This window comes from Amia ocellicauda, chromosome 4 (genome assembly GCF_036373705.1).
Source record: "Amia ocellicauda isolate fAmiCal2 chromosome 4, fAmiCal2.hap1, whole genome shotgun sequence".
NCBI lineage: Eukaryota > Metazoa > Chordata > Actinopteri > Amiiformes > Amiidae > Amia > Amia ocellicauda.
The window spans coordinates 25,362,581-25,431,807 of record NC_089853.1 but is presented as its reverse complement, the minus strand read 5'-3'; the positions used below and the strand labels follow the sequence as shown (position 1 = coordinate 25,431,807).

At 43.1% G+C, this 69,227-nt stretch overlaps 7 protein-coding genes across 11 annotated transcripts in view; 3 read left to right on the top strand and 4 right to left on the bottom strand.

Annotated features, from left to right (window-relative positions):
* LOC136748130 (coiled-coil domain-containing protein 88B) overlaps positions 1-7,183 on the top strand; it is a 10,819-nt gene extending 3,636 nt beyond the window's left edge. The window contains exons 1-6 of one of the 2 annotated variants that reach the window (XM_066701624.1): positions 2,828-3,703; positions 4,561-4,620; positions 5,182-5,309; positions 5,699-5,825; positions 6,387-6,528; positions 6,758-7,183. In XM_066701624.1, coding sequence (XP_066557721.1) covers positions 3,697-3,703; positions 4,561-4,620; positions 5,182-5,309; positions 5,699-5,825; positions 6,387-6,528; positions 6,758-7,013 — 720 coding nt within the window. In that variant the 5' untranslated portion in view covers positions 2,828-3,696 and the 3' untranslated portion in view covers positions 7,014-7,183. Of the gene's footprint in view, positions 1-2,827; positions 3,704-4,560; positions 4,621-5,181; positions 5,310-5,698; positions 5,826-6,386; positions 6,529-6,757 lie in introns of those variants that run through there. The other variant, XM_066701625.1, reaches the window with a different exon arrangement.
* A 787-nt stretch (positions 7,184-7,970) lies between these two features.
* gdpgp1 (GDP-D-glucose phosphorylase 1) lies at positions 7,971-9,186 on the bottom strand. Its single transcript, XM_066701622.1, has one exon. The coding sequence runs from the start codon at positions 9,172-9,174 to the stop codon at positions 7,987-7,989; it is 1,188 nt and encodes a 395-aa protein (XP_066557719.1). The 5' UTR covers positions 9,175-9,186; the 3' UTR covers positions 7,971-7,986.
* Positions 9,187-9,672: 486 nt separating this feature from the next.
* On the top strand, positions 9,673-13,953 carry cib1 (calcium and integrin binding 1 (calmyrin)). The gene is made up of 7 exons (XM_066701626.1): positions 9,673-9,851; positions 10,652-10,686; positions 11,037-11,133; positions 11,556-11,709; positions 12,069-12,187; positions 12,821-12,909; positions 13,617-13,953. Exons 1-7 carry the CDS (start codon positions 9,801-9,803, stop codon positions 13,636-13,638), a joined length of 567 nt encoding a protein of 188 aa, XP_066557723.1. The 5' UTR covers positions 9,673-9,800; the 3' UTR covers positions 13,639-13,953.
* rccd1 (RCC1 domain containing 1) lies at positions 13,491-18,218 on the bottom strand. Of its 2 annotated transcripts, none has more exons than XM_066701620.1 (9): positions 17,819-18,218; positions 16,947-17,159; positions 16,384-16,549; positions 15,960-16,081; positions 15,549-15,647; positions 15,178-15,321; positions 14,884-14,913; positions 14,431-14,629; positions 13,491-13,902 (listed from the first exon to the last, which is right to left on the bottom strand). In XM_066701620.1, the coding sequence occupies exons 1-8, from the start codon at positions 18,099-18,101 to the stop codon at positions 14,472-14,474; spliced, it is 1,215 nt and encodes a 404-aa protein (XP_066557717.1). In that variant the 5' UTR covers positions 18,102-18,218; the 3' UTR covers positions 13,491-13,902; positions 14,431-14,471. The 2 variants fall into 2 exon arrangements, with proteins under 2 accessions (XP_066557717.1, XP_066557718.1); XM_066701621.1 differs by having other exon boundaries at positions 15,549-15,644; positions 17,819-18,217.
* Positions 18,219-18,838: 620 nt separating this feature from the next.
* On the bottom strand, positions 18,839-27,980 carry unc45a (unc-45 myosin chaperone A). The gene is made up of 19 exons (XM_066701619.1): positions 27,769-27,980; positions 27,015-27,207; positions 26,628-26,803; positions 26,382-26,471; positions 25,881-26,048; positions 25,462-25,630; positions 25,034-25,204; positions 24,608-24,779; positions 23,862-24,162; positions 23,548-23,642; positions 23,084-23,225; positions 22,272-22,412; positions 22,057-22,184; positions 21,806-21,872; positions 21,370-21,483; positions 21,081-21,196; positions 20,634-20,751; positions 20,162-20,317; positions 18,839-20,053 (listed from the first exon to the last, which is right to left on the bottom strand). The coding sequence occupies exons 1-19, from the start codon at positions 27,790-27,792 to the stop codon at positions 19,757-19,759; spliced, it is 2,838 nt and encodes a 945-aa protein (XP_066557716.1). The 5' UTR covers positions 27,793-27,980; the 3' UTR covers positions 18,839-19,756.
* Positions 27,981-32,868: 4,888 nt separating this feature from the next.
* On the top strand, positions 32,869-50,637 carry man2a2 (mannosidase, alpha, class 2A, member 2). 3 transcript variants are annotated; one of them, XM_066701616.1, is made up of 24 exons: positions 32,869-33,005; positions 34,371-36,360; positions 36,969-37,208; positions 37,414-37,558; positions 38,781-38,952; positions 40,517-40,644; positions 40,834-41,007; positions 41,329-41,515; positions 41,730-41,907; positions 42,151-42,353; positions 42,621-42,803; positions 43,152-43,266; positions 43,465-43,532; positions 43,787-43,952; positions 45,494-45,730; positions 46,049-46,171; positions 46,387-46,501; positions 46,596-46,729; positions 46,970-47,111; positions 47,221-47,354; positions 47,514-47,591; positions 48,104-48,298; positions 48,437-48,550; positions 48,669-50,637. In XM_066701616.1, the coding sequence occupies exons 2-24, from the start codon at positions 36,229-36,231 to the stop codon at positions 48,819-48,821; spliced, it is 3,516 nt and encodes a 1,171-aa protein (XP_066557713.1). In that variant the 5' UTR covers positions 32,869-33,005; positions 34,371-36,228; the 3' UTR covers positions 48,822-50,637. The 3 variants fall into 3 exon arrangements, with proteins under 3 accessions (XP_066557713.1, XP_066557712.1, XP_066557714.1); XM_066701615.1 differs by having other exon boundaries at positions 36,948-37,208; XM_066701617.1 differs by lacking the exon at positions 47,514-47,591 and having other exon boundaries at positions 36,948-37,208.
* A 590-nt stretch (positions 50,638-51,227) lies between these two features.
* Positions 51,228-68,600, bottom strand: fes (FES proto-oncogene, tyrosine kinase). Its single transcript, XM_066701618.1, has 19 exons — positions 68,226-68,600; positions 66,118-66,343; positions 63,683-63,856; positions 62,840-62,936; positions 62,208-62,391; positions 61,929-62,066; positions 61,091-61,210; positions 60,692-60,814; positions 59,836-60,019; positions 56,238-56,321; positions 55,770-55,979; positions 55,318-55,440; positions 54,408-54,461; positions 53,767-53,885; positions 53,424-53,518; positions 53,158-53,281; positions 52,690-52,847; positions 52,292-52,414; positions 51,228-52,200 (listed from the first exon to the last, which is right to left on the bottom strand). Exons 2-19 carry the CDS (start codon positions 66,340-66,342, stop codon positions 52,058-52,060), a joined length of 2,478 nt encoding a protein of 825 aa, XP_066557715.1. The 5' UTR covers position 66,343; positions 68,226-68,600; the 3' UTR covers positions 51,228-52,057.
* Positions 68,601-69,227: the final 627 nt, after the last annotated feature.

The following is a 69,227-nucleotide window of genomic DNA, read 5'->3' as shown; positions in this document are numbered from 1 at the left end:
ATATTTACCATCATGGCTTTAATGACTTACAGATGTGTTTTTCTAACTCCCCCTGCCCCTACAGTGGAAATAAAGGGGATAAAAAACAAACTTCCACTTTTAGTTTGATTGCAATAAGAGATAATCCTGTACAGGTTTATTTAAATATGGCACCCTTCATATGAACAGAGAACAGAGGGTCACTTGTCATTCTGCCTGGCGGAAACCCCATTAGTGTTGCAGATGTGATTGGGATGCCTGTTGTGTGTTTGTGTGCGCTCGGCTACAGGGAATATCTTTCACACTTGGTTGCATTGCATGTTTCAGACAATGGCTCCTATTTGGGACATTTTACCTCACTAGCAACGGATTTCACAGTTGTGCATCCTCCCAATTCACTATTACTTTCTTTTCTCCCTAAGCCTGAGGTCTCAGGGCACAAATGAGAGGTCTGTATGTAGTGTTTCTGCATACAACACCAACCACACGAACAGCATGGGAAATCGCAAGACCAACACCACTTTTACATCTTCTGTCAATCATTAGAATCATTCAGGGTTTTCCGAAGCATGGGTCAAGGTGATAATATTAGCCCACACGTTACATTCTGCACCTGGTGGTCACTAGCATCAAAGGTCGTATAAAAAACACCAAAACTTGTTTTTAAATCTTAATGTGGTTTAAAATAAAGATCATCTCAGCAATCTGAGTTAGTTCGGATTTCCATATGCGTATATATATATATATATATATATATATATATATATATATAGCCTGTTCTAACATCTCAACATTAAAAAATGTTACCTATTAACAAAATACAGGTAGTTAGTCTGCAGTTAAAACCTGCTATTTTATCATCTGCATTAAAAGCACCAGGATCAAGGTTAATACACCAAATGGAGATGTGGCACCTGCTGGTCTGCACTTTACAATAGGGGACAGTCATCACATCAGAAAAATATTTGTAGTCATCGACAAAAAATATCTTCAACATAAGAATATCAAAGATATTTGCTTTTATTGATAAAAGAACCTCAACAAGCCCTTGGCCAAAGTGTTTATAGGCAAGGACAGCAGCACTGTTTGGAAAGAGAGTCTTTCCAAAGCCACTTGCTGGGACTAAAAACGGAGAAAAGCTTTATTCTGAGTACCCTTGTTTTTGTATTACAAACGTGTCCTAATAATGCACGGAGAATAACAAATTTAATATTTTAGCTCAAGACTGTGTATAGTATATAGATATTATTACTGAAAAATATATTACTCCTAATAAATATTATTACAAATACTACTAATTCAATTAATCTTCTTCTTCTTCTTCTTCTTCTTCTTCTTCTTCTTCTTCTTCTTCTTCTTCTTCTTCTTCTTCTTCTTCTTCTTCTTCTTCTTCTTCTTCTTCTTCTTATTATTATTGTTGTTGTTGTTGTTGTTATTACTGCTGCTGGTGGTACAACTACTACCACTTGTAGTAGTAATAACAATAATAATAATAATAATAATAATTAAACTTACCTTTTGATTAATATAGCATCTGTCCTAAATCTAAACATACGGCTTATTTTACGAAAAACTTAAATGTTCCGTTTATTTAAAATGAATAAAGCCTTCCTTCCCTTTTGTGCTTGCTTGTTTGTTTTCTGTAGTTCATCTATTCATATATGAGTTTTATTCGTTAGCAATCCTTACACTATTATGCATATTTAGTTTTTTCTTCTAAAATTTCAACACAGCGAGAAAGGCATGGTATGATGTCATCAGTCTGGTCAGGGCTGGGATTTTCCCAGGTTTCTAAATGTTTGGAGTGAGTTTATAAACGAGCTGCATCAAAATATTATTGGTTACTTGAAATCTACGCAAACTAGTGGTTGTGTTAAAAGCATGCTCTGTGCACACATAGTCAAAGTAAGTTTAATTCAAATAATAAGTATATCCCACTGTATCACGAATTTGTTATAGAGTACACTATTCAAAACCAGGTGAAGCCATCAGTGTTTGGTATTATTTTAAACGATTTCTTGGGTTTGGTATTTTTAAGAATGACAGAAAAAAACGAATGTTAAGATTCAATTGACCAATTAAATTAACAGATTGTGAAACAAACATCGTGACTGTCAATTGTTTTATTTGTATTCAAAACCAGCAGCATTATTTTGGCTAATCCTGTTATATCTATCATCTATATCGTAATGGTAAATACACACACACACATATATATGTCATTATTATTAGGCTTTGATTGTTTATGCTCGACCCGATCACACAATAAACCGATCATGACTATAGCTTGGATGCAGGTTTTATTCTTTAAGTGTGATCTGGAAATACCCTTTCGGTGTCAAATGCAGAACAGAAAATGTATACAGTTGACAGTCCGTTGTATTTAATTAAATCTAATTTAGCACATCAATGGAATTTATTTACACCTATTAAACAGTTACACAAATTAAATCTTAAACTGAATCATATTTAATATTCATTTGTTTCGGTGCTATATTTGGAAATGAATATGCAAAACACATTTTAAAAATAAGTAAATACATTTTAGCATTGAGACTTTCTGTTGTTTGAATACACTCGGATCGTGGGAAAAAATAGATTTTAGATTTAAATATTAAAATAATAATTAAGTATATATAAACGCAATGTCAAAATGAAAAACAAAAAACGATTTAGCCTTTGCAGATGCAGAAATAATATGTCAGTTTCAAATGGAAGAATATGTATATGATAATTGCATTATTTTGCTGTAATAGTTTATTGATGTTATGTTATTGTTCAAATGAAACAAAGCAGTCTAACATTACTTATATATTATTCCTTTATTTTGTGATTATATTATTAATTATTGTTACTATTTTATATATATATATTTTCAAAAATTATATGAATACTGAAATTAAATTACATTTAAATATAGCACCGTAGCCCTGAGCCGCTGCTTGCGGTGCGAGGGCGACACCTGGCGTATCATCACGTTCCTACATGTTGGGATTATTTGTTTTTATCATTTTGAATTACAAAGTACACATGCTATGCGCTTCATATGATGTCCGTGCTGTGGTTTCTTTACTTTGTTTATAGATTTTCACAAAATAAATATTATGAGACATAATCTAATCAACAGAGATTCGAACCGAAACGCAGTAATAATAATTGTAGATGTTGTAATAGTTATAACAAAGAGAAAGAGGACAGAACGAGAGAGAGAGAGGGATGTCGTTTGTTGCTTATTAATTGTTATTATTTATTTTATTAAAAAGAATATGGAAGGGAGGGCAATCTGAGCTGTTCGATATATAGGAGAGAAAGAGTAGCCATGTTTTACAAAATGTTGTAGTGGATCTTAGTGTATTTGTTTACTGTATATTTCTCAATCAAAATAGGAAAAATAAGACCCGGCATGACAGCATTTCAGCAAAACACAACAAATAGTAAGTACTGCTTTTAGTAACAGTAGTAGTAATTATAATATAGACAGATATAATTTAAGGTCCCATGTAAGGCATCCAGTCGGTGTTCTCTTGATTTTGGACAGTCAAACCTCCCAGGCGCTGGGAAGGGCTGCTTGAACACATGCCAGTGAAGGCACTTTTGAGATGGGTGTGAAAACCTGACGGTCCTCCCCCTCATGGCGAGGCTTGTGTATCCAGGTGGCGGAGCTGCCTGGCGACCCAACAACAGTAACACTGGTGTAGAGGAGGACGCGCTCCGGGCATGGGGAGTAAGTGTCCTTCTTCAGCTACTACCAAGAGTGGGCAGAACAATAGCACAGTGCACGGATGTGTCCTTTTTTAGATATGCTTTTGAAACAACTTCAATTCAGATTGAAAACTGTATTTGGCTTTTTTTAGTTTTCCTCTGATTTTGCTCTCATTCCATAAGCCACTTTTGTCTTATTACGTGCATAGGTGTTCCAGATACAACAGTGCCGATTTGGATTATAGCGGGTCATATATTACTGTCAGATTTACTCATTATTCCCTTCCATTTCTTTATGTGTTTGTTTATTGTGCATTGCTTTACATTTCCCACAGGAACCGTGAGAATGTAGTCTCCCGTGTATATTTATATTTTTAATTAAAGCGATTTTAGGGTAAAATTAAATCTGAGATGTTGACCTTCACAGTTTCTCGAATGACTTCACACACTTTATATTTGATTCTGAGCCAGGGAGATTAAGGGTATACTTTGAATACTGGTGCATTTGAAATACCGGTAAGCTTGTTGTATGTACTAAAGCCCCCACATGTCCCCTGCAGTTCACAGTCCTTCACCCCAGGCTATTCATTCTGCTCTTCCCCCCGACAGAGGGTTTTGCAGATCGCACCCTCTCCCCTTAACCTGACAATGTAAACTCTGCCGATCCTCAAACTCTGCATGCAAGGACTCATTGCTTTGTTGTCCAGAGCTGTCAATAGAGCTGGTGTCCCTGGAGATCCTGCTGCATTAAGCTTTTTGCACCTTAAAGTGCGCTCTCTATAATGGGTTCAGTGTTTTCTGAAATTGTACAAGAATGCTTTCTGGCACTTTGTACTTATTAAACTGTCATTTTCTTGTGTTTTTTTTCCTTCTTACTAGGAATGCTTAAATCATCCATCAGACATAAGAAGCCACCTCTTAGCAGCCATTCCAGCACAGGTAAAAACTAACTGTCCCTGCTGAGACAGTGTGCTTAGTGCAATAAGTCTTTACTCCATGTATATATGTATTCCTGAATGAGGAAATACAGAATTCAAATCCACTGCTGTTTCAAGTATTTAAACCAATAATATTGAAAACAAAAATAGAGTAAGCTGACATTAACAATAACAATAACATTACATTGTAGTTAATATTAAATATTTACATTACAGTTTTGTTCAAACACTTAAAAGTTGCATATTTAAAAAGTGCCTCATGGTGCAATATGCATGTGTGTAGTTTTGTCTGATTGAATGGAAGGGACAGAGACCATTTCTATTAATCACTTGTATTTAATCTGTCATTTATTTAATGAAAGGCAATAAGGAACATTATAACATACAAAATACCCTTATTAAAAAAGTTTTATGTTATTTTAATTGTACTTAGAAATGTGCAGTTCTCTGCTCTAGTTTACTAGTTGTTAGTGTAAGTTAAGGCAAGTATTACAATACTCATTTAAGGTGTATGCAGTGCCTGTGACCTTTCATGGCTTGCGATCTCTTTCTCTCTGTGCAGCCAGAGATGTAGGGAGCAGTCAGCCTGTGGTTTATCTCTCTCACTCCACTTCCAAAGGGAAGCCCTTCCACACAAAGTCTGGACATATAGATAGCCAGAGATACAGGGGACACCTGCTGCAGGGACAGGTAGGATCAGAGCTCATCCTGCCCTTTCCCCTTGAGCATTTCTCAGCAGGTACATTGGATCAATGGGGGGAAATACAAAACAAACAACTACACTGATCTTGCCATCCATCCCGAGACTCAGTGTAATGGTGACCTGGGATCTGATAGGGTTGAGGCAAAACATGTGTCCCAATAAATGAACTGTATGTATACTTATTTAATATTAACACAATATCACAATATAAATAGCTCAGGCATTTTACATAAATAAGTCCTTCATACCTCAGTATTGCTAACATTTGTATTGCACGTGAAGTGCCAATGCAGCTTCTTGAGTTCATTGGTGTCTGATCTGGATATCTGCTGATTTTGTATGCTGTGCTGAGTGCTGCCTCGTGGTGTATTCACAGAAGCAATGGGCTTCAGAGCAACGGGACAAAAAGCGGCAGTCACTACTGGAGCTGGAGGAGGCTGGGGGCCACAGGAACCCCTGGCAGCCCCTGGCACTGCAGGCCTCAAGTGGGAGTACAGGCCTGGGTAAGGACCATATTGTCCATTTTTTTTAATGTCTGTAACTTGTTTGTCAATCTGAAATAGAATGTTATTAATTAATACATGGAGTTCCATGGAAAGATAACTTGTTTATATATTATTATGATTTTATTGTATTACTCTGTGTTGTAGTGTCCCCATAATATACATTTTGAAAGCTTTGGCAACATCAGAGCACTCTGATCATGCCAATAAAGCTCATCTGAATTTAAATTTGGTGGTAGAATGTGCTACAATGTGTGCAGAACAAAGAATCAAGCTAACGTAGGAAAACTAATGCTTGACTATTCTGCAGAGAAAATGTTACCTGTCCTGTGGAGTGTAACATTGAGGTGTATACCAAACACTACGGGGAAGTCTTTAGCTCCTGTCTAATGGACATGCATTTTCTGTCATCACCTGCATTCTGTTGCTTTCATGACTGAATAGTTTAATCCAGAAGGTTTTTATGCGTTGATTAAATGTGAGTCAGTCTAAGGTTTAAGGAAGATCTGGTTCAGTAGGTGAATGTGTGTGCTGTTTTATCTGTCTGTCTTGGTGCATCAGTCCTGCAGAAGGATGCTACCCAGGGGAGTGTCTTCCAGGAAGCAGCAGAGATTCTTGAGGAGCAATTACAACAGGGCTACCAGGAGGAGGCACTGTTACTCAGAAGGTCTCTGGAGAGCATCAGACAGCAGTATGTCATCAGGTACAATAGTGTGCCTATAGTGTAGTACAGTCTAACCTGAACTGGCATGTAGTTTAAGAGACAAGAGCTTGGCTTGTCCTAATTCCCAACTTTACAGGACTTAGATGTTTATCATGTCAGTGTCAGTGTAAAAATGTGGGAGGTTGACATTGTGTCAGTGTGTGCCGTGGATGAGAGGAGGTGAGAGGACTGAGCCGATTGATGGCTGTTTCCCCATGGCCCGTGTCAGACTGCAGGGGCTGGAGTCCGAGGTGCGCACAGCGGAGCGGGAGAGGGAGCGTGCCCGTCGGGAGAGCAGGGCGGCCAGAGCGGAGCAGCAGGCTCTGCTGCAGGAGCATGGGCAGCTGCTCCACACGCTGCGCAGGGTCAGGGAGAAGCTGGAGCAGCAGGAGGTGCACAGGAGACAATACACCAGGAACCAGGAGGCTCCCCCAGCACTGCACAAAACCAGAGGGAAACAGGGGAAACATCACCCACCTCACTGACCAGGACACTGACCTGTACTTTATTCTGCTCAGTTAACTTGTCAAGTTCTGTATATTATGCATATACACTAATTGTTTGTTTTTACAACTAGCAGCTCAGATGGATAGTGCACATTACATACTGAAATATATTATGTTGTACAATTTCATCCACTATTTTACACCCTGTCCCTTTTAAGAATTATGTTTGTTAAACAAAATATGAAAATAGACCCGACATTTAAAACAATACAATTCATAATAAATAATTCACCAAGAAGTTTAAATGGCACTTTAATTTTCATATTTTCCCCACTGTCCTGCTTTTTGTTCCAGTTCAGCTCTCAATTACTTAATTGAAACCTTAATTTAACTAATAAGTTTGTTTAATTTGATGGTTAAGCTTAAACCGTTTCAGGATTAAACTTTTAAAATCTCCAATTTATCAAAATTATTCATTAACTCTGAGTTAGGTTGAAACACAAATTAGAAGGACTCTGGTTCCCCAGGACAAGGATTGAGAACCACCGCTTTAGAAAGACAAAATCAAAAGGCTTTGTTGCCTCCACTGGGCAATATTGTCTCTCATTTTCATTCTGGTTCAGTTACAAACAGAAGGCCAACAAGCAAAATCTTATGAATGCTATAGATCTATGTTATTACTGCAGCACACTACGACTACTACTACTACTACTACTACTACTACTACTAATAATAATAATAATAATAATAATAATAATAGGAGGGTGAGCTTTTGCTAAATAATTTTATAACTCTGGAAAATCTAAATTAGGAGGAGCATAAAAAATGTATTCCAGCTCGGAAAGGTAAGTATATAAGATTAACTGAAGAGTCTAGAATAAGACTAAAATAGGATAATGTTCACATGTTCTCAATAAGATAAATATTTCAGGTAAGAGATGTAACTGATTGTCCTATTTGACTTTTTGAATGTGTCCAGGATAATAGTACAACGTGTAGTCTTTAATCTTTATTAAAACTCTTTTAACATCTTTATAAATTCTAACTGCAGTTTAAGAAATTCTTTCTCGGGAAGGAGGTACTTCTGGATTATGCGTTTCACGTCGTCCTCTGTGATGGTTTCGAAATCCTCCGTGTTCTTAAATGGCAAATGTCCTGCAAGTTCACATAAAGCCACGTTAAATGCTGCTTCTTCTTTAGCACCGAAGCAGGAGATCCGGGGCCACACAACCACACGGACCCCCGGCCAGGTGGGCCCCGGAGCAGGGCAGTCCCCCGGCGGGCAGCCTCGGGTCAGAAAGAGATTATGAGCTATATTCCTCTCGACCAGACTGTCCGTGAGACGACAGATGCTGTGGACAATCGTTTGCAAATCCCTGCCCTCTGTATAAAACAGAAACCCAGTCGGAAAATCTGGGAGGAGATGAAAACCCTTTTGAGGAACCAGGGGCTCGGTGCGGGCGGATTCAATGCGGAGTTTATGATTCAAGTAATAGCCATGCAGATGTAGATGGTTTACAGAAGCGAAGGCACCCAGACTATTGAACCCGACTCGAAAGGCAGGGAGGGCGCTCAAGAAAACCGACTCGATGCCAGTTCGGAGGGCGGCCGCGCTGAGGACCTGCGGGAGGCCGCTGCTGGGCTCGGGCACTATCAGACAGTGGCCCATTTCCAGGGGGCTCACGTTAATCACAACCAGGGCTCTGCCATGGGCCTCTGCAGCGACGGGACACTGCTGCGGTTGTGCAGACGGCTTGCCTACAATGGCATCAACTGCGTTTTCTTTACGCATTTCAAAAATGATCTCAGAAGGATGTATTTTGTTAAAGTTAAATTGTTTCGCGTCGAAGCCCTGGCGGATGCTCAGTATTTCCTGTGGTTTTCTTCTCTCTTTTCCCCGAAGAATATTCAGCTGGGCCACGTATTGATGTGGGCCCGGTAAGATCCATGTCGGCAAGTCACCGAGGTAGTATCGGAACAGCCCTTGGTCCATCTTCTCCTTCCAGCCGAACCTTAATGTTGTATCGAATTTGGAAAGGGCTTGTATGTGGCATTTGTCGCCACTGTCCAACCAACGTACACAGCGGACAAAATCTCTGTCATTGTAAAGGAATCGATTAATGTGAGGCTTTTCCACGGAGTTAAAAGATTCCGGTCCCTGAGTCTGGATTCCAATCAATGAGCCACAGGACGCCGCCATCTTGTGATGACATCACCAGGAAATGAATGTAAATATACTAGGACCCTATGAGGACTCCAAGAAGCTGCCTGCTGGAATATTTGTTTTTAAATAAAATACAAATACAATGATGTAAGCACGATTATCAATTCAAGTATTTTAATAGTCCCTTATCAGTGTAATATATATTGAATAGAATAGACAAATGAAACACTCAAACTTAATAAAAAGTACATTACATTTAAAGTTCAAATTATTCCTTGTAACAATTTAGAATATTGGAGACTAAAATAAATATAGCATAACTGAAGATATTCAAATTAGTGTTACTTTAAGTGGATGCTTTACAAACTTATTACAAACACTTTTTTGTAATAAGACTTTAAAACTACTTCAGTAAAATTAATAAATAATAAGTTACGTTGAAATAGGATTTGTCTTATCAATATACGTGTGTGTTGGGGTGGGGGGGCAGACCTTTGACTTCTATGTAAATATGGTTTCTATAGAGATTGTGACGTAGTTTCAGGAAGTGGAAGAGGAAAAGTTGAGGGAAAACAAACTTTTGCTCAGGACATGTCGAAGTAGTAGTTTGGTTTTCAGTTTTAAATTAGTTCGATCGCTGTTTTCACTTTGGCTAATTAACCATGGGGTCGACTGCAAGCCAGTTACCTAAAGATTTGCTCTCTGAATATCAGGTAAGTGATCGAATTGCATAGACACAAGTTGTTTGGATAGGAGTAAGGTAAGAACGGGTATAGTAATAAGTACATTATATATGAATATTACACCTTTATTCACAGACTATCAATAATTAATACCAGAATCGCACAGATTAAAATAATAAATAAAAATACATTGACACAGATCCTGGAGAATTAATAATAGCACGTCTTTATTGCACTCTGCCGGTATTCGATTACACATCTGCCATTTTGAAGAGTTGGCTAGTCATGACAACAATATACATACATGTATAAGAGTTTGAAGTAATATTTTACACACTACGGTCGATTTACAGTAAATGACAATCAGATGAGACACAGGGTTCCCACAAGTCTGAATACATAGGTTTTTAGTTTACGTTAGCTTAAAACGTGATACAATATAAATTAATTAATTAATGAAACGAGGTTCACACACTGTGAATACAGCATCGATAGAAGAATTGATGCTGTTTTGAAGGCAAAGGGTGGTCACACCAAATATGGATTTGATGTAGATTTTTCTTCTGTTCACTCACTTTGCATTTAGTTAATTGATAAATATAATCTATTAACATGTCTATTTTTGAAAGTATTCTTTCTTTACAGCATTTTCACACCTGCCTAAAACTTTTGCACAGAACTGTATGTGTGTGTGTGTATATATATATATATGTATACATATAGATAAATAGATAGATAGATAGATAGAGATATGTCTATGTTGATATGTGTATTAATTAGACATGATGATTTACATCGATAAACATAACGGTCGATACTTTCTATTACAGGAGTTGACCTTTTTAACCAAGCAAGAAATTCTGCTGTAAGTATATCCATCGATTCCTTATTGATTTATTATTATTATTTTTATTTTTTATTTTTAAACCTGATCAAGCTTCCTGTATTGTTACCGGCCAATATTACAATATTCTCTGCAGTCCCACTAGACTTCCTGGTGAGAATGGACTTTAAGCTAAAGTACTTATCATTACCATATTAGAAGTCTCTTTTATTGCTGTTGACTGATTACTTTTTAGCTACAGGATTTGTGGTTTAAATGTAGAACCTTTCCTTCATATAAATGTTTGTTTGTCGTGCCCAATTATTCAAGCACACGACTACCTCCCTGGCCGGGTGAGATGGTGACAACAGTGTGATGTTATGTGGTTGTAGTGCCTACAGGAGGTTTTTTGAGCTACTTCCTAAAGATCAGAGGGACCTAAACTGCAGAATTGCAATGGAAAAGATCCTCACACTACCAGAGCTGAAGGTATTTTTATTGACGCAAATACTAAAACAATACAACTTTATTTATTTTAGTTTAGTTTATGGTTCAATAATCTTAAATCCCATGGCACACAGTGTCAGTACAAGAATCAGCAATTAAACTTCTACCTCTTGCTACTGTAAAGAGCAAAAATCAAATCAGCGTGCAGTTATGGCACCAGTTCATGTTGAGTATGTTCGGAATGCAACCTATTGAAGTCGTAATTTCAATAGTTTTAGTAAATTAGTGACAATTGACAACATAATTTATGGATGATTTTGTTCTAGTCACTCTGACAAGACTGATTTAGTGTAAAAGACAAAAATCTCAATCAATTCTGACGTCTGATGAAGGTTTAACATTGATTTTCTAAATTCTGCCTCTGGTGACCATGTCTAAGTTACTTTCACTCTTTTACCCTCCAGTCTAATCCGTTCCGAAAAAGGATTTGTTCTGTGTTCTCTACCTCTGAAGACAAAGATGGCAGCTTGACTTTTGAGGACTTTCTGGACCTTCTGAGTGCCTTCAGCGACTCGGCCACCCCTGAGATCAAATCTCACTATGCCTTCCGCATTTTCGGTAAGAAACCTTTTTAGAAGAACAGTCCAAATGCAGTCAGATAGTTTGCTTTCCTGCTTATTGTTAAAGACAGAAATTTATTGTTTATGGTTTGTGTAGCTCTTAGAGAAGAATAGTTATCATAAATTGTAAGACTTATTTTAAGACTAATAGAATCTGTGCTGTTACTCTACAAGAAGACTGTCTAAGGGGTCATCCTACAAGTACAACTGACGTTTAGCATGCCTTTAATTTTTCATAATGAGAATATTAAATGAATGATTTTAATAAAACAGCTGTTAAACAATAAAGACAATACAGCCCACAGAAAATTGAATTTGCAGAACTGCCAGTAATTAGCTGTGCTGTTTGTTGATCAGACTTTGATGATGACGGGACCCTGGACCGTGGAGACTTGGAGAAGCTGGTCAACAGCCTGACTGGAGACACCGCAGACACGCGGCTCACCCCCGAGGAAATGAAACAGCTCATCAGCAACGTAAGAGCCCCCGGGGAGAACAGCTTCCCCTCCACACACAGCAGTGAGCCGACTGAGGATTGTTTCTGTTTTTTCATATAGTCTCTCACCAAATTGCAGGTCTCAGTCTACGTGGCCTGAAAATGCTTGGTCTTTTATCCCATTCTGCCCAAACACTGACATGTTTTCTTTGTTGGTGTTTGTAGTAAAAGCTATGAAGTCTATATTCTTAATAATCAATAATTTCCTGTGAGAATTGCTTTTTGTAAAGAACACAAAAACGAATTGAGAAAATAAACATTAGCTTCACAGACACACTGCCTGCCATATGATGGGCAATTTAATTTGCTTCCTGTAAGTGACTGAACTTATGGCAGCAGATTTTCTTTAAAATGTCTTCAACAACAACTAAAAATAGGCTCTGAGCTACGCACTTGTTTACAAAAATGTTATGTCTTATTTACAGCTTAGTGGCACAGGATCATATCCTTTCTTTGTCCTGATAAGTGAAAGGAAAAACATTTCCCTTTTTGTAGAACAAATATGGTCAGCATGGGCTATGGAAGAAAACCATGTTGTACATTAAACTTCTCACAGTTTAACGTTAAATGTTTAATCCGTACTGTGTAATATCCCATTTTAAATAACTCTTAGATCCTCGAGGAGTCCGATATCGATAAAGACGGGACGGTGAACCTTTCAGAGTTCCAGCATGTCATCTCAAGGTCCCCTGATTTTGTGAGGTAAGGAGAGATTTAAAATACATCATAAAGACATACTGTATACCAGAGAGCCCCAATCCACTTGATGTCACAGGTCACCCTACATCACCAGTTTCTAAATACTGGGAACACTTCAACACACAAGTTATTGATCAATGAAGCGAGGCAGGCATGGGAGCTCTTGTCTGGAGGCTGCAGGTAGCCAGATGATTGCTCCAATGGTTTCTAAATGATGGAATTTACCAAACCACCTGCTTAATTGATCACAATGAAATACTTCCAGATTTTTGAAATTGTGATAGAAGGGTAACCTCTCAAACCTGTCAGATAGGGGCTCTCTAGGACCAGGGCTGGAGACACCTGCTCTACACAATACACGTGTGAATTGATGACTCGGGTCGGTCTGGAACCAAACACTGATGAAGAGTTATCAAAACGCATGTAAAAACATTAACTTAAAAAGCAGTTAATGAACTTCAGTGTTTTGATTGTGCAGCTACCATTTCATTGTTGAGAAATCTGCAATTAACATATTTCATTGTGTGTATACCCTTATTAAGCTGCTTCAATAATACGGTTACAAAAACAGTACAGAACTAACATATGGTGTATAAATCTTTATTTGAATCTCAGTAAAAAAAAATGTCAAAAGGTACACACTGATGTCAGCCAAAAATAACAGACCTGCTGACACAAAGTGGTTGTAACGGTGCTCTGTCCGTGTCCAGCTCTTTTAAGATCGTGCTGTGAGCGCCTGAGCCAGCCCAGTATGCTGTTCCAGGAACCACCCTCCTGACGCAGGACACCAGCATTTTATACTGCACCTTTAAACTCTTTATTTTTATGAATAATGTAGCTTACCCTTGTGCCTTAAATTATAACTCCCAATGTCATTTTTTAGCAAGTTGTTTTTGTAGTTTACTGTAGATTTATGGTATGCAAATTAATTTTTATACACCATGACTTATTCTTCTGTGAAATAAAGTTTTCTTCTTAAATATGTTGATTGTTGAACTGTTGAATTAAAAAAAAAATATTCCACATTAAAAAGTTGTTCTCAAAGTACAGGTTTGCCTACGTCAATGTATTTAATGTTTTCTGAGAGCAAACAAAGTTAATTTAGAACACATCTTTGTTTGATGTTTAAGATTATACAAATGTCAGATATTTCAGTCACAAATTTTAATTTAAAAGCAAAACTTTTTCTACACCATCAAGTTAGCATTGATGAAAGTAAACGGTCTTTGTTTACCTCATATTTATGTATGTATATATGCCTCATGCAATGTATCCCTTTCAACAGCAACTCCCAATTGTTATTTGTTCTTGAGCTGGGGAACCACTGTGTGTGTGTGGGTGTGTGTGTGTGTGTGTGAGTGTAAAAACCATAACTCAAAACAATCAACGCTGTCTGTGATACCGAGTGAAATTAATTACAGCAAACAAACATTAGAGGGGGAGCTTCAATGTGTTCGACTACTGTGTCAACATTTGCAAACCACACTGGTTCCTTCAAGGCTGATTGATTAAATAGAAACTCACGTTTGACAGGGCAATTGTGAGCGGGTGGGGGATGGGGTTCATCAGGAGAGAGCAGCGTCTCCGTGTATCGCCCACACAAAGGTGTTCCAAGACCCACACACCACATCCACGACACACAGCTGGCCATCGGGGAAATACTGCACACGCACAGGCCGGTCTGAACTGCTGGCAGCCCCCTGGCCCAGCTGCCCATAGTTGCCTGCAATACACAGACCAGAGTATAGTATAGGACAGCGTGATGGGGACAGTCAGGGGTAACTGACAGCACGACTGAGAGGCAGTGCATCTATTTCTAACACTTGCACCCCATTCTACATATGCAGAGGATATATGTGAAAAAAGCAAACACTAGTTACTATGAATTGTCCAGGCATGCACTTTGACCTCAGTCTTCATAATATTAAACACTGTTACTTGTTAATGAGGTGTTGAAAAGGAAACTGTTAAACTTACCCCAACCCCACGTATAGAGATCTCCTTCACCTGAACAAGTGAAAAATCACTGTTAATGTTGAATAGCTCCTTTTGGAAAATTCTATTAAAAAGTAGCAGCTGTCATGCGTTGGGCAGGCCATGTTTATTTTATTTTATTAACTACAAGCCTAATTCCTTATTTGTTTTTTTTCAGCAAAATAGGACATATTCTTCAATGACACCACCTTATTTAATCTCTTTCGGTAGTCGTTGACATTCAGCATCACAAGCAATGAAAACTCTCACTGATAGTCTGGCATGTGCAATACTCACATGTGACTGCTGCTGTGTGGCGTGACCCACAGCCAACCCTGGTGACCTCTGACCCCTGAGGCAGGTCCACTAGGGCAGGGAAGGCCTGGATTGAGATGAACACCTCTGAAGTGTCTCCCTGTTCTTGTGTTCCACTGGTGCTGTCTGTGCATGCAAAACATACGTTTTTGTGGGCACAGTAGCAAATAAATAAAAGAATACTGTAAGTGCTGACTGTGAAACAGGAAATCTTCCTCTGAAACTAACACCAAAAATGTGTATTCGTCACCTCCTGACACATGACAATATGGAGTGTATATATACAGGAAATCCAATAAAGTGGCACTGAAACAGGGTATCAGTTTCAGTCGCAGATGAAGTTGCGGTTTTACCGGGGACTCTGAGCTGCAGTTCTGCTCTCAGGGCCCTAGAGGGCAGTCCCAGCTGACCGCTCTCATTCCAGCCCCACACGTACAGGTCTCCTCCCGCTGCTCTCAGGAAACACAGACAGACAGTACAGCACATTATATCTCTGATCCTGTTATGAAATCCAAACAGCATATAGCACACAAAACAGGCATTTCTTTAAATAAAATGTAATGAATGTTTATTACTCATTCAGTATTTCTTGGCTGAAGCGCCAGCCTATCCTCACTACCTTGTTCAATTCATACCCATGCAAAACATTAGTCAACTGGGATTTTTAAATGGTGGGGGCTAGTATTTAGTGCAGGGAGGGCTAGTTTGTTTTTGTCTTGGTCGTCTTGTAAGCAGTTGCTGAGCCGTGAGCTGGCAGTACTTACCACTGACGCAGACAGAGTGCCATCCCCCCGCTGCCACCCCTCCCATGGGCAGACCCCACAGCGCCTCCACAGCCTGGGGCTCAGCCTGACTGTCCAGCCCACCGTGACCCAGCTGGCCATGACTGCAACCACAACAGTGCAGCAGGGTGAGGGAGCTGGCAGCTTCAGAACTCTTTTTTTTTTAATAAGCATTTTACAATGAAAGGATGAGGATGAAATATACTCCACGTTTATTATCATCTGTATTTCCTCAATTGGACTGCATTCCTTTCAGCAACTTTATGTTTAATCACATTACTGCGAGTCTTGGTATCAGAAACATACTGGTAAGGACTATTCTCTTCCCATCACTGCTGCTGATATTGAAATCTACTCTGGCAGTCTGGCATTGTCCTACATCTGTGCCTGCCTTCCCCGCTCTCACCTCCCAGAGCCCCAGGTGTACACGGTCCCAGTGGCGCTCAGCAGGACAGCGTGGTCTGTGCCCAGGGCCAGGCTGCAGGCACGGAGCTCTGGAGACAGGGGCCGATAGAAAGGGGGACTCTGAGTGACATACCCGCCAGGAACCAGTGGCAGGGCGGAGGAAAACCCTGTAAGGACACAAGACAGCAGATTCACATTTGAGATCTAGACCGAGAGCTGAACCCTAACACTTTGTGCTGAATGAACTGTCCACAAGTGCTTATTGTTTTTAACAGAGTGAATGTCATATTTTTGCTAGTATTCAAGAGGCATTTCGCCAGTTTCATCTAGGGGCAGAAAAAGAAAAAACACACACACACTTTCATCACTTCACCTTTAACTGTGCCAGTAGGCAAGAGCTCCAGGTCAACACATGCTCATCCAGACTGCACTATCACATCCCAGGGGGTGAATTATGAAACCCTGTGACAGCTGTGACAGCCATAAACACTCAGCAAAGGCAGAGTTGCAGATACCTTCAATAGGCCAATATTATACTCTTAGTCACAATCCTCTACACAGTACCTGCTTTATCCACACTAGAGTGCTCCATCTTCCAGACAGGTTTGACTTCCATTCCTTCAACATCCCAGCATTCCACTCTGTCCGTGAAGGCCAGAGTCATGCATTTCTCACTAATAAGGGCGTCCTGGCAGCCTTCTGATCCAGAAACATGGCTACAGCCTTTCTGATTGGCTGGGTTAGCCCCAAAACCTGACAGACAGATGTGCCCATCACCTGAAATCAGCCAGAGTTAAATATAAACCAAAAACTGACAATTTTACAACTCAATCATTCGATCTTACGTGCATAAAACAGATTAAACATATACACAATAATTGTATTCATTGTGAAGAAATTCGAAGTATTTTTATATGCATTTGTCATTCAGAAAGAGAATTGCATTTATGAATTTAAAAAAAAGGTGAACAACCATGGTAACATTTCAAAATGCCTAAGTGCTTTGGCCATTGGGCTCCTTTAGTGCTCGAACAGATCAGTTTCAGGATCTACAATGATTCCCATTTAACAATGTAATGAACATCTTATTTTGAGGGGGCGTCACAAATGTATATGATTTAATTTTGTGGGGGCATTGCGTGGGAGAAAAGCATTAAACCTTTGCTTAAAATTGGAAGGAGCCATCTGAAATAGAAGTCGTTCAATACATTTAAATATATGATCCATACACCATATGCATTTCTGAAAGTTGTTATTCAGAAATGTAGTCGTCGAACTTCAAAACAAGTTTTTGATTGGAAGTAATGATTTAAAAAGTCCTGGTGGCTGGTAGGACACACAACAGTTAAAGTCATTTAACACATTAAGTTCCCGCCACTTCCCTGATCATATATAAAGTGCAATCATGCGGTCACTGATGCACGGGAGCGTCTCACCTCCCTGCGCCAGTGCAGCCCGGCGGCTCCAGCTCGCCTTGATCAGGGGGCAGGGCTTCCCTCCCTCCTTCCCTCCCTCCTTCCCCGGATTTTGATCCTCATTTCCACCCAATCTCTGCTCCGGGGTTTCATGGTCGCCAGCACAGCCAGTGAGTCTCACTGGAAGCAGGACTCTCACTGTGTCAGCATCACTGCTGGTCAAGCCTGGTTCCGTGTCGTGGAGCTTTAGAGAAACGGGTTGTATCTGTCCAAACGCATTAAAACCGAACCCAAACCAAGGCATTTAAAAAGACTCATCCACAGGCAACGAAAAGCGCACAAAACAGGAGCTGCGTTCTTATAGTGCAGATTTCTGCAGTTCTGCGCAGCTCCACCAATGGGATCAGTGGAATTCATTGAAATCTGCGCAGAATTCCGGAAATGCGCTACAAGAAAGAGACCAATTTAGCTTCAATTACATTAGTCGCCGTTTGATGATGCAACGAATTAAGGAACGCTTCACGCATGCGCTCTGTTCTGCAAGAAAAAAATTGTTAAACGTACCTATGCACTAAAACGGGCATTCGAACAGGGTATAATTATCTTGAATTGTGACTGAGCAGCACCTATTATACAATCTGTCGTATGTACATTCTGCATCAGTATTTTTACACACATATAATGTTCTCAGATGGCATATTTTATCAATATGAATGTGAACATTTTAAATATTTATCAATGATACATTTTTTTTAGTTTACCGTTACATGTTTGCGAGGTACAATAACATATGTAATATCCACAAAGCCTAAACCTAATTTACTGAAGTTTCTAGGACTTGGAACATTTTATTTTTTCGGTTCAGGAAGATAAATACTGATTTCAAAACTATCGTTAATCGAACACAGAGAGATGCCTCAGTCCAAATCAAAATAACTAACAGATTGAACAGGATTTCCATCTACAGATCCCCCCAACCCACATCAGCCAACAAAAGGCTTATCTAATGGAAGATCAACAAACTTGAATGAGAAAGGGACATCTGGAGATGTGGCTTTTAATTCTTTGTGTTGAAAGTGTGATTTCAAAAAATACTTTTAAAACTTGGGTAATGTAGTCTGAGCTACAACAGAACAAGTGTATTCACAAAAAAGGCACACAGTCACACACATGAGAGAATATGAGATATAGGGCTGGTTTCACAGACCCAAATTAGCACTAGTCATGGACTTAATTTTATTTTCAATAGTGTAGTCCTAGAATAATGCTAATTGAGTCTTACAAAAAATGTATTAAAACAAAACGGAGAATACAAATAAGTCATCAAACAACAACACAACGGATGCTGTTATGGAATCTGGATATACATTCTCAGCTTAATAACCGGTCGTCTTTGTTCAAAGACTTCTGTTCCTTGTGAATAAAGCCATGCTGGAATGTGAGGTGTCTTTATTTGATAGTTATTTATACATAAGTGAAATAAGTTCAAAGACTCTGGAATGGGTAGAGTGAGGCAATGGAAATTATATATATATATATATATATTTTTTTTTTTTTCCAGCACAAAACAGAGTTAAGACAATAAAAGGCAATCTTTGGTCCACAACTGGACGATGCACCATGCAGGATATCTGCAGCCTGTGCTCTGGACCCCCTGGTGAATGTCTGACTGATAGGTTCTGAGTTCAATTTCTATGAAGTCAAGCGGCAGGTTTTGGACACATCTGTAGCATTCTGGTCAGCCCTGCTACTAACTACTGAAGACCTAAGTTGGTCTATGGCATTTGTGAAAACAACTGTAAGCTGATGTGATAAAGAGCATCACAGCCTCAAGACCTGGGTTGGAGATCCTACTTTAATACTGTCAAAAAGTAGTTCTCCAGCATATTAGTTGTTTTTAACTGTGATTTCTGACTAATGTGAAAAACAGTGGGATTTAAAGTAATGATTGTAAGTCGATTAAGGCTGCAGCTGCGCGTCTCCACCTCCTTTGTCTCCTTCGGTGCTGTTGGGTTTGATGATGCCGTACTCTGTGGCCATGTCCAGACACTGCTTGGCTGCCCTGGCAGTGGGGTTGCTCTGGGAGGCCCCCTTAGCCAGGACAGACAGGATCTCCAGCGCCTCACTCTCCATCAGGCGCTCGGCCAGGCTGCGCTCGGCCTGGATCAGATTAAGGGCGACGACGGCGCCGCGGTGCTGCAGCTCGACGCTCTCACTCAGCAGCAGCGCCTGCAGGATCTCCAGCCAGTGGGTGGTCTGCAGAGAGAAAGGCAGCCAGGCGTCAGGGGTAGGAGCAGCCCGTGCGACATCTTCACGCTCCGAGGCAACACTCGTCAGAATTCACATTGTTCAGGCCATGCTTACCGATTCAGGGATACGTTGGCAGAGCTGAGGCTGCACTGACGTCAGCATGGCCAAGGTGCCCGCTGCAGCCTTCCTCAGCCTCTCGTCATCTTCGCCACTGTACAGCACCAGCAGCTTCAGACGGTCGTTTCCCGTGGCAACAAAGAGCTCCTGAACCTGTGGAAGATGAGCAGCCAATCAGAACCGCTACCCCACACCCCCCCCGACAGCTCTTGGGTAAGCACGGGAACGTTCGATACACAAACTCTAACCTGAAGAGCGATCTGAACCCTAGTCTGAAAACAAACCCTACACCAATGCTAAGACCAACAGTAGCCTAACTCCTCACACCTAACACAACCCTAAACCATTAGCCTACTACCATACCTACTCCATCCCCAAACTACAGCTACACGCAAGTCTTAACCTTAGATAAACAATTTCTCTGAGCCCCTGAGCTGCTGTGTCAGTGTACGACAGGGGTGCAGCTCACCTCCGTGCTCAGGACCAGGTTACACATGCACTCAGTGGCGGCAGCACGGACCAGTTCATGCTCCTCAAACATGTAGCCTTCCACCTTGGGCACTGCTTTCTCCTTGATGATCTTCTGCCTGTCAGAGGTGCAAGCGATCAGTCAAACACACAGGCACCATCCTCCCAAAATCCCCCCTGAAAATATCTAACCTAGACTCCAGTGACAATCGTCAGAGAGAAAACTAATAACAAGCATCGTTTCATCGCTGAGAAAGATGGATGAAAATCCTGGTGGTCACTCTAGTTATATAGCGTTAGAGATTTTAAACAACAATGATAGGAAGTCAACATGAGTCTAACACTGCATGAAGTCCTTGATCAAATCCCAGAGGGTATCAATGGAAATAGATTTACTACCCACCCCCCCATCCCCATCTTTTATTGTGGTAACCCCCCAATGCCTGACCTGAGCCTCTCGCTGATGCCCGCTAGGTTGGTGAGTGCCATGAGAGCCTCGAAGTTCTGCAGCAAGGTGCGGTCCAGGGCCAGCAGGCTGACCAGCGGCCGTATCACCTCATAGATCTACAGCCCGGGAGCACAATCACAGGTCAACACACACAGATATCAGATATCACCACACCACAGACACTCATCAGCAAGCAACACGTACACACACATAGATCCTAATTCACTAGTTTACCATGCACACACATAAACAAACAATCACTACTAATCGGACACATCTGCTGCCTAACCCTCTCTCCAGGGAAGGCGATCTCAGGGTTGGAGGTGATGGCAATCTTCGCCAGGGCTTGTGCCGCTTTGGTCTTGCCCATCTCAGTGCCCTCTGAGGCCAAGGGGATCAGAGCCTGTGAAATGGGAAAAATCACCACTTAAAGCAATCACAGAACTATACCAGGGACGCAATCAACAAATCTGACAACCCCGAAAGAGCATGGGTTACATATTCTATAGTTTTAGCTTTGTAGTCAAGGAATCACTGGCAATTCAAAACTCATGGGATTTCAAAACAGGGATTACATTGTAAAGTTTGGATTTGTAGACTATATTCAATACCAACAGGCCAAAGTGCGAATTCACATTCTGTTCACCGTTTGCTAATTACTTTGTTAAACACTTCCCTCTAAGGAGAGTGAATGAAACCGAGTTGAAACTGAGCTGAAACCTCACCTTCCCACCTCCTTGTGCCACCACCATTCCTCTGTCCTCTTGCTTTTGCACCAGAGCCAGGAACACCCTGCAGAGAGAAGGAGAAACAGAATGAAAGAATGTCACAAAATAATTGAAATCTGGTAAAACAGTGATACAGAGACTCAGTGAAGACAGAGGAAGGGGAAAAAGACAGAGAGATCTGTCCAGAGGAGCAGCACGCCGGTACAGTCCAAAGACAGCAGGCCGGGCGAGTGTGTGAGGCCACTGACCTGGCGATACACTCCTTGCAGGACTCGGTCAAGGCAGGGCTCTCCTGCTTCACCATGCACACCAGCGCGGACACCACCCCTGCTTCCAGGAGCTTTGACAGACGCTGCTCCACAAATGGCTGTGCGTCCTGAAACACACACACACACACACACAGTCTGAGAGGACCCTACTGACTACAAACACACAGAACCTGAGAGAGACTGTCCATGACTACCTTGGGGTGCTCTTCAGGAACGTGCTGCTTGGCATACTTTGCCAGCTCCACCATCTGGGGGTCGGGCTTGTCCACTTCATAGCTGTTGGTGCAGTTGACCAGCGTGGAGCCCACGGCAAACAGCACCGTCTTATCCTCCGACTGGGACACAACATTTGGGAAGAAGAGGTAAACAAAATAGGCTGAAAAATCAGCAACTATATCTGTAAATAGCACCAGCTGTTGTGACATTACAAGTCTTTATTTGATTTCTTGGCACGTCTTTACATAATGAAATCGTGTGGGCCATTTTCTCTATGTTCTGCACAAATCACCACCAGTTTGTCTTGGGGGTGAAATAGTTTATGAAGATTGTTCTTTAAAAAAGGCAAGGTGACAACCCTTTATTTCCCTGCTGGCAGTATTACCGTGATTAGAAGTTGGAGTCTGTCCGTGGGATGACTGGGGGGCATTCTGTTTTATTGCAATCATGTGCGTGTATACACCTGTATGAATGCGTATTGAATTATTTATTAAATCATTTTAAATGCATTTATCTCTTTTTAATCACTTAAACTATGTTTGGGCTATATGGGGAAGGAAAATGTACTAGGGGTCAAAAGGAGGTTCTGACGGGGAGAGAGATGGATGATGGGGATAAATAAGGCATAAAACACAGAAAAACAAAAGATGTACCTGCTGTGTAATAACTATGATTTGACTATTTTTCCAATAAATAACTAAATAAGTTCACAGCAGATTGTGTGTGCAGTGTGCCCGTCCCTCTGCCACCCCATTCTACTCCCCACTGTGCCCAGGTGCTTCTGCTGTACCTTTGCCAGCTGGAACATGGCCTGCAGAGCTTGCCGGTCCTCTGCCAGCTCCTCCTTCACATCGGCGTCAAAGGTGAGGTACGCCAGGCCCTCGATGGCCCACCGTCGTGAGCTAGGGGGGAGACTCTCATTGCACAGCCACCTGCAGCGGGCACATAAATGCATTGGTGGTGAATTGTTCTGCTGGCAGATCTAAATGCTTTTCCACTTTGCAGGAGCCTTGCCCCTCACTCTGACTTAATTGTCATGCGGTAGTGTGCTCCTCTTTACATAAATATCATTCTCATCAGCCCCACACTGCATTCAGGCCTGCCGGAGAGGCAATGAGGCCCAGTGCTGCATTCCTGATTTCCCTTGGCTTTGCCGATAATGAGATTGGGGACTCTGAGTGGGAACTTATTTTGTTAACCTAAATCTATAAATAGAATCCATTAATGAATATGTATAGATGTATAAGCGCTCACTTCCTGCACTGCTTGGCCAGCTTCAGAGTGGATCCTTCGGCGAACTGCTTCATGCTGAAATCGGTGCCCCCGGCTGAGCCCAGCTTACAGAGACCCTGCAACATAAACATACACAGACTCTCAACCTGCATACGGTCTCTTCAACAGGAGGAAAAATGACATGGCTCTTCTATGGAGAGAGAAACACAATTAAGGACAAAGTATCCAGGCAAGATCTAGCCAGGTCCCTTTCTCAACAGAGACTAGCTGCCATTTAAAAAGAGCCTCAATTTAGCTTTTGGTGAAAGGAAGAATGTCAACGGCCAAATCCTCACCACCAGCGCCCGCACTCGGATCTTGTCATTCTCGCTTTTCTTGTAGAGGTCCTTGAGCAGTGCCACCCCGTTGGCAGTGATAAAGGTGGCCCTCTTGGCCTTGCCCGCTGCATGTATCAGAGCCTCCACTGCCACCTGCTGGTGAACCAGGTCTGGGGAGGCGCACAGGGAGATGACGCTTTCCATGATGCCTGACAGCTCCAGGGTGCGGTTGCCCACATCGCTGGGCCCCTGCAGCAGCACAGAAACAGTCTGGATGGCACGCAGCTTCCCCTCCAGCCCTGCACACGTGAAGTGATACCTGAGAACAGCAACCACGACAGAAACAACAACAGCCTGAGCATCAGCTATCACAAACCCCGTCATAATCAACACCAAAACAGACAACTCCCACAACACCGTCTGGACTGTCAGATACACTGAACAGCTTTGCACTGTAAGAATACATATTGCAGGATTGTGGGTCCTTTGGGGAGCTCTAAACCATCAACAGATGATGATCACATGCAACAACCAGGACACTGTCATCCTATACTTTTTTTAATAGCTTTCACATTCATGTTTTAAATATTTCGAATGAATACATATGATCAACTGCATCTATCCTCTAACTTACCATCCTGCCCAGTATCACTCACTCAAACACTCACCTATATCTAGGAACACACAATCAAACATGGATGCAAACAACAAATCACTGACCACTATTCTTTCCATTCTGGTCACCCCAACCCAACGTGACTCACTGGATGTGTTCCTCACAGAGGTTGCTGAAGTTCTCCCTCTCTTTGTCACTCTTCAGATCCTCATACAGTTTGCTCAGCAGCACTGAGCAGCTCATATGCGTGTTGTCAGTGATGGGGGGACCATCCAAAACCCCGGGCACTGTGCCCCCCACCTCCAGAATCTTCTTCAGTCCTGGGCAAGAGATGAGAGAGAGGAGTTTGAGGGGACCATCAGACACAGGGAGAGAGATCACCCCTAACATTATTTTTCTTCTGTGGGAATTCATCCAATCTATCACCAAAACATTACGGTTAAATTAAAGAAACAGGAATTTCTTCAAAAGCAAAAACAATAAAAATAAGTCACAAGCTCAAACGTGGTTTCTCGGGTGACTCCGTTCCCCTTCATCCCTGGGCAGAATTACCCTGTGCCCTGCCCACTCTCACCCTGGTCGATCACCCACAAAGTGAGGGAGTTGTTGGGGTCGCGCAGCGACTTGCGTGGGACCTGTTTCACCAGCAGGTTAATGGCGCTGTCACGGCCTGCCCCAGACACTTCTGCTGCTGTCAGGACCTCCACCAGGTGTCGCAGCATGGAGCGCAGTTCACGAGAAGGCTCTGTAACAACACAAACACAAGCTCACACCCAGAAAACTGCCTCTCTTTAGAATGAAGACTGAATATCCCTGCCCTAACTATAAGACTCGCCCTGTTTTCCCTAGCCCTCTTACATTAACATGAAAACACAAACCCCTAATTAAAATTCTTAAACCTAGTCCTTACCCTATTGCTAACACAACCTTAAGCTCCACGCTATCCATACGAACTACAGTCTTCAACCTAGTGTGAAAGGTGCTCCCATGTCACAGACCCACCTGGTAGTATTGCCTCCTCCTTCCCTCGCACATCCTTCTTCATGCCCTCCGTCAGTGCCTCAAACATCACCTGCAGGAGGTGACAGGCTGCCAGGGAGAGGGCCTCCCCACCCAGGCCCATCACGGCACACAGCCGCTCCATCCCCAGCTCATTCACGATCGCCATGGTCTGACCAAAGCAGAGGGAGAGGGTGGCATCAGAAAGAGCTTCCCCTAAACACAAAGCTATCCTGCAGGTCTGTGTGAGTGTGCCTGAGGGCTGTGCAGTCTGAGCAATTGGAGACGTTGGCATTAGTTTTGAGACACCTTCTAGTGGGTTACAAGTGTGTGTGTTTATGACATTGTGTATGAACTCATGTGTATATAAAGTGTTTGTGCTGGTGTGTTAAACGTGCAGGGATTGGCAGAGCAGCACTTACTCTGGACTGGTGCCCAGTGCACAGGCCTACAAGTGTCCTCAGAGCTGACAGTATGATCTCCTCCTGCTTACAGTCCAGCAGTCTCTGGAGGAGCCGCACTCCGTCGTTCCGGAAGATCTGCTCCGCCCCTGCGTCCTCCCGAGACAGCACAACTAGGTTCTGAGCTGCCTGTGAAAAAACCGGGAAAGCACTAACTGTAACCTAAAGACTGCTCAAAGGCAACTCCACATAATTTTCTCACTCCAATTACTTCAATCCCTTACTTAACTGTACTTTTTCTGGAACATCCCAAATAAAAAGAGGGCAAAAAAACCTCAACATGGATCAAGTGCTTGCCTTGAGTTAAAGTACTGAATCTACAGGAATTCTGAAGTTAACAAGTAAAATGCACATCTTATGCCGGTGTGTTTGTTGGTAGAGAAGACTATTATTTAACCACTAATTGGTGCAATCCCCCTGCCTTGTTTCTCCATCCATGACCCATGATCCCCAACACTGTACCTTCTGCCTGTCAGATAGTGGCGAAGAGGAGTCTAGGAGCACCGTGAACATCTGCTGCACACGAGCGTCGGTGGAGGAGAGCTGCAGAGACTGTGAGAGAGGGAGAGACAGACAAAGATATGCTTTTCAACATCTGGGAGACCATGTGAATTAGTGATGATAAAGAGGACTTGCATGTTTGGTTTACTGCTGATTTGAAGTTGAACGTTCAGCATTGTGGTTAATGAATGCCCATTTCAGCTATACCTTTTGCTGGATCTGAGCCCCCAGCTGTCTAAGCGAATCCTGGAAAGCCTTGTTCTTGGGCTCCAGCTGTGCACACCTCTGAACGTCCATGAAGGCCTGGTCCAGACGTCCTAGCTTCTGCAGAGCTTGAGAACGACGGAACCGGGCCTTAACATCCCCAGGATCTGTGTCCAGAGCTGGGCAGGGAACAGGATTTATTATTATTATTATTTTTTTATACAGGGTATAGGCAAGTAAAACAGGACCTATGGAAATATGAACCAATATGGACACTGGCACCTGGGTGTTCTGTAACGGAGATCGTTGAACTTGGCACTTGATACCATACGGCACACCCAAAGGAAGTGTGTTTCTGCTAAACTTATGTTAAGGCAAGTGATGTCTTACCTTTGGTAGCATCTGCCTCTGCTTTGGAATAATCCTCCAGTTTGAGGTAGCAGGCAGCCCGATTCCGGTGCAGGATGGCATTCTCTGGTTGGCTGTCGCTCAGTTTGAGGGCCCTGGTGTAACAGGACAGGGCGCCCTGGAAATCGCAACTCTTAAACAGGCTGTTCCCCTCCTCCCTCAGGGCAGCAGGCTCCTGGGACACACCAGGGGGTGACATTCAATCTCAAATGTCAATTACTGTACTAGATATGGCTGATGACTTGATTAATAGAACATCTTCCAACATATCAAAAAGATAAATCAACGTTATATCAAAGGTGGGAGGAAACCCCAGAAACATGCACTACACCTGGCTGTAGACATAAACAGCCGGAGCAGAATCACTGAGGCAGTACTTTGTTACATTGTTACATTTTGTGTGAATTTCCAAACCTTTGCGAGATGAAATCCACTGGGAAGTAGATATAACGTGGTGACATAATATTATAGAATAAATCATTATTATAACGGAAGATAATGAATAAAACGAGGGCAAATTAATAGCACGTTACCTCCTTGTTAGGTATCATACAGGCTAATGAACAGTTGCAGCAAACTGGATTTTACTAGATTTTTACCAGACTTCAGAAACGCAGTCTTGTGATCATCTCATTTTACAGCATTATATACATTTCTTCTGTGTTCCTATAAAACCCGAGTATAAAACATCATACTGCTGCGCATTTTGTCATCGGTTAAGATAGCTAGGCTGTACCTTATCTTTGCCGTTTACACTCATTCCCTAATAAATATTTTCCAGTGTGTGCGATCTGGTTCCGGGGTTCTTCAAACAGCTCCACGCTGCGTCTCCACGATTTCAGGAAATTTTCCCAATTATCTCACATTGATTGTTGTAGTTTTATACGCTTGTGGGAGATTTAGCTGTAGTGCTTTTTTGCTTCCTGTACTTGGGGAACGGCGTGGTGACGTGATGACGTTTTAATAAAACCCCACCCACTCAGAGCGTTCTATCGCCCTAAAAGGCAGCGAGAGCAACTGATTCTGTACATGGCTTTATTGCCCGGGTTCCCAGCAGATTCCTAAGGTTGAATGCAACGATTATTCCTTAACCGTTTATGGAAAATATATAGTTATGCATAAAATAATAACAATACAAATTAACGGTACACGTGCAATTAATGTAATATAAATGTTGTGTGTTTTTATGTAGTAGTCCTGATAAATGTAATGGGTCAAGAATGATGTTATATGGAATTTCATTTTGTCTGTGTGGTGTGGTTGCCTGAACATAAAACAGGCTTTATTGCTGAACATGCCTGAACATAAAGCAACACACTAATGCATACATTGACTAAAGGGCAATTATTTCAAAATATTTCACTGCCTGTTGATCATGATTGAGTCTTAGAACCCCCTTGGGAGGAACTGGAATGGTTATTCAGAAGAGACCACAGACATCAACCTGTCTTGCTGAACTAGAAAATGAGGTGGATCTTATTCCTTAAGGCTTAAGCTCTCAATTAAATGGACTGCAATAGTCACCAGGACTAGGTGTGGGTCTTTATATGTACACAATTTTTTTATTTGAATGTATATCTAGTGTATATACACTGTAGCTGAATAAGCAAACAATGGAGGGCATCCAGCAAAGGTATACTACACACACATAATTTTACAGGATTAATGACATTCCCATATTGTATAGGTGCTTGATCCATTTAATGAGTTATATGTTTAAAATTATTTTAAGTAACAGTCTGCAAATCCCCTGAAGCTGAGGTTACAAGGATGAACCAGTACTTGTTGGTCACTTATATAATTGCCTGCAGATTATAAAACCTGAAATGTATCCAACTGTTATGCAATCAGAGACATACCTGCTTCAATGTGTGTTGGAGTGTGTGTATAAACACATATGTATGTTCATATTCATTAAATTAATCCATTTAAGTATGTCATTTGCAAAGAAACAACACAGAAACACAAATAAATATCTGAATGTCTATCATGGGCTGTGAATCCTTTTCAATTCAGGTGACCAATATTAATGCTAATATTAATATTCATTATTAATATTAATTAATATTAATATTAATATAAATGGTAAGATTGGTAGATTGTAAGTGGACCAAGAATTATTGCCCAAAAAAACCCGTCTCCACTTACAATCTACCAATGTTACCATTTATACATGAAATATATAGATTTGTATTGTTTTCACAAATGATGGCACTCAGACTTATGAAAAGAACATTGTGTTATTATGTATGTTGAATTTACAATACACACAGCAGCACAGGGGCTTCCTAAAAGTCTTACAAATTAAAAATATGCTAACACAAGGACTAGGCCAAATTCTAATGAAAGCAGTAGGGGGCAGCAGTCAGTCCTCTGGCCACCTCACATCATCCTCCGTCCTTCTGCTGCTCACTTCAGGGTCCAGGTGAGAGAGCTCTGTATTCTGGTTGCTACTGAAGTCTGTGTTGGGCGCTCTGCGGCTCCAGTTGCCGTGGAGACGAGGCGGGCTCTGCGGGGTCCTGTGCCTGCGTAGATCTGGATTCCTGTTGCCATGGTAGCGCTGGGGCTGATTGCCACGGGGAGCGATGAGGCTGGAGGCCCAGTGGGGGCAGGTGAAGTACTTTCTCAGAGCTGCTGTGACAGTGAGCCCTCGCACCCGGCAAAACCAAAGGAAATCCACCGATATCAGGAACAGGACCAGAGCCCCATACAGTAGGACGGCCACAAGAGAGAGAGGACGTCTGCTGGGACAAGGATAGTAGAGGGCAGAGCAGGGCGCCATCACCAACTGGACCAATATTATGTGCTTTTCAGTAAACACAATTACAACTGTGGCATGTTAATTAATCACATCTGTAAAGCACCTGATACTATGTTTAGCTCCTAAGAGCTGCCATACTGTCTAATGATCACTGTCTAAATCTCTAACCAAAACAGCATAACGTAGCTGATTATGATAAGATCTGTAAACAGTATTGAACTGAATTTGTAAGAAAGAACATGTATTCATTCTATTTTAGACTTATTGCACAAAATTACTATGTATTAAAGCCCTACAGGTTTTTTCCAAGCTGCACTGGAAGTGAAAATAATTTAGCCTGAGGAATGGCATCTGTTATTAAAATAACACACAGCTTGATTATGAATTATTGAGGGATTTTCTTAGCTCACATTTCCTCTCCAGGCTGAGGCAAGACAGACATTGTAATTTAATCAGCAGTGATGGTCAGTCTTATTGACCAATCTTTCAATTCTGAAGAAACATGACAGGGAGTGGTGTCTATAGAAAGAGTGCAGTGCAGTATTCCAGGCTCAAATGTGACATTTTCACAGAAAATTATTTTGGTACTATTATGTTTTAAAATACATGCAGTTGTGTGGGATTATAAAGGAAGTTTCCAGGCCTTGGATCCTGTACCATAATCACTGACCTGTGAACAAGTTCTGCACTGTCATGCTTTGATAGGTTGATATTCATGATGCTTTGGAAGTCGGACCGGTTGCAGCAGTCTTTAAGGGAGTGTTCTCCCTGCTGGCAGCAGTAGGATTGGTCAGGAGGATCTGAGAGGCGGGGACAGTAAAACCCTGAGTGGTGGAGCCCCGCAGGGTCCCAATATCCCTCACAGAGCATCCCAGCCCCACAGAGAACACCTGAGGTGAAAGCACAGCAACATGGAAGAAAAGGAAATTAATAGAATAATTATTCATGGCTACATTCAATGAAGTGTAGATAGATTTAACCAAACAAAGTCTTTCAAAATGGTGACTTAACAGTTCATGCACTCGTAATGTTTAGAATAAATGTCATGTCCATATGTTAGCAAAAACTTTATTTTAATGTCTCAACCAAAATAATGCAACTTAGACCACACAATGTGGAACATTGAGATAACAGCACCAATCCCTGTACCACCAGCAGTTCCATCTGAGACTGAACAGAACAAAGTGAGCTTTGCTTTTAACATCTAACAGGAGCAGACTAGTACAACTAGGGGGCTTGGGCAGATAGCACAAAGGAGACATTTGCCCCTGCCCCTTTGTGTGCCAAACACAGAGCTCACACCTGTACCTACCTCTCTGCAGAAGTAAGAGCCTGAGCAGAGCCTGGCATTGAAGAAGACTGGCAGAGGGCATTCTGCTGCTCGCTGTCAGAGGTGAGATGTTGAGCCGTTTGTAGCTTGATGGTAGAGTCCTGCAAAACTATCATAGTAAAAGAGCATAACCCAGGCTCTAAAATATTAGAACAGAACCAAGAAAACATGCAAACATCATGACAACTTTTACTGTACTGTATACTGGAAGTCACAGCAAGTACATTTCTGCATTGCATATATTGTTATTCATGATTTCCCTAAATTCTTACAGCAGGTGCTGGATATTTTTTCATTTGACTCCATATCCATATCTCATTCTGTTTAATGTCACAGAAATATCTGTGTTTGTTTAACTGGAATGAATGACATAATACATTGCAAAAGTCTAAGTTTAATGGAAGAAACACACAAGAGACATTCTGCATATTAAGAAGTGAGCTACATTGATGAATGCTATACATAAAAAAAGTTTGATAAACAGATTAAGAGCGTGCCTTACCTGTCGCAGGGCTGCTTTGTTGCTGCTCTTAGCTCAGTGGAAAAAACAGAAAACACCTGGGTGATACAGCACACCTGACAGCTATAGAGGAGGGGAAATGTGCCAGTGTTTCCTCATGGGTCCCTTCATTGTATGCCAGAAAAGTCTCAGCCTCTTGTCCCAGGCACTCAAAGGCTGTTGAATCTAAAGGGTTCCCTAATTGTTTAAATTAATACACTACTATCACTAATAATAATAATAATAATAATAATAATAATAATAATAATAATAATAACCTGTACGTATACTCTTTACCTGAATTCTGCCACAGTCCCACACAAAAAGCTACATAACTGGTGACAGGTTTTCCCAAATATCTGAAGTGTGTTTGATTCATTTCACCTCTTTATGGATACACTTTTGAACGTCACACATAGGGCTAGACCTAATAAAAAAACTTTAATTCCATCCCAGTTGTAAATTGCAAACTTGTATCCTATCACATGTTCATTTACAACCAGTAGAAGCAGTGGCTTCTGACAATATTCTGACAGGAATCAGTGTAACAAGCACTCTGGTGTGATATGGGATCTCGAGCTTGGACAATAAATACACATACATAAAACAATAATAACACAAACACAGGGACAGGGACACACACATACAGAAATATTATGGCTTTGGGTTTGTGTGTAGAATTACGTTCGTATTTGTATGTGCGATGTAATAGTATAGTAGCCTACAGCAAAATACAGTAGGCTAAATGTACATTATAATAGCCTGTAGTATTTATTTATTGGCAGACGCCCTGATCAATTTGATTTTACCACGTTTATCATGCAAAAAGTATATTCAGATACTTTAAATTCGAGTTTTATTATTATTAAATCCATACAATCACTTACTTCCCCCACAGTTTTTACCAGCTTTAGCAGTTAACAATGCAATGCATAACTTTAGACATCGTGTCTCCAGAATAATTTAATTGCGTAAGTTTATGTATGTATTTATTAATTAATTAGTTCATGTCTCTATACACTCCCACTACTTTATGGTCAGGTTCTCGTAGCACAGATTTCCGCAGTTCTGCACAGATGTGTAGAATTCTACCGATCCCATTGGTGGAGCAGTGCAGATCTGCGCAGAATTGTGGACCTATGTTGGTATCGCACAGCGAATGTTTGGCCGTAGTGGGCCGTGCTTGCCCCTCAGTATCCCACAATGCCGCTTAGCCCGTGTGCCCCTCAATATCCCAGAAGGCCACGCACTGTATATCGGGCTGGGATTTCAAAGAGACAGATAACGGTGGGGCCTTGTAGGCTCAATATTGATGTCGGGAGCAGTATGTAATATTCTTACTGTAATTTGCAATTCTTTCCTGTACCTTTCGAAGGAAATCAGGTACGTGTTTTCTTTGTGGAAATAAATACAATAAAGAGAAAAGGGCGTTTCAGACTTGGCAAATTGTACCATCAATGTAAGCAAGTGTGTGAGACCGGAGAAGAAAGGGATTACCTGGTGAAATGGTCATAAAGTCGGTGGATTAAACACATTGATTTACTCTCGGTTTGTAATTGTCATCAGATGAAAAACGTGAATGATAATTTTTTAACCTTCAAACAATAAGTGCAATAGTATGATGGTAGTATATTTTCCTGGATCTGTGATATTGACAGCAGTCATAATGTTGCAAGCCTTCGGAAGCGAGTTCAGAAGGACAGTTCAGAGAATAATCTTCATCATTTAAGAAAATACAATTATACGAGGGCATACTGCTAGACACCGAAGTATCCAGAATCGAAACACGTTTCAGGCAGCAAAAAAAACACCAAATGCTCAATAAAAATAACCAGCCATTCTACTAGCAAAGGGAATTATTATGTAACCCACAGGGACGATGTAACGAACAACAACAACAACATTATATTACAGTAGTGGAAGCTATTGTAACCTGCTAATTAATGACCAGATTCGAGGTTACATAGACAGGATGTCAAAATAAACAGTAGTGATTACTGGATAATAATACAGTATTTGATTATTACAATTTTTGGATGATGTAATAATTAGTCAATTACAGTGTCTAACTTTGTCAGTGTTGTTGCTGTTATTATTAGTACTACTGATATACACTCTATGTTCGAGAATAGGTGAACAGAGAACAAATACATATTTTTTAAAAATGGACTAACATATAACTTGGTGCTGTGTTCAGCTCCGCAACAGATATGAATAATGCATAAGGGGCGATCAATATTTGATGTTTCACTTGCAGAACACACACGGAGATTTTGACATAAAGAAAAAATAATATATACGCATGTATATAGGCTATACTGTATATGTATGTATGTGTATGTATATATATATATATATATATATATGCATTCTTGTATGCCGGTGCCCTTGGCAGAGCTCATTAGGTAAGACGAACAGCCCAGTTCAGATGCTAACAAATGAGAAGTGATAGGTATCGCGTAAATGCTGTGTTTTCTGTCTGCGAATGAGTGATATGAATTGTCCTTTCAACTGCAGCCAGGACTCTGAACAAACATTTCACTGAACAGACTGGCACTCAAAATGTATCATATTGGACTCGGATATTAATAAGAAGTCTAACACAAGCTTTTTAAAATGAGCACACAAGAAAGGAGGATAACACATTTTCGATGTCTTCTGTACAGAGCATGTAGTGCACGCCAATAAATAGGCCTACATAAGAGTTGAATGTACAATATATGATTTCTTAAATGTTTTAACTTCCAGGGTCCAAGTGGATACAACTCAGAAGAACACTTGGAAGTATTGAAGAACTGTGGTCTGAAAAATGCTGTTGCGGTTTATCGCGGCCCCCTAATGCTCTGACTTTGTGGAAGTAGAGAGCTCTCCGCAAACAGCTGCCGACGCCAGCTTCTGAGAAGAGGGTCATGGATTGGAAACAGAGGAACAAACCACTCCCAGCTGCATTGTTTTATTTCCGAAACCGATAGATTGCGAACCTGACTTCAGTCATTTGTGTGCCTGGATTTCTGAAGTGTAGTGGTTTACCTCTCCCCACACACTTGACATTGATTTTTATTTTTTCTTTAGAAAAAAAAAAGAAAAAGGCTTCTATCATTTATTTAATCTTCATGGACTGCAATTCTAAATGCATTTGTGAGTTAAATACAGAGTGAAAGAAATAAGACTATTTGAAGTGCATTGAGCAGGGAGATGCTGAATGTTGATTGAAAGGCTTGAACTATAGAGACCTAGAGAAAGAGAGAGACTCTGGTAGAGACAATGGTGATGTGGGGGGAAAGGTGCAACAAGATTTTTAAAACACTGTTTCTGACCTCGTTTACTTCTAAAGACAACCCTTTGTAATTAGAGGAGTTCCTGCTTTCATTATGTGTTTTCCAGAGTTTTGATCAATCTGTCTTCAGGGGCCTTGAGTCATCAGGGACAGATGGCAGCCTAGTAAGTGTGCCTCACGTGTTGTTTGCTAGCATTGGAAATAGAATCAATTTTGGGATTTACTGGAAGACCGGTTCGGTTGAAAATAAGTAGAGCTTTTAATGCAAAGTCCTCCTTCCTAGAAGGCTAAGTAGCTGTGGCATGCTGCTGGCTGATAGGATTAACACCCTGTTTGATTTAAACACCACAGTGAGGTACAGCACATGCCCATCTACACTTTCTTTAGAGGGATAGAAACTTAAATCTAAGTTGAGGCTTGCCACTCATAGTGTTGGTATCTAGTAGTGGATCCCTCCCTTCCCCTGGCCTCAGTACTGTTCCCTATCTGTGACAGATCCAGAGTTGTGGGTATAAATATCCTCTCTGGCACATCCCTAAACTGAGATTAACCAGGGTACCAGATTCTCCAACACATACAGAGTCCCAAGAAAAAAAGGAAAGAAACATGTCTGTCAAGTCCGAATGAGAGAGTGCATTTGAAAACCTGAGCCGATTCCCCCATGAAGCAGATAGAGCAGAACGCAGCCAGGTCCAATAGATTTAACACCTTGGAGAGCACCCGGGCTAACTAAATACCCCGTAGATTTGAGCCAAATCATTTTACATTCAGCTCTTGTGTGAACTGGCTGTGCTCACTCGATTGGCTTAGCCTGAGCAGCCAAATAAGAGACTGGGAAATTTGGATGTGTTAAAGGATTAGAGACATCACAAGGTTGGATTGGTTTAGCAAAGACAAGGGGATCACACACCATGTTACAGGGACAATAGGCTCCCTGTCTTGGCCACTCTGTTGGAGGACTGTTTTTTGGCTTGCGGGGTTTGGATGATTAAATATAAGGGCCGCAGTGTAGAAGCCCGGGGGTTGTTGAAGTTTGGCTGTAGCTGTCATAGAGCCTGCCAGTGGCATCTCACCAGCACTTTCTGTGTCTTTGGTGACTGCAAGCCCAAGTACACGGGCTACAGCATGGTCTGGCAGTGCAGAGGCTTTCAGCAGTGTGACTGAGCAGACTTGTTTGTAACGTTCGAGCCCGGTGTTGCATGGTTGCCTGCGGCATCTCTGTGCAGCTGTCAAGGACGACCAAGCTTGTTGTGCCTGGACTTTTACAACCCTGAGGAGAGAGCTGCTGCCGAGGTCTGAGGGCTCCCGCCAGAACGTCCTGGCTGCAGAATGAAACTGAAAAAGCAAGTGACGGTGTGTGGCGGGGCCATCTTCTGTGTGGCTGTCTTCTCCCTTTATCTGATGCTGGATCGAGTCCAGTACGACCCGGCCCGCCGGCAGAACTCTGGCAACTTCCCCAGGGTAAGAAAGAGAGCCTGCCCGCCTCCAACAGCACAACGCTCCACTGTATGTCACTTTTTAGATTAGAAATGCATGTCTGGAATCTCATATTCGCTTGCTGATGTTTTCCCTGGAAATACAGTAGGGCCATGTAGTGGAGTGGAGGTAAAAGCACTCCCTGATATGATGGTCTAGTGATGAGTCATATCCCATAGAAGCCAGGTGGTATTCTCTGACTGCTGCTCTGCTGGCGACAGTGCCGGTCCACATTTAGATGAATCAGTCACAAGCCTAAAGGATAAGACACCTGGTTAATGTCTGTATTAAACATTTTTGAAAGGTTGTGTCACATCAGGGACTTACAGATCAGTTCAGACAGAAAAAAGCTCACGGAGATAATTAAGTTGTGATTAAATGGATGATTTAAAAAGCATGAAAAGCATTGATTACTGAATTTGCAGCTAGACTGTAGTAGTGGCATGATGCATCGCAGTGTGCAGCTCATTTGACCTTCCACACACAAGGTGACTCAGTTCCAGAGCTAGGTCACACCGGGCTCAGCTACACAATGTAAACTGTGAGCTATGGGTGTGACTGTGTGGTTTCAGAGCCAGATCTCCGTGTTGCAGAACCGCATTGAACAGCTGGAGCAGCTGCTGGAGGAGAACCACCAGATCATTAGCCACATCAAGGACTCGGTGCTGGAGCTGACGGAGACAGGAGTCGGAGCCCCTGGGGCACAGCTGCCATACCGCAACCCCAATGGCTCTTGGGTGGTGCCTTTCGATGGGCGCCCTGCCTTTCTCTCTGTTTCACCACAGGACTGCCAGTTTGCCCATGGGAGACGTGGGCACAAGACAGATCTGCAGGTGAGGGTGCATTTCCTGGTGTACTGGGAGCAGAACTGGAGCTGGGTCTTGCCGCACAAGATCTGCGGGTTGTTATTACTAAAAGAAAGAGGCATCTCCTCATTAATTCGCTTTTGGATTAATCTTGCCATCCAGCCTTTTCTGAGGAACTCTCCAACAAAAAGTGCCTTAGTAAGAATGTCTCTCTCTCACATTTTGACTGCAGATGCTGGATGTGTATTCGCTGCTGAACTTCGATAACCTGGATGGCGGGGTGTGGAAGCAGGGCTTTGAGATCACCTACGATCCGGGCGAGTGGGACAGCGAGCCCCTGCAGGTGTTTGTGGTGCCACACTCCCACAATGACCCAGGTGGGCGGCGTTAGAAGTTTATCTCACTCTGAAACACCAGAGAGAGGACAGCACACCAGCATTTAACCCTCTGGAGGTTTGCATAAAAAATAAATTAATCTCTGTATACACTGTGTATGGATAAAACGCCACTCGAGGTAGGACAAACGTTAAATTGAGCCTAGTGTACTTCGTTCATGTGTGTTTTGTTAAAACTTCTACACTCCCACCAAATTCAAATTATATAGCAAGTATCTGATGGAGGCTTGTTTGTTCGTCAGAGGAAACCACTGTTAAGGTCTAGAATTTGCATTTGAAAGACGGGTCCATGTTGTATGCTTGTGTCAAAAGTACTGCTTGAATGAGTTAGACAGACATAGATTATAATTTGTATTATGTTGCTAGATCAAAAAGGAGTTTGGACTTCTATATTTTGAAGTACTGTATTTCTGTGCAGTATGCATTGTTGTTTATTCTCGTATGAGGATGAAAACTTCAATAGATGTATACTCCACAGAAATGATGTCAAACATCAAGATACCTGATATAGTCACGGTTTAAAGCCATGGTCAGAAAAAGCCTATCTTTCATTCGAAGTAAGGGTACAATCTTTTCTGTAGCTTTTGCAAAACCTTATCCCAGCCTGGTCCCATCTCGGGACAGGTGTGTCCAATGGGCTGTGGCCACCCTGTTCCTCTCTGGGTCGGTACCTGGGCCTGTGCTGGGAAACAGCAGTGTCGAGCCCCACCTCCTCTGGGACCTGAAACAGGCCAGGCTTTGATTTCAGCTGAGCCTTTAATGCATCTCCATTTCACCAACAGAACTGCTGAGCACTAAGCAAATGAACATTTCCCCTTTTTTAGTTTAAATGTCACCCTGTTAGAACAAGGGAAGAGAAGGAAATATATTTTTAGGTCACTGAGTCAAGGGCAGAATCAGGCTTTAAACCAACAACCCTTATTGTGTCAGGATAAAGCCTTCTCATATTACTAAAAACAGGATCAAATTAAAAGCAGCAGATGACAAAAACTGGCCAGTGAGCAACATCACCTCATGCATCGCTGTGGTGGTTGGCTGTGGTGATGCACACAGTGCTTTACTGGTGCTGTTGGGAGTGCATGGATTGACTGTGTAGTTCTTGTTTGAAATAAAAGCCTGTAGTGTTAGAGGTCCCCCTAGAGGTGTGAGGTGGAGGAGCAGCTGTGCCATCAGCCCACTCAGAGCCCTGCTGTCTGCTTGACAGGCTGGATTAAGACCTTTGACAAGTATTACTCGGACCAGACCCAGCACATCTTCAACAACATGCTGGTCAAACTGCAGGAGGACCCGCGGCGCAAGTTTGTGTGGTCTGAGATCTCGTTCTTCGCCAAGTGGTGGGAGAGTGCGGACTCGCAAAAACGAGAGGCCATGCGCAGGTAAGACATGCCTGCCCAGCAGCACAGAGCCACGGTTTCAATTAGCTGAGAAAATCACCACAAACTAAATACAACCCCAATGCAACAACACCACATTAAAGTAGATCCTCACTGAGATATCAAACAAAGAGCACCGCAAGCTAAGTGTCATAATTCTCAAACAGTGCACTAACTGCTGGCATGAACTCTTAACTTAACTCTTAATATGTCTGTAGGGCTGGACTTCACTGGACTTGACTGAAAAATGCATTATGGTTATAATTGGGTACAGTGCCTTGCAAAAGTATTCATCCCCCTTGATGTTTTTTTTCCTATTTTGTTGCATTACAACCTGTAATTTAAATGGATATTTATTTGGATTTCATGAAATGGACATACACAGAATAGTCCAAATTCGTGAAGTGAAATGAAGTGTTTAAAAAAATTCTTAAAAATAAAAAACGGAAAAGTGGTGCATGCATATGTATTCACCCCCTTTGCTATGAAGCCCCTAAATAAGATCTGGTGCAACCAATTACCTTCAGAAGTCACATAATTAGTTACATAAAGTCCACCTGTGTGCAATCTTAGTGTCACATGATCTGTTACATGATCTCAGTATATATATACACCTGTACAGATCAGGGTTGGGTTATAAAAAAATATCCGAAACTTTGAACAATGATGTTCAATGATGCATGGTGCTAAATACAGGGAAATTCTTCAGGGAAACCTGTCTTCCAGAGATTTGAAACTGGGATGGAGGTTCACCTTCCAGCAGGATAATGACCCTAAGCATACTGCTAAAGCAACACACGAGTGGTTTAAAGGGAAACATTTAAAAGTCTTGGAATGGCCTAGTCAAAGCCCAGACCTCAATCCAATTGTGCATCTGTGGTATGACTTAAAGATTGCTGTACACCAGCAGAGCCCATCCAACTTGAAGGAGCTGGAGCAGTTTTGCCTTGAAGAATGGGCAAAAATCCCAGTGGCTAGATGTGCCAAGCTTATAGAGACGTACCCCAAGAGACTTACAGCTGTAATTGCTGCAAAAGGTGTCTCTACAAAGTATTGACTTTGGGGGGGTGAATAGTTATGCACACTCAAGTTTTCTGTTTTGTTGTCTGATTTCTTGTTTGTTTCACACACAAAAAAGCATCTTCAAAGTGGTAGGCATGGTGTGTAAATCAAATTATACAAACCCCCAAAAAATCAATTTTAATTCCAGGTTGTAAGGCAACAAAATAGGAAAAATGCCAAGGGGGTGAATACTTTCGCAAGGCACTGTATACAGGTAAAAATTAGGAACTTATGCATGTATTTAGATTTGTTTATATGCAGTATTTTATACATTGAAGCTGCATTTTGCACTAGGTATCTTTAAAAGAAACAGGTTGCAAGTTAATTGAAAGCCATTATGTCACATGATGACCAAAGCTTATTTCAGTATATTGACAGAGTGAACTACATTGCAAATTAAAAATATATATATTTGTGCAGTACAGTGCCTTTAGGTAGGACTGATACAGTGCTGTTCTACTGACAGTCCTTTTGTAAGCACTAAGGTATGTCTTTGCTCCCTCAGGCTAATCCTGGGAGGTCAGCTGGAGATGGTGACTGGGGGCTGGGTGATGACCGATGAAGCCAATGTCCACTACTTTGCAATGATTGACCAGCTCATTGAGGGCCATCAGTGGCTGGAGAAGAACATAGGTAATTAAGTTTTGTCTTCTTGATAAGACCTGTTGCCTGCCTCTTTCTCTGTGTCTTTAAGTAGTTAAAGCTCTGCTGTAGGTATTCTCTGTCACATGACTCTTGTGTCTTACAGGACACATTGATTTGAAGTCCAGTCCAGAGAAAGTGCAGCTCTTTTTCTAATGGTGCTTGTGTCCTGTGCTGTAGGGGTGACTCCGCGCTCTGGCTGGGCTGTTGACCCCTTTGGCCACAGTGCCACCATGCCCTACCTGCTGAAGAGGGCCAACCTGACCAGCATGCTGATCCAGAGGGTACACTACTCCATCAAGAAGCACTTGTCTGCCACCCGCAGTCTGGAGTTCATGTGGAGGCAGGCCTGGGGTGAGCATCCACACACCGGGGCTGTTCAGATCAGCTGCTCCAGAGGGTCACCTTTCACTGACCTCTTGTGGAGATTAGAGATTTTGAACTGAATTGATGTGATGTAGCATGCATGGCAGCTTTTCAAAGGGCGTTGCATCTCTTGTACTTGTCTTGAAGTGTCTTTTATGGTTTCTTCTTGCATCCTGTACCTTTCAAGATGTGATTTCTAGATGAGGAATAGACCCGAACAGTTAAAACATTGAATGTATAATACTGAATTATTATTAAGTACAGCAAAACAGTTTTTTTTTTTTTTTTTCTGTTGGTGTCCAACTCCAGATCTTGAATCTGGAACGGATATCTTCTGCCACATGATGCCCTTCTACAGCTATGATGTCCCCCACACCTGCGGCCCTGACCCCAAGATCTGCTGCCAGTTCGATTTCAAGAGGTTACCAGGTGGCAGAGTGAACTGTCCTTGGAAAGTGCCCCCCCGCGCCATTGTGGAGGCAAATGTGGCTGAGAGGTGAGGCTGACTTGATTAGACGATACTCTGTGCCTGCAGGGGGCATCGTTCTGAAATGCACTTGAAGCCAAAACAACAAAAACAAAACAAATACAGTAACGTGAGGAATCCGATAAAACAATGTGTGCTGAAGATTTTAATGCATCCTGGTTCCTGCCGGGATAGAAATTCATTACACAGTGATCAGTGTCTGTGTGTCTGGTTCCCTATGCAGAGCATACCTCCTTCTGGACCAGTACCGGAAGAAGTCCAAGCTCTACCGCAGCAAGGTGGTCCTAGTTCCGCTGGGAGATGATTTCCGCTATGACAAGGCACAGGAGTGGGACCAGCAGTACCTCAACTACCAGAGGCTGTTTGACTACATGAACTCCCACCCCGAGATGCACGTGCATGTAAGAGTCTGCCGGAACCTGGCCACGGCCTGTGGGTTCATTGTGACCTTCCTTCCACTGTCTTAGTACTTCAGGTTCTGTGACATTTAGGTAGGATCAGCATATGTCTATAGATTGGGGGGAAGAAAAACACATTTAGATTAGATAAAGAAATCATCCAAAGTATCACACAAACATCATTTGGTTTTAGACAAACAGATGGGGGCGTTTGTTTTTGTGATTTAAGTTCCTCTGTGTGCTCAGGCCCAGTTCGGGACGCTGACGGATTATTTTGACGCAGTCTACAAGGCGAACAATGTGGCGCAGGGGGCCCGGCCGCCTTCCTATCCCGTGCTGAGTGGAGACTTCTTTGCGTACGCCGATCGAGAGGACCACTACTGGAGCGGTTACTACACCTCACGGCCTTTCTACAAGAACATGGACCGTGTACTGGAGTCCCATCTCAGGTAGAGTCTTGCTGGGTCTTTGTGGCCGAGCTCCCTTCCTCTGTGAAAATGTATTGGTGTTATTTGATCTGACTAAAGGCTAGTTAAATATCCCTCTCTTAAGTTCTTTTTTTTGTTAATGTTTTTTTTGTTCCTCTTTCTGCAATTGGGTAAACGATGTAATCTCACCTGGCCTGCTAGTAGATGCCTGATTTGTCTCGGTTCTGTGGTAATGGAGGGTGGGGTTGTGGAGGGTGACTTCCAGGCTGACGCTGTTTTCTCCTGCAGGGGGGCTGAGATCCTGTTCAGCCTGGCACTGGCTCACTCTCGCCGGGCTGGCATGGAGGGTCGCTACCCCACGTCTGACTACACTTTGCTTACTGAGGCCCGCCGCAACATCGGGCTCTTCCAGCACCATGATGCCATCACCGGCACCGCCAAGGAGGCTGTTGTCATTGACTACGGTGTCCGGTAGGGATCATAAGCGACAGTTTGGATGCGGTAGCCTTCATGTAGTTCTCTATGAGCTTCCATTGCTTTAACGGCTGCCATTCAGCAGCACAGAGAACAACACAGGGCTGGAACTTGGTAAAGGGCTTGAAACACTTCCTCAGGGAATTGGACAGTCCAGGTTTTTGGTCAGCCACTAATCATTCATTGTGTAATCTATCTTGTATTACATTGCATATCATGCTCATGTCCATACAAGTGAGGAGCTGTAAGATAATATTTCAAATGAAACGGGAGTGTACAGCCCCTGATGAGTTACAGAGGCTACACGCATTCACCCTCTTCAGTAATCGTGTTTTTTCTGCCCAGGTTACTGCGTTCCCTGGTGGGTCTCAAGAGAGTGATAATAAACGCTGTACATTTCCTGATCCTGAGGAACAAGGACAACTATCACTTCTACCAGACAGAGCCTTTCCTAGAGACGGTAAGATGAATACCCCTGTCATCTGAAACTTCTTGAGGGCAGTGAGTGCAATAGTAGTTTTTTAATAACTTTTTTTTTTTAACACCAAACCTCATGTCATATGTGTGCTATGATTTGGTGTCATACAGATTCAATGCAGTGATTTTAGCTTTAGCGGTTTCTTTGTATGACGGCCCTGATCTGAGTCTCTCATTGCAGGATGAAAGGCGCGCCACACAAGACTCCCTACCCCAGCGAACGCTCATCGAACTGGACTCCACCCCCAGGTACAGCCCTCCCTCACCGCTCCCAATCACTTTCTGCCTGCCCCTTAGCTGGCTGCTGCATTGGAAAACAGTTCTGTTCTCTAGCAGAGCTCGAATAGATATGCTTTTGGAGACTGTTCCAAGCAAGGAAGCAGCGAACACATTGCCAAGAGGCATTTCAGTTGAAGTGTAGCCTAAAACACCACCCCTGAAACCAGTGTAGTCATCATCATACCTGTGTTACTGTTAGCAGCCTGCCCCTCTTTCCGTCTCAGGTTCCTGGTGCTATTTAACCCTGTGGAGCAGGAGCGGCTGTCTCTGGTGACAGTGTTGGTGAACTCGGCGCGGGTTCGGGTCCTGACGGAGGAAGGGCAGACCATCCCTGTCCAGCTCAGCGCCCAGTGGAGCTCCATCAGTGAAATGAGCAATGATGGCTACCAGGTGTGTGTGTCTGTGGCCAGGAACAGCTCGAGGTGGTTGTTTGATAACGTTCCAAAAGTCTAACCCCTCTGCGATCGAGACAAGGAGTGGTATTCGTCTCATTTGTTTAATGTAAATCAAATACTTGATGTCAGTCTGTTATTTTACAGGATATTTCTGACTTCTCAGGAAACTGGCTCTCACAGCAGCTGCTTATGTTATATACTTACTGTATACACTCACCTAAAGGATTATTAGGAACACCTGTTCAATTTCTCATTAATGCAATTATCTAACCAACCAATCACATGGCAGTTGCTTCAATACATTTAGGGGTGTGGTCCTGGTCAAGACAATCTCCTGAACTCCAAACTGAATGTCTGAATGGGAAAGAAAGGTGATTTAAGCAATTTTGAGCGTGGCATGGTTGTTGGTGCCAGACGGGCCGCTCTGAGTATTTCACAATCTGCTCAGTTACTGGGAGTTTCACGCACAACCATTTCTAGGGTTTACAAAGAATGGTGTGAAAAGGGAAAAACATCCCGTATGCGGCAGTCCTGTGGGCGAAAATGCCTTGTTGATGCTAGAGGTCAGAGGAGAATGGGCCGACTGATTCAAGCTGATAGAAGAGCAACTTTGACTGAAATAACCACTCGTTACAACCGAGGTATGCAGCAAAGCATTTGTGAAGCCACAACACGTACAACTTTGAAGCGGATGGGCTACAACAGCAGAAGACCCCACCGGGTACCACTCATCTCCACTACAAATAGGAAAAAGAGGCTACAATTTGCACAAGCTCACCAAAATTGGACAGTTGAAGACTGTAAAAATGTTGCCTGGTCTGATGAGTCTCGATTTCTGTTGAGACATTCAGATGGTAGAGTCAGAATTTGGCGTAAACAGAATGAGAACATGGATCCATCATGCCTTGTTACCACTGTGCAGGCTGGTGGTGGTGGTGTAATGGTGTGGGGGATGTTTTCTTGGCACACTTTAGGCCCCTTAGTGCCAACTGGGCATCGTTTAAATGCCACGGCTTACCTGAGCATTGTTTCTGACCATGTCCATCCCTTTATGACCACCATGTACCCATCCTCTGATGGCTACTTCCAGCAGGATAATGCACCATGTCACAAAGGTCGAATCATTTCAAATTGGTTTCTTGAACATGACAATGAGTTCACTGTACTAAACTGGCCCCCACAGTCACCAGATCTCAACCCAATAGAGCATCTTTGGGATGTGGTGGAACGGGAGCTTCGTGCCCTGGATGTGCATCCCACAAATCTCCATCAACTGCAAGATGCTATCCTATCAATATGGGCCAACATTTCTAAAGAATGCTTTCAGCACCTTGTTGAATCAATGCCACGTAGAATTAAGGCAGTTCTGAAGGCGAAAGGGGGTCAAACACAGTATTAGTATGGTGTTCCTAATAATCCTTTAGGTGAGTGTATATGTGCATTTTAGGTGTTCAGAGATGGATTTCAGGTTCTGTTTGCAATCTAACCCATCTTCCTGTGTCTTCTCAACCCACCCCTTACCCCTCACCTTGACAGGCCACCTTTGCCGCCCGTCTCCCTGCCCTGGGCCTGGCGGTGTTCCAGCTGTACGACTCCTTTGACTCCTCGCTGACCCTGCACTCAGACACCGTGCTGCGGTTGAACGGGCATAAACTGGTGCTCCGCAGCCTGGACCCCCTGCCCCTGCGCAGCCTCCCCGCTGACCAGAACACCTTCTACATCCACAGCCAGAGGCTACAGCTGGGTTTTTCTGGTACCACCGGCCTGCTGGAGGTGAGAGGAGCCTGGGGGCACTGCCAGGGAGCGGCCAGAGACGTGACATGCTCGCATTAATCCTCTGTTTTGTTTTTATGGTCAATTATTGATCGTTCATTCTTGTTAATTGATTCTGGAAATTGTTAAGGAGGTACGGTATTGTTTTCTAGATGCTGGGATAGACCCTGATTAATCAGATTGTCTTTGTCTTTGTTGCCACGGTATTTGTCCTGTCCTGTTGAATAGCAATATCCCTAAGGGTGTGCGTGCGTGCGTATGGGTATGTGGTTCTCTGCTGTGTTTTGAGACCTGGGCATTTGTCCATTTCTCATTCAGCGCATCAAGCTGAAGGACGACCAGCAGGAAGTGAAGCTGCAGATGGAGTTCCTGATCTACGGCACGCGGCCTTCCAAGGACAAGAGCGGCGCCTACCTCTTCCTGCCCGATGGCAAACCCAAGGTCTGGGGCTAGTCCCTTCCGCCCCCCCCATGTTTCCTTATTTGTATCTTAGCTAGATTTTCACCTGACAATCTCCAGTGACTATCAGAAACTCTGCAGCAAGTGGCACTCAGGATAGAAATCTCTTTACACTGTTAGTGTCTTGTTCTGACTCTACCCTCAGACCTCAGTAAGTGACAGATACTCACCCCTCTCTCTCTCTCTCTGTGTTGTAGCCCTACACGCAGAAGGAGCCCCCAGTGGTGCGTGTGGAGGAGGGCCCCCTTTTCTCAGAGGTGGTGGCGTCCTACCAGCACTTCCAGCTGTCAGTCCGCATCCACAACCTACCAGGTATCCACACAGACCTAGAAGGCCCTTCCCTCGGGTGTCACAGCCTGGCCTCTCTCTTGCTCCAGCAAACCCTCTCTCTCTCCGTTTTCTTCAGGAGTAGACGGACTCTCTCTGGACATCACCACCATGGTCGACATCAGGGACCAGGCCAACAAAGAGCTGGCCATGCGGCTGGTCACTGACATCCAAAGTGAGGGCACCTTCTTCACAGACCTCAATGGCTTCCAGGTGAAACAAAGATACCGACAGACTGTTTAGAAGTGCCTTTTGTGGTTAGAAGTGCTGCTTTACATCATCATCCATTTCTTTAGCTTTAATATTGCAGGAGTTCTTAAGTAATTGTGAGTCACAGTCCAAAGCATTGACCCTGTTTACTTTTTCATATGGCTTATGCTACGTTACTGAATCGAGATGAGGCCTCGTGCTGACTGTGATTTAACTGATTTGGCTCGTGTTGGTGTTGTGCAGATCCAGCCGCGCCGGTACTTCAAGAAGCTTCCAATACAGGCCAACTTCTACCCCATGCCCAGTATGGCCTATATCCAGGACAGCCAGCACCGGCTCACCCTGCACACAGCACAGGCCCTTGGAGTGTCCAGCCTGGATAACGGTCAGTCTCTCTCTGCCTCCCGCTGTCCGCTGTGCTCTCTCATTGCCCTGAGAGAGAATCATTTCAGATCACTCCTCTGACGCTGGCCTCTGCCCCCTCCTCTCTGCAGGTCAGCTGGAGGTGATCCTGGATAGGAGGCTGATGCAGGACGACAATCGTGGCCTGGGTCAGGGGCTGAAGGACAACAAGAGGACCGCCAATATGTTCAGGATCTTGCTGGAGAGGAGAGCCAGCATCAACAAGGTACCCCAGGAGTTCGAGTGCCCCACGAAACCCTCGCTCTTTCCACCCGGGGCGCATTCACGGGCTCTTGTGAAGTGTGCAAAATTTCACTCGTCTCATCCCGGCGCTCATTAACCCTCTTTTCCTTTTGTCACCACCTTTCCCTTCCCTTCCACTCAGCATGCGGGCTTTCTTTCCACAATCGCCTCCTTGTTTCACTCTCTCATCTCACGTGTCTTCGGAGGCGGCGCCCAAGAGGTAACCTATCTGGGGTGAAGGGGAGGCTCCTGACCCCCTTGTCCCCCCTCGGCAGCGTAGCTGTAGCTGCTTGTCTGTAGACGCTCGCTGCCCGTAGCTCCAGCTGTAGCACCTCTGTGTGGCCGTTAGATTGTGACGTATCAAGAAACCATGTGGTTGAAATTACTAAAGGTCCGTGGGCAGGAAAAACTATTCCTACATTCACTGTAAAGCACCCAGTGGCAACTCCTTTGTGAGGGCGGTATATATTAAATAAAGTTTGATTTTGATTGAGATCGATTTGGTTTGAGGGCAGCAATAAGAGTAAGTGGTTCAGGGAGGATGTTCCCGTCTTGCTTCAGTCACCAAAAAAAAAAAAAAAAAAAAGGCATTTCAGGCAAGTCATTTCGTCCATCAGACTCAGAGTTAACGTCCCTGTCTACAGCCCTAGTTTCATCCTGGGACCAAAGAGACTGCTTTTCCTCTATAGGACTGGGCCGTCTCATCTCCTCTCCCTCCCTCTTCCCTTCCAGGTGCAGGACAGCCAGCCGGTCAGCTTCCCCTCGCTACTCAGTCACATGACCTCAGTTTTCCTGAATTCCGGAGTCCTGGCACTGCCGGTGCTGCCAAAGAAGGGAGGGATACCACCGCTGCGCTCTTTTGCACCGCTCTCGGGCACGATGCCATGTGACTATCACCTGCTCAACCTGCGCACCATTCAGAGCCAGGTAAGCCACCTGCGCAGCTGCGTCTGAATCAGCATTTTAACAAATATAATCTTGTAAAGCAGTGCATGTTTTGGGACGTCCTGGCACGCTACAGGACCAGAGCGCGGGCCTCACCTGTGTGTGTTGTGTGTCCTGCAGAAGGAAGAGCAGGTCCCTTCCCCCGATGCCGCGCTGCTCCTCCATCGGAAGGGCTTTGACTGCGGCCTGGAGGCCTGGAACCTGGGCTTCAACTGCACCACCACACAGGGCAAGGTGGGCCAGAGTCGGGACTTCTCTCAGAGCCTGGTCCACTGACCAGCTCAAGCAAATCACATCACGCTTTCACTACTGTGGAATAACTTTTTCTCTCTCTCTCTCACTCTCCATACAGCTGTCAATCTCTGGGTTGTTCCAAGGCCTGGATGTGCAGTCAATTCACCCCATGTCCTTGTCCTTAATGTACGCTGGGGCCCCTCTTTCCAATGGCTCTCTCATCAGACTGGATCCCATGGAGATCTCCACCTTCAGGCTGAGACTCCGCTAGGCCCCCTTCCAGCCACGAGGCCTGAAGACACCCTGGGGGCCACACTGGATCCACTACTACCAGCTATTCTACTTGGGATGGCTGCAAGAGCCACTGAACTGGAAACATACTGCTATACTGTGTGTCTATATACATGCATATCAATTGGACCTTTCAGTGTGCATGGGTTTCGACAAGACAGAGCCTGTGCTGTAGGAGTGTGCCGGTCTGTGCCACACCTCTGTCCCCTGTGGTACGCACTGCTTTATCATCAGTACCGGCACAGTACTGAGGCTGCACCTGGGAGAAATTAAACTGATTCATGATGGCACGTAGTCCTTTCATAATGCCATCTATAGCCAGAGACCGCGGGAGGTCAGCGGGGGAGTTCGGTAGGGCGCTCCTGTGAAAGGAGCGAGGACAGACGTGTCAAGTCACTGCCTTCCCTCTCGCCCGGGAGAGGGTTGTGTCCATCACCCCCACAGTGGCACTATGCGGAGTATTATTTTGCAGTTCTGCTTTAAAATTAATTGACTGATACTGCCCCCCTCACCACCCCCACACCCTGCGATAGACTATCTTTAAACTGTACAATGTTCCTGTTCATTTTTCACAGGACATGGACACTCTGATAGGGGACAAATGAACTGGAACTCAGCCTTTATTATTATTATTATTATTATTATCATCATTACATCATTACCATCCAATGCAATATAAAATTTGGAGACGTGCATATAGTTTTTTCTACTGTACATAATCAAGCGTTTTCATTTTGACAAAGCTATTTAAAAAAAAAAAAAAAAAAAGTCTGCTCTGAAACAGCTTCATCTTTCACTGGCATTTGGCTCTTTTGTTTTAATAGTAGTGCATAATGGCTCTGGTCTCTTTGCTTCTAATCTTTATTGCTTGACACCTGTCCCATCTCACGATGTCTCTGGTAAAAGGCTCTGTCCAGCTCCGTGTGTAGCCTTCACTATTGCATATCAGGCTGCGGCCCAAAACAGGTGAAACACTCAATACCGTGTTTAAAGGTTTACACCACACACAAAACTACCTGCTTCCTCTGCTCCTCTTATTGCACTGGCTCTGACACCTGCGTCGTGTGATGGATGGGAGAGAATCCGTACAACTCAACCTGGATCACTCACTCATTTTCTACAGTAGTAACCAATCACCTCAAGTTTACTAGAGAGAAAATAAGTAAAAAAAGAAAAATCTGCCACTTCAGTGTTCTTAATGTATCCATTTGCCATTAGCAGCAGGGTGGCATTGTATTATACTGTATGCAGTAGAAAATATTACCTCATATTGAAGATTTTAAAAGGATGGGTGTTTATTTTGACATGAACACTTTCTTTAAACTGGAGACGGCGGGGCTGTGGGTGTAGCAGCAGTGCTAACCGTGACATTGTCCTATCAGACACGTGGCAATGTCACCTGTCGTGGGCCTGCCCTTTGAGCGTGTCGGCCTCAGCAGCTGACGGAGGCGCAGGAGCCTCGTGGAGGGCAGCTGCCCCTCCTCCACACAGAGCGCGTTGCCCCCGCAGCCGCCACGCACCCACACTACACAGGGCCCGGTCCGCTGGGCTGCACACTCTGCGGGTTTCTTTTTCTATGTGATATTTGTTGTAGCTCTTGGTTTAAAAAAAAAAAAAAAAAAGGACAAAAAAAATAAGTGAATCATTGTTTTGTTTTTTTCTTTTTGTGCTAAAACAAAACGTTATCTTGCGGGTTCTGTTCCTGGTTGTGTGTTTATTAAAAAAATAAATACATATATAAAAAACAAACTGCAGGAATTCATCTCTAATAAAGACACTACCTGCCATATCTGAAATCATGGGTGCTGTGACTATTTTGTATTTTATATTAGAAACAAAACTTATACAAATGTGCTTAAATTAGCAATGGCTTAAGATCTGAGAAAAGGGTTAAATTAGGATACAGATTCTCATGAAACAAACTGATTTTAGCAGACCAGGGTGTGTGCAACAGCTATACAGGAAACAACCTGAAGGGGGTGCTGGGCTTGGAGGAGTTACACTAACAGCAGAAGCATAAACCCAGACAGGAGAGCAGTAATCTGAAAAGGAAGGATTGAATACATATCTCTACATTTCACATAAATCTCAGACACGTTCCCCACTGCTGTTCTGCTGTCTAATTCTTAAAGCAGTCAACAACGCCGCCACGGCTGCTCACATTAATCTTCCTATTGACACCCTGCTAATACACCCAGAAAATGGATGGTGACAAGTATTAGTGCTGCTGTCTCCCTCAGTGCCAAACAGCAGCTAAGAGTCCCCGCTGCGGTCACTGAATAATTTCAGCGTTTAGTCATTTCGGTTCTTTAGTAAAGTAGATGACTAGATGTGCACAATTAGCCGTGGTTCACAGTAATATCGAGCAGTCCTTATAAAACCGAAAAACCTACAACCATTGTCTTTATTCCATTGAGCGTTTGGCAATAAATTATTTCCAGACATTATTTTAACATATTTACAGCTAGCACAAACACAAAACACATTGTTGCTTATATCGGGGCTACAAATGAACAACAGCCTGTGCCGAGATGCGGCTGTATTTTAAACTGATGGATCTGCTTCAGGCATCCACGGAGAGAACACTAATTAACAGATGTACTTCTGAGACAACATGATGTTTCAGCCATTTAGCAGCGAGGATATACAGTGTAATGGGGTTTAATATATTTAGCTATGGACTGACATCTGGTGGTTTAACAATGTGAATGCAATGATCAGTGACCTTTAGTACAAGAAAATTCACAAAAACAAATCAAGCACTGATGGGTTTATGATTTCTTTTCCTCTTACGGACACATCTTAAGCTTAATAACCTGATCAGCATTCATAGTAAAACTATTCAAGTAGAGTCCTTGCTTTTACCTTAGCTTAGTTCAATGGCCTAACAGATATTTCAACTGATACTGAGCTCAGATATACAATGCAACGCTGTGGTTAAATGCATCTAATTTTACAGTTATGAAGATTGCTTTAAATAAAAAATAAACAGTATGTGTTCTATATTTAAACCTTTTTCCATTTCCAGGAGTCTCAGCCTCATTAAACAGGTACGATAACGATTCATCATGGGTGTTATCTTACAGTTCCCAGATTAAACCTCTCAGAGGCAGGTGCCTATTCATTACGGCATTCATTATGGCAAACAGGAGACGAGAGAATTGAGGCAGGATGTGGACTCGATGTGGATGTGGTTTGCACTGAAGGGTGTCAGGGTCACCGGGCCTTCCGGTGTAGGGTACTCAGCTCCCTGTGCAGAGTCTGGAAGGTGGGCCGCTTCTTCGGGTCATACTGCCAGCAGCGAGTCATTAGATTGTAGATCTCTGGGGGGCAAGCTTCTGGGGCGGGCATCCGGTACCCTGCAGGTCAAAGGGCAACGGATACAAAATGGTTGGAGGGGTCATACTACGTCTCGGAACCTGCTTCATAAAATTGCACAAGCGCACTGACCTCTCTCAATCTCCTCTCGTGTCTGGGGGTTGGTAAAGGTGGTGTAGGGCGTGGTGCCATAAGAGAAGGTCTCCCACAGCAGAATGCCGAAGCTCCACACGTCACTCTCGCTGGTGTAGCGCCCTGGAACACAGGCAGGGGGCAGCATTGACACAGACACAGGGGGACAGGTGCAGGATAAAACCCTCGATTTCACAATAATGTTCAAGCAAGAAAGAATCGTCCATGACCTGCACCTGCACCTGCTGCCCAGCGATCAAATACAATAGATACGCAGGAAGACGTTTCTAAATATAATATCCATGGAGATTATAAAAGGGTTTCAAACAAAAATACAAAAAGGGACACATGCCCCTCTGGTTTGTCCTGAGACTAGAGATTACCGAACAGCGTTTTACCATAGTTGAGAGCCTCTGGTGCCGTCCACTTGACTGGGATCTGTTTCATCCCTCCTGTAGTTGAGTAAACCCCATTCTCCTCCTCGCGCGACATCCCGAAGTCACTGATCTTCACCACGTGCTGCTCCGTCACCAGACAGTTCCGCGCAGCCAGGTCCCTGCAGAGAGAAAGAGGGAGGGGGTGAAATGAATTCGGCCGTGGACCACCCCCATCAGTCCAGTCCACGGCCCTCATGTCGATGATGTGAACGATGAATTTTCAATCAAATATTTTTAAATAGAACTTGAGGAACTGCTGGAAGGCATGATCTAAGCTTTGCCCCTTAGATGAAAACATCATGCTTTCGCTGTTCTAGACTCTCTCCCAGGAATTCAAACATTCCTATTGACAAGTCTTCCCGTGACCCTACCTCTCCCTCTCCTCTATCCCTCCCTCATCTCCACATTCACCTCTCCACTCTCTCTCACCGGTGGATGCACTTCTTGCTCTCCAGGTACTCCATGCCCGAGGCAGCGTTCTCCGACATCTTTATCAGCATCTTAGTCTTCAACTGAGAGCCCTCATTCCGCAGAAACGTCAAGAAATCCCCTCCTGCACAGACATGTGGACAGACAGATGTTCCAATTACAAATGAATATGAAACGACCTCTGTTAATTACAGAGCCCTGTTAACAAGGCTTTATTTCATGTCTGTTCTTAATCCCTCCCTCTGTGAAAGGCCCTGCTTGCTCACCCTGAACCAGCTCCATGACGATGTAGATGGGCTGCTTCTGAGTGCACACTCCGATCAGCTTCACAATGTTGGGGTGGTCATACTGCTTCAGGATCCTGCAGCGACACCCAGTAACACACTGTTACACTGCCTCAAACTCCAATAAACACCCGTAATATCATCCACTAGAATAGACAATCATCACTGTGTTCCTCGTTCATTGATCATAGTACATGATTATGGTTAAGCACAGAAAATAAGTGTTTTAGTCAAACATGGGGAGTGTGGTACACCATTGCGTGTGTGTGTGTGTGTGTGTGTGTGTGTGTGCGCTTTGCGTGTGAAGAGGAACAGGGTCACTGACCTGGCCTCCATGAGGAACTTATTCTTGAGCTCGGTGGGCAGGTTTTCACGGCACGTCTTCACTGCCACAGGGGTGTTATCGGAGCGCAGACGCCCACTGTACACTTCCCCAAAATTCCCCTGGGAAGAGAGGCATCGGCACAGAGGTCAGATCTGCTGACGAACTGCTCAGCAACACCTTTACTTTACAGATTGCTCACAGATGGCTCTAAGCAATCTATATATACTATTTGAAATTTCTATTTTTTTAATCATTTTTCTTTGCATTATAACATTTGTATAAATCCTAACCGTGTTCAGGTACACAAGTTAAAGAATAATTAACCTGTTCAGATTTTGTTTATTGTTTATTTTGTTTCATTATTTGTTTATAGCTGTAGACTTTAAATTGACTTATAGTGGACAATTTGAGGCACCTTTTATCAGAGATGATGCACACTCCATAAATATTAAGACTAAAAATATACATAGAATATCATGTTTTCAGATAAACAAAACAACCATCTTTTATATGATATAAAGTCTCTAACCTGAAGTGTAACTCACAACCCTCCCCCACATAGCCTCTCTCAGTTGTGTAGTGAGAATCTTCTAATCACAACACAACCTCTCATCTCTCTATCCCCTGTATTATTTCCTCACCCGACCGATGTGATCCCCAAGAATGACATCATCGTGGCTAAGAACCCACTTGTCCTGGAAAAACCAGAGAGAGAGACAGGGTTACTTCACAAGCTGCTGCACTATAATATATCACAAGGGGATACTGAACCCCATGTCACCCTGTGCGCCTTTTTAGGTACCTCCTTTAGCAAATGGTTGTGCAGGGCATTTAAAGAGAGCTCTCCTACTATCTCAAAAAAGTATGTGTAGCATCTGGCACAGGACTTAATCAGAGTAGGTGCCTGTGTACTGTCAATTCATCAGCCATTGGTTTATGCTTGATGTCATGGTGCAATACACTGCTAAAACAACAGCCAGAAACCAATGCTGGAGTCCATCCAGACTTGAGGACTGGAAGGCACAGTGCCAAGCAGAAATGTCACAGATTAGGGCCAGAGTACTGATGTTTGCTGTATTGATGCATCATTAAAGGTTTGTGATTTACAAAGCAACCTGCTAAAAGCAGTGCCCAGCTGCTATGCCAACAACTTAATGAGAAGAGAATAGATTGAAGCAATGCTCAGGCTTTATGCAAACCTAGAAATCAGACTCAGTGATTCACTTTGATTCCGTCTCTGTGCAATACAGAATGATTGCTACCATCTTGCTGTAATTACTGTTGCAATAAAACATAAATAAATGACAAAACACACAAAAAAAGACATAAGCTGTTAGTCTTGAGGATAGCATTCTGCAATTATCATTAGTGCCCCAAGTTTGTTATTTTCAAAAGGTGAAAAAAGTTGGGCATAAACAGACTGATTAAAAAAGCCTGCAAAAGCAATTTATTTATTTATCTGCATTAGAGTTTGATCTTGAAGTTGAATGGCGCAGCGTTAGTGCCTGCATTCCAAGCTAGAGCTCTGTCTGAGAACTGGGCGCAGGGTACCTTGAGGATGGGCCTCCTCAGCACGATGTTGCTCTTCTTGGTGACGTGCTGCTGCCCATTGAGGATGTGATCGACCAGCAGAGGGACGGTGGGGAAGCCCTCTCCGTCGAGGCGGTACATGTTCTACAGCAGGACGGACTGATGTCAGTTTTCTAGCAATTTACCATACCCCACCAGTGTGAAGGCAGGGATGACGATTTATTTTCTAACCAACAGAACCCTTTCACCACACTTTTCTACACGTCATGTTGAAAAGCTCGGTCACACTTCCACTGTGGCTATAGTGCTGAAGACACTCCACTCCCCAGCAATGCGGTATAAATAATAACACAGACAGCACTCCATTGTATGAACTCTAGCTCATTTACCCTAAGAAGTTCCTCAAGATTTCAGTTTTAAACCATGCCCTCCCCGTTTAAGCCAATTTGGTATTAAGCGTGTGACCCACTCACGTCAACACTCTGGATGATGAAGTGGCGGCACTGCCCACCCCAGTGCACAGACAGCACGTATTCATGTTTTCCTTGGCTCTCCCGCACCAGGTAGTCCCCATCGCAAGTCAGCAGCTCCTGGACCTCCAGCCGTGGGATTGCACCATGGTACCAACCCTGATCACACAGGGGCTTCTGTACCTCGGGAATCAGGGGCAGAGGAGGGGGCACCTGGCCAGAGCAGAGAGTGTACAGTGTGATGGACCAAACCACATGATCTCCATACTGTATAAAACACTCATACTATTAAAGGTTTTAAGAGCTCAAGCCATTTTTTTTCACTCTTTCCCTGCCTTGCAATTACTTAATCGGCTTTTCCAATATGCTCTCCTACAGACAATCAGTGTATTGGACAAACAGCAGAAGATTCTAGACAGAAAGAGAAGGATACTTATAGTTTAGTTCATATTTTTAGCAGGCAGGGCTCACCATGAATTTGGGTTTGAAAATGCCACTAATGTGACTCTTCAGAATATCCAGGCTGAGTCCTTTATTATAGTCTCTTTCTCGTTCCTGAAAAAGAGAGAGAGAGCTCCTTAGCACACAGTGAGGAGGAAGAGGTTGTTCAACACACAGGCTCCAGATGGCAAAATAAACAATGCTCACGTGAGTGGTAAGAACAATTCAGCACACACTGCTAATGCTCATTTATGCGGTTCTGTCCAGGCCCTTCCTGGCTATTCATTAAGTGCAGTCATCCAAAAAAGGTCACAAATTAAAAGGAAAAAGTGAAACCATTAATTTCCTCATCTTGTTTCTTCTACACGTTTGTCTCAGATAAGGAAACTTCCCAATTTCTGTCAGCGTGACTACATTGACCTCTCCAGCAGCATCAGGAATAACAATTAGTCTGTACAGTCTCCCTAGAGTTCAGCTCAATCAGCCAGAACTGTGTTGTGTTTATTTTTCATGTAACATATTCCCTTTGAAAATAAATACTGATCTCAAATGTGCATACATGCTAGGGATTAAAAAATAATATAATCCAAAAGTGGAACTTCTGAAAGTTCTACTATCTGTCACCCCGTATTACACTGCGCTTGATCAATGTGGCAAAAACTGAGCTTACATTCAGTATATGAAAAACTAACATAATTCGAGCTACACAATTATAAGAAATCTTACGTCTGTCATAGAAAATTATCTAGACTTACACATGTATGACACCGGCTTTAGTTAAAACACACACATTTAATAAGAGTCCACATTTATGCAGGACTTCACACACGTCAAATAAAGACGCACAGTAGCTGGCTGCATCCAACCATTTATTGGACAATAAATATTAATAATATTAGGCTCCTGACGTTATATGAATCATACCACTAGGAAACTATGAAAACAGGTTTCAGTACCATGGGCAACAGCTGACTCTTACGCTAGAAAACTTGTATACTGTTGCAGTGCAGTCATCCAAAAAAGGTCACAAATTAAAAGGAAAAAGTGAAACCATTAATTTCCTCATCTTGTTTCTTCTACACGTTTGTCTCAGATAAGGAAACTATTTGGTCTCATTTGCTCACACTTCTGCCTTAACAAAAACAAAAGTGTTTTGACCAATAAATGTTGATTTCAAAAACAAAAAGCACTTCCTCATTATCGGAGCCATATGAGAGAGCAGTTGGGGCCTGTGGGGGTGCCACGTGGTGAGTGGTCATGCAGACACCATAGCCCAGCCCAGCCTGTATGGGGGAGGAGCCATCTCTTTTCACATCTCTTTGCTGGAACTGCTTTACATAACACTCCAATTGCACATTGGCTACAAACATGTTTTTCATTGCTGTGTCTGAATAGACCACAGTTGGACCTCAAAAGCAGAAAGGCATTTACCAAGAATCAACATGTGAAGATGCAATGCATTTTTTTTTTCAATTTTATTGCATTAAAGGATCTATTCCTGATTTATGAAATATGTACTGTGAAGATATCTAATGTAATACACAAATGGTATCAGGCTGACTACTCACCACTTTTGGGGAAATTCCATTCAGCATAAGCTAGATCACCACTCAGATTTGAACAAGCAATGACTATAGTTCCCAACCTACACTCGGAGAGAGGGCTAGTACCAGTTGAGCCACTTTAAATCTGGAATCGCTCATCGCCATGTTGGCCGCTCTACACTTGAGGAGGGTGAGGAATTAAAACTAGGATCCTCCAATCCCAGCCGCCCTCGAGTCACATGTAATTTTACACACTGCAGGCTGTACAGCCCATATGAGAGGTTCAGCGTCGACTGGAGGAGAGGTGCGTGCCTCCCGGCAGAGCTGCAAACCTACAAACCAGGTGGCTGGCAGGGGATGAGAGACCCAGGCGATTTAACGTGGCCTGCGGCGACACTGGCCAATAGTGCGCCGCCAAGCACTCTCAGTCACAATCGGTAAATTACATGAGCTGGGATCAAACCCATAGGGCTCAGTCTGTGCTTTTACCAACTGAGTCACTCGGGAAGTCTTTTTTTGGGCCCACAGGACAGTGCCCCTACATTGAAATCAGGAAATCGTTTATTCCTTTCAACAACTCATTGAAAACTATGCTGAGATGATTCTGGAATATAGTAGTTTTTTTTTTATGCAGACACAGACTCCAGGGCAGAACGTAATCGTATGCGGAAGGACTGAACGTCAATGTTCTGTCAATCCAATGGATTTCCTTGCGTTGATCCAACCAAATTTCTGTCAGCGTGACTACATTGTCCTCTCCAGTAGCATCAGGAATAACAATTAGTCTGTACAGTCTCCCTAGAGTTCAGCTCAATCAGCCAGAACTGTGTTGTGTTTATTTTTCATGTAACATATTCCCTTTGAAAATAAATACTGATCTCAAATGTGCATACATGCTAGGGATTAAAAAATAATATAATACAAAAGTGGAACTTCTGAAAGTTCCACTATCTGTCACCGCGTATTATACTGCACTTGATCAATGTGGCAAAAATTGAGCTTACATTCAGTATATGAAAAACTAACATAACTCGAGCTACACAATTATAAGAAATCTTACGTCTGTCATAGAAAATTATCTAGACTTACACATGTATGACACCGGCTTTAGTTAAAACACACACATTTAATAGGAGTCCACATTTATGCAGGACTTCACACACGTCAAATAAAGACGCACAGTAGCTGGCTGAATCCAACCATTTATTGGACAATAAATATTAATAATATTAGGCTCTTGACGTTATATGAATCATACCACTAGGAAACTATGAAAACAGGTTTCAGTACCATGGGCAACAGCTGACTCTTACGCTAGAAAACTTGTATACTGTTGCAGAAGAAAAGATAATAAATGGATAATAAAAGGAAAACAACAAAGCCCAGCCCTGACCAAAGGCCTGTGTTATCCTGTGTCTGACTGATGATACAAGATACAATTAAGGACAGAATGAAGCAGGTTACCAGTGAGTAGATGTATTGAGAATCAGACAGAAAGAGAAAGAGAGAAGAGAGTGTGTGTGGTGAGGGGTATTGGGTGTCCGTGTGTGTGTTGGAGGGGGGGGTAGTGGCGTCAGACAGATATTAGTAGAATTTGGTCTATAAAGAGGAAGGAAGTTTGGGCTGTGAAAAAGCAAGAGAGATCCCTTCTGTGTTGTCAGAGAGGCTGAGCCAAGCCGACTGAGACTGAAGTGTTAATAATAAAATAATAATAGAAAAAAAGTTGGTGCTGTATAAGAGAGACATGTGAGCAACACTTGGAAGTGACAGTGACTGGGGGGGCAGTGACACTCAATGCTGTGAAGAAGGGAGACTGCCCCAGAACTTAAGAAGAGAGCAAGGGCTGACATTTGCATGACTATGGAGAGAGTGGCCAACCACAAGAGAGCTGAGGAAAAGAGTGTCAAACCGAGCAGGGGTAATGACGCTGTGCACTGCAGGCACCAGTGAGTTCATTCCTACCAGCGTGCAGCAGGGAGAGATGAGCTGTACACTGAGTGACTTCTACTGGAACTATGTTAAGCAGACTGTGGGGCAGCAGCAGCAACAGCACTGGGCTGTAATAAAGTCAGGCTGGAACTCACAACAGAGGAGTTGGAGATGCTGTCCTCGTCCAGGCCGATAGATGGCGGGTCCCGGTTCCCCAGGGATTGGAGCTTCTCTGACAGGACCCTCCTCTGGGCCTCCAGCCTGGAACGGATGCCCATCGTCACCAGCACCTGCTGCCGGCTGTCCTCCAGTGCATTGCGCTTGCTGAACATGTACACCCTGCGCAACACAGCAGGACTTACTGGAAACCACAACATTTTCACAATGTGCAATTCGAGACCATGCACTGTGAAATCTAGTTCGAAGCTGACACACAGGACCTGCTTAAAGGGAGGGTGTTACTCGTGTTAAAAGGTGACAGACAGCAGTCTATTAAATGCACTGTAATTGTCCAGAATACTAAAGATATGTGGTCCATGAGCCCCCGACGTCTAATGTATGGATTCCACTGCAAATCCCAAATGTAAGACCTTAAAAACAAATCAAACTACAAATGTAGGGAGAATGTGTAGAAACTGAAAACATCATTTGACGTGGAAAATTACAAAACTGGCTGTTGGAGAAAGGGGATGTCTAAAATGAGGACGTCTTAATGCTGAGAACATACTGCTGTAATAAACTGTAACAGTTCCATCTGTTCAAGTGTTTATTTAATGACTTGAATACCAGCCTGCAGTAAATCAGGCCACTAACCCGTACAGCAGTGTACACAACAGCAAAACGTGACCAATAGTCCAAGCATCTCAAACACTAAAATGCACAGCACACTAAATCAAAGCTAACAAAATATCACGTATTTGAACCTCCGCTCAAGTGATTAACTAGTAAAGCTGGCAGATGTCACAAATTAACATTTGTCACAGACTACTCTCCTTGGGCTGGGCTGCTCACCTCTTGCCAAAGTTGGAAGGTCTCTCCTCGACCTGCAGCTCCTGCTCCAGCTGTTCGACACAGGCCTGCTGGGAGCCCAGGGTGGTGGTGAGGGACAACAAGTCCTCCTCAAGTGCGGTCAACCTGCAGGCAGAGAACAGGGTGAGCCAACAATGAATTTCCCATGAAGGTAATTGTCACCCGGATGGAACAGGTTCAGGGTCTGCCTATAGGATCTGCTAAAAGCATCCAATAAGCTAAAGTTGTGAACACCGCTAGCACACTGTGAATGCTGAGTGTGTCTGATTGGCTGCAGCTGACTGCCAGCGGCTGTCCTAGAAAGCTTTAAGGGCAGCTCTCTCTGGTGATTGGAGCAGCAAATCCCTCTCATGTGTCTAAATTTGCGGGATTGTGCCGTACCGGTGCTGGATGCCCTCCACTGTTAGCTCGTTCAGCTCCAGCTCCCCTGCTTTCAGCACCTCTGTGTCCTCCAGCAAGCTCGTGTCAAAAGTGACATTGGGTGGCACCTCCACAACAGACCTGCAATGAAAGAGCCAGCTGTCACCTCACGATCTACAACACAGGAACCCAGTGCTGGAAGCTGCCAAAACAATTGAAGATATCTGGCTATGAGTGTCAGGCCTGGGGTCTAGGGTTTTGTACGTGTCCTATAGGATATACTAAAGGCCGTGTTTCAAAGAGCTGGCTCGGCAATAAAGTTACATCTGACAGGTCCTGATGTCAGTTTCTCATGAAACTAACAGAGAAATCAGCTCTAGCGTCTGAAAGCCCTGTCTGAGGTACTGCTTCCCACAATTTGCCATCACCTATGAATATGAGAACTACAAAAAGAGAGGAAAAATAGTTGACATGGAAAGAAAAGGTACAGACTGAATACAATTTTACTGTTGTTCTTGCAACACGTGGGTATTTTTGGCATTTTACTTGTCCCCTTTGATTATCTGTAATAATATGAAGCCCTACTTCATGAAATTTCACAATATGACACACCAAAAAAACATTAATAACAATAGAAAATATGGATTGAAGAGGTGAGTGGAAGTAAATGCAAATGCAGATTAGAACAAAAAAACAGGAATAATGGCATTGAGTCAGACTATTTGTGCTAACATGAAAGTCTCTGGATCAGCAGGGGTGTCTTTACATCTGATTAGCTGTGCAATTGGCTACAGGTGAGTGCAAGTGGCTGCGACTGGTTGTGAAGAGTAGCCGGGGTCTCCCATTGGTGCTACAGTACCTGTTCTGCTGGATGAAACTCTCATACTCGTTGGATGGCTGGATGATATCGATGGCTTTGGCAATCTCCTGGTGAACTGACACCACTTCCTCTTGGACCAGACTGGTGAGGTCAAAGTACTCTTGCAGGATCTCCTTCCTGCGGAGGTAAGCCAAGGGAGAAGGGGCAATAAATGGGACATAGATCTGGAAAATATATTATTTCCATAGCTATTCATTACAGTAGTCATACAAAAAACTTCAAAATGTATTCAAAATCAGTCCCCCCACCCTCACTCACAACACAAGCACCATCTCCTCCTGGAGGGCTTGGAGGGAGTTGAGCAGAGCGGGCTGGGCCTGGCTGTAGTGGTGCTGGTGGTGCAACTGGGCCCCCCGCAGTGCAAGCACATATTCATTGTGGTGCTCATGCAGCTTCAGGGTCAGCCGGACGCAGCGCTCCCTGGCCTTCTCCCGCTCCTTCCCTGCAGACAATAGAGAGAGCCCGATCAGAACAATGACCATGACAATGAGACTAATAATCATTTACATTTATTTAACATATAATTACTTAAGCATAATCGTTCCCTGGCATGAAATTTATTCACCTGCTATAGAGAATGTTTCAAATGACATAATAGTCCCTCAGGTTTCTCAGAGCATACAACTGCATCAGAGGTCCTGCTGACACACCGTAGCTTGTGACTCACTGGTGTGTTTGCCAAGCTCACAGCAGGGAAACAAGAATAAGCCCTAGAAGCTGACATGAGCTCAAATGTATTGCTGTTAAAATTAAATTTTAAACAAATTAAAACTGAAGGGTACGTACAGTAGAGGTCATTAATTAAAACAGAAATATCTGGCGGGTGTGAAGGAGGTTGAGCTCGCTGCCGTGTTTCCATCAGAACAGTGGCTGAGCCAAAGACTCCCTACCTTTGTTGGCCTCCAGGTACTTCCTCTTGGCCAGGGCTGCGTCCCGCGCCAGCTGTCGGTAATTACACTTTATCTTTTCCAGGTCAGTCTGTGTCACCTGCAAGGGCGACAGCCAGACAGAGATTACATAGAGAGGAGAGCTTAGAGATTGTGATGCAGTGTGGTGTAACAGACAGAGCTGAGAGGTGCACTGAAAGTGCAGTGTAGTGTGTAGATGTGAGGGACTGGGAGGTAGCGCGAGCAAAATAAATTGTGAGGTTCATCTAATGTATGAGAGTTTGAAGAGTTTTGTAGCAATTAATGCTGATAGACATCAAGACTGTTTGCCTGTGTGCAGGGCTCAGGAAATATTGTTTTTGGTCAGCCAAAACACCCATAGCTAGTGAGAGCTGTTGTGAAAACTTGGGTACTGCCAAAAAGAAAAAAAAATCAGAATTTAAAAGAATGAGGATACATGTATTTTGTTTTCCACCAGACAAAATAGTCGTTTAGAACCCTGAGATTCTAAACCACACTGCAGAACTGAGAGTATCACAACTTAGCAAGTGATATAAAATAGTCCATGGAAGGCAAGTAGGGAAGTTGCATGCAGCTAGATCTTAGATCACATATTTCTGATAAAACTGAAAGAAATGCTGAAACAAAAACATGTTTGTTCAAACCCATATTACAACAAGACTATTTCCACAGCTGATAAAAAAAACACCAAACTTGCATATAGCAGTTGCAGCTTACTGGAATCCAATTGCAATTGCATATAGAGATGCAGACTAATAATGAAGGGCAATGGAGCAGAGAACAACCCTACCCTCTATACCAGTGGCCATGCAGGGCAGCTCTTACCCGGGTCAGCTCCTGGTTCAGACTGCTCCACTGCTCCCCATAGGTCTTGCGCAGCTGCTGCTTGTCCCGGATCAGCAGGGTGAGTTTGCTGAGGGGGCCCAGGGTGAGGTCTTCGGAGTGCTTGCGCAGAACCCGGCTCAGGCTTTGGGTCTGACTCACAAGAGTGCTCCAAGACTGCAGAAAGAGAGGTGAGGCAGCATTCGTAAATAGCTCAAGTGACATAAGTCATAGTTCTGTGTATGTGGAGTCATTGCATCTTTACAGCACCCCCCCGATGCCTTTCCTCCTCTGAGTATCATGAAAACATAATTTTAAGACATGAACTACATAAGAAGAACATCAAGTTTACAAATGAGAGGAGGCCATTCGAACCATCGTTCTCGTTTGGTGTCCATTAATAACTAAGTGAAACAAGGATCCTATCCAGTCTATTTTTAAACGATCCCAATTTTTCAGCTTCAACCACATCGCTGGGGAGTTTGTTCCAGATTGTGATGACTCTCTGTGTGAAGAAGTGTCTCCCGTTTTCTGTTTTGAATGCCTTATTTCCATTTGTGTCCCCGGGTGCGTGTGTCCCTGCTGATCTGGAAAAGCTCCTCTGGTTTGATGTGGTCGATGACTTTCATGATTTTGAAGACTTGAATCAAGTCCCCACTTAGTCTCCTCTGTTCCAGGGTGAAAAGGTTCAGTTCCTCAGTCTCTCAGTAGGACAATCCCTTCAGACCTGGAATAAGTCTGGTTGCTCTCCTCTGAACTGCCACTAGAACAGCGATATCTTTCTTGAAGTGTGGAGCCCAGAACTGTACACAGTATCCAGATGAGCTGTAACTAGTGCATTGTACAGTCTGAACATCACTGCCCTTGTTCTAAATGCTGCACTTTTGATAATATACCCTAGCATTCTGTTTGCCTTTTTTATTGCTTCCCCACATTGTTTGGATGGAGAAAGTGAGGAGTCCACATAGACTCCTAGGTCTTTCACATGTGTTACTTCATCTAGTTCTGTTCCTCCCATAGTGTAATTATAGTGGACATTTCTGTTACCTGTATGTAATACCTTGCACTTGTCCACATTGAATTTCAACTGCCAGGTGTCGGCCCACAACTGAATATTATCCAAGTCCCTTTGAATAGCCTGTGCACCAAGATTGTATCTGCTGAGCCACCTATTTTAGTATCGTCTTCAAATTTGACAAGTTTGCTAACTATCCCAGAGGGCAGATCATTAATATAGATTAGAAAAAGTAAAGGCCCTAGTACTGATCCCTGTGGAACTCCACTAACAACCTCACTCCAGTTAGAAGCAACTCCGCTAATCGACACCCTCTGTTTCCTATACATCAACCAGTTCATAATCCATCTACTTACCTTACCCTGAAGTTTTGGTAAAAATTTCTCATGAGCCTCAAGTAGTATATTCTTAAAATATAACCATCCATTTTCAAATGAATCTGTATCCAGTGTGCTTCCTGTCTACCTCTTCTAAGTGATGCCTCATACCTTCAAGGTTTGCTTTTCTAAAATTGTAGACCATTGTTTTAGACTTGGTCCTTGTTTTTTGAAAGTATGCCTCAAGGCTAACCACATTGTGATTAGTTTGCCATTTGTGTCCCTCTGACTCTATCTTGGTCATTTGAAAAGATCAAGTCAATGCATTCGCTCTCTCAGGTTGGTTCCCTGACAAATTAAGTTAGAAAGCAGTAATTTACCATCTCAACCATTTCTCTTTCTGCTTCTGTAGTCCCAACTGGGCTTTCCTAGTCTATGTTAGGGAAATTGAAATCCCCCATTATAACAGCCACATCTTTGCTACATGCAGTCCTGATTACACTGTACAATGCAACATCTTTCTGAATATCTGAGTTGGGTGGTCTGTAATACACTCCTACCACTGATCCTCTGGAAGTTTAACTCACAAAGATTCTGTTTCGTTACTAGGATCTAATTTGAGTTCTTCTGCCTCAGTGTCATTTTTGACATATAATGCTACCCCACCACCTCTTCGATTTTGCCTGTCCCTCCTAAACTGTGTGTATCCTTTCAATTTGTATTCATCCCATGTTTCCGTCACTCCTACAACATCATAGTCACCCACCAGCACTGTGGCTTCTAGGTCTAACATCTTGTTCCTTATACTCCTGGCATTGAGGTACAAACATTTCAGGACTTTCCTACTAGTAGTTTCCCTTTGTTTTCTTTCCTTATTGGAACATTTCCCATTGTCAGAGCTCCCTGCCCCCATGGTCCCTTGTTTAAAATATTCTCAATTACTTTGCACATACACTCTCCCAATGCATTAGCCCCCCTTCTGTTTAGATATAGACCATCCGGTTTGTACAGGTCGCACCTATCCCATCTATCTATCTGCACTAAATTCAAATGTACATAATACAGTGCAATTCAAAGCATAATACATTTTCCAAATTCCAATTTACCTTGTTGAGCTGGCTGATGTAGTCAATCCCCCCCCCATGCTGGGGTCCTTCCAGCTTCTCCACCATAGCGGACATCTGCTGCAGCTGTGCCGAGTACTCGCGGTCGCTCTTGGCTCTCTGCACCATCCACTTCTTCATCACCTCCATGAGGCGCAGCTCGGAGTCCTGCAGCCGGAGCAGGGAGCCGTGCGCCTGGGCACACCACAGCTCCTGGCCGAAGCCCATCCTGCCCGAGGAGACACAGAAAAGTGTTCATGGACTCCAAACCTATCGTACAGCTTATTGGATTTATCTGACTTTTTCGTGTGTGTGGTAAACGAAGGACTTCCTGCGCTTTTCTCACAAGTCACTTTGGGCTCCAGAACAAACCCATGAGAACTGAGGTGCTGCTCAAACACGCAAGTCATTGCGTCACCCTCGTCTAACGGCACTATTCAAGCATGACTGATTTTTGTACTTTCTTTAAATGTGTTAACACATTGGCACTTTTCTTAATTGCTCTGCCTATCTGCATTAAACCTCTCATTTAAATTAAATGTAAGTTTCAGAGAAAAGGTCCAAAATAACCACATGCCATTTCACACTCAAAACCCAATAATAATTTGTTTCCAATACATAAAATCTTCCTCTTTTTAAACTGATTTGGTTTTGTTTTTTCTAGCATTTTAGTAAAAATGTATTTAAAAAGGCAATAAGATCAGAATCAAGATTAAAAAGGTTTGACTAACTTATTGCTCAATTGCTGAAATATATTTCCCAAAGGCATTCAATACTTTCAATTTTCTTTCTCTGGTTCTTCTGATTACTACGTGTTTTTTTTTGTTTTTTTTTTAATACATGTGTGCTCTTCTTCTGGCAAGTTCATATAGCTTTGAGTCAGTACTTAGCATGGTGTAATGGTTAGATTTGAAGTTATACTTTCTTTGCTGTGGCAGTCATATCTTACAATCTTACAATGCATAAAATATCCATAGGCTTCAGTAAGATAGTTCCTCTTTACAGAAGTACACAGACTGAAAGTGAGAGAGAAGCCATTAGTAGCAAATGCGATTTTTTTGTTTTAAGGCTTTAAAGAGTGCAAACTCCTTTTTTGGACTTCATGAATGCATTTAGTTATGTTTTTCTGATGAAATGCACAAGTAATGTTACTGGGGTAGTGCCTCAAATATTTGCATTGGACTACTGTAAGTCTTACAGCATAAAATATAACCAATGAGTGCATTAGTGTCAACACTCGAATCTGGAGGGTCTACTTTTGTTTTGGGGGATGGCAGTTACTCTGAACTTACTGCACAAATCAGACGAATGTGTACCTACACAGCACATGACCTACCAGCATATGAGAGAACTCCTGACGAAAACAATGGCCAATTCATCTCAACCAAGTCCCTCTTTAGACTAGTTTGATAAAAATGTAACTTCTCCTTTTCCAATCTGACACTTCATTAAAACAATTTAAAGTAGCATTCTGAAATAGCATTTTTCTTATGGTCTAATGTAAAGGGCTGTAGCGGATGAGGGTTGTGTTAGAGTCTCATTTCCATCAGAAAGACAGATGTTGAAGGTCAGGTGAAAAATGGAAAGATGTCCAAATAAAAAAAGTGCTTAACTTACCACCTAATCTATTAAATTATACTGTTTCAATTTAAACTTAATTGAGATAATTATTTATACCCTTATAATAATGTTCATGTCAGAAAAGGTTTATGATCTCCAGTTACCTATTACATGTTTTAAAAAGCTTTAAAGTAGGCAATTCTCTCTCTCTCTCTCTCTCTCTCTCTCTCTCTTTTGTATTAATGTACTTAACTCAGAGCTTAACAGAAATCAACCAGAGAGTCAGGTTAGCAAACAGGCATACCCCCTTTTACAAATAAGCAGTGAACATATGTTTCTCTACATCTGTATTCATATGCGTGTACATGGTGTTCTGGCTCAACACGATACCTATAGCAGCCAATACAGCTCACACTGTGCAAAGCAAAGGAGGGCAACTTAGGAAATCCCTGTGTAGACACCACTTTCAGAGCACGAAACTACAACTAGTCATGCACTACTCAATGCTGTGGTAGGTAGAGTAGTTACGGACTAGTGTGACACAAACTCACCCACTCAAACTCAGGGTCAATGCAGGCTCCGCGGTGCAGGCGCAGGCGCAGGCGCAGGTCAGGCGCTCAGTGCGGCGCTCAGTGCGGACGCAGCCTCCTCCAGCCGCAGTGGAGCCGCACACGCAAACGCCTCCCCCAGGGGCTGCTTTGCCAGAAATGAAAATAGTCGGTGGTTAGTTTGTTAGTTAAATCTCCTTGAAACAAATAAGACGACGACAGATAACAGGTAAATGTGGTCTTCAGGTTTGCTTCGAGTTTTATCCCAACACCATCTTGGCAGTCCGACCGTTTCTTCCCCTCCCACCAGTCTGTAATTTTCTATATAAAGTCCGGTTAATTTCCTTCCTGTTGGAATTGGTCCAGAGTGCGTGACGCGCCTGTGAGCCGCGCAAACTGCACAAGCCGAGAAGGTAGAAATTCCTGTTCTTTCCGTGTTGAGGCTTGTGACCAGGAAGTTTATATGCTCTTAAAATGGTGTGCGTCAGTATGTGGGATAAAGCCCTCATTTAGCCATAATTCTTCAACATTGATCAAATACAAATGCACATGCAAATACGGTTTATTCAGGTTTGACTTTAATCAAGGGAGCGGTGACAACCAAAAACGTATTCTTCCTACATTTGTCTTTTAGTGTATCAGAGACCCCAGCTATGGAGATACAGTTTGGGAAAGCAGAGATGGGTCCAGGTTAGGGAGATGGGGGATAGGAGGTCGGAACTGAGGAGCCGATGCACACACAAAATATAAATACAATAACTTCAAATACACGTTGAAGGATTTTATGTTGATGGCTCCATACCCAGATGTGCATTCATAGTCCACATTCCATGCGGATGACAAATATGTACTGAACTGGGATACCTGTAAATAATTAGCCACTGAAATAACTACTAGAATATGAATTAACTTGTGATGCATGTTGATCAACAAAATATGAACTGAATGCTGAACACGTGAAAAACCTGTTTAAAGCCTCCATTCCAAGATTGCACAATACAAATT

Bases quoted from the DNA above. Each gene is read 5' to 3' on its own strand.
- gdpgp1 (XM_066701622.1), bottom strand. From the start codon at position 9,174: ATGGCGGCGTCCTGTGGCTCATTGATTGGAATCCAGACTCAGGGACCG.
- man2a2 (XM_066701615.1), top strand. From the start codon at position 36,229: ATGAAACTGAAAAAGCAAGTGACGGTGTGTGGCGGGGCCATCTTCTGT. The intron at 41,516-41,729 runs GTGAGGCTGACT...TTCCCTATGCAG, and splicing joins GAGGCAAATGTGGCTGAGAG to AGCATACCTCCTTCTGGACC. The intron at 48,551-48,668 runs GTGGGCCAGAGT...CTCTCCATACAG, and splicing joins GCACCACCACACAGGGCAAG to CTGTCAATCTCTGGGTTGTT.
- fes (XM_066701618.1), bottom strand. From the start codon at position 66,342: ATGGGCTTCGGCCAGGAGCTGTGGTGTGCCCAGGCGCACGGCTCCCTG. The intron at 62,392-62,839 runs GTAGGGAGTCTT...TATTGTCTGCAG, and splicing joins GTACCTGGAGGCCAACAAAG to GGAAGGAGCGGGAGAAGGCC. The intron at 60,815-61,090 runs GTACGGCACAAT...CTCTGCCTGCAG, and splicing joins GTGGAGGGCATCCAGCACCG to GTTGACCGCACTTGAGGAGG.
- unc45a (XM_066701619.1), bottom strand. From the start codon at position 27,792: ATGAGTGTAAACGGCAAAGATAAG. The intron at 26,049-26,381 runs GTACAGTGTTGG...GTTTTTTCACAG, and splicing joins CACTATCTGACAGGCAGAAG to GCAGCTCAGAACCTAGTTGT. The intron at 20,752-21,080 runs GTCAGGCATTGG...CACCTCTGACAG, and splicing joins GGCATCAGCGAGAGGCTCAG to GCAGAAGATCATCAAGGAGA.
- cib1 (XM_066701626.1), top strand. From the start codon at position 9,801: ATGGGGTCGACTGCAAGCCAGTTACCTAAAGATTTGCTCTCTGAATAT. The intron at 9,852-10,651 runs GTAAGTGATCGA...TTTCTATTACAG, and splicing joins ATTTGCTCTCTGAATATCAG to GAGTTGACCTTTTTAACCAA. The intron at 11,710-12,068 runs GTAAGAAACCTT...TTTGTTGATCAG, and splicing joins CTATGCCTTCCGCATTTTCG to ACTTTGATGATGACGGGACC.
- rccd1 (XM_066701620.1), bottom strand. From the start codon at position 18,101: ATGCCTTGGTTTGGGTTCGGTTTTAATGCGTTTGGACAGATACAACCC. The intron at 16,082-16,383 runs GTGAGAGCGGGG...TTGTGGTTGCAG, and splicing joins TACACCTGGGGCTCTGGGAG to TCATGGCCAGCTGGGTCACG. The intron at 15,648-15,959 runs GTAAGTACTGCC...GTTTCCTGAGAG, and splicing joins GCACTCTGTCTGCGTCAGTG to CAGCGGGAGGAGACCTGTAC.